This window comes from Vigna umbellata, chromosome 7 (genome assembly GCF_029865625.1).
Source record: "Vigna umbellata cultivar VRB3 chromosome 7, Vumbellata_1.0, whole genome shotgun sequence".
NCBI lineage: Eukaryota > Viridiplantae > Streptophyta > Magnoliopsida > Fabales > Fabaceae > Vigna > Vigna umbellata.
Window position 1 is genome coordinate 39,432,123 of NC_142171.1, and position 72,089 is coordinate 39,504,211.

General features: G+C 37.6%; 5 protein-coding genes across 9 annotated transcripts; 2 read left to right on the top strand and 3 right to left on the bottom strand.

Annotated features, from left to right (window-relative positions):
- Window positions 1–420: 420 nt before the first annotated feature.
- LOC124831544 (porphobilinogen deaminase, chloroplastic) lies at window positions 421–5,672 on the bottom strand. Of its 4 annotated transcripts, XM_088094718.1 has the most exons (6): window positions 5,650–5,670; window positions 5,361–5,549; window positions 4,366–4,771; window positions 2,267–2,473; window positions 832–1,009; window positions 421–743 (listed from the first exon to the last, which is right to left on the bottom strand). In XM_088094718.1, the coding sequence occupies exons 2-6, from the start codon at window positions 5,510–5,512 to the stop codon at window positions 631–633; spliced, it is 1,056 nt and encodes a 351-aa protein (XP_087950844.1). In that variant the 5' UTR covers window positions 5,513–5,549; window positions 5,650–5,670; the 3' UTR covers window positions 421–630. The 4 variants fall into 4 exon arrangements, with proteins under 4 accessions (XP_087950844.1, XP_087950843.1, XP_087950846.1 ...); XM_088094717.1 differs by having other exon boundaries at window positions 5,361–5,672; XM_088094720.1 differs by lacking the exon at window positions 5,650–5,670 and having other exon boundaries at window positions 4,366–4,776; window positions 5,361–5,503.
- Window positions 5,673–12,029: 6,357 nt separating this feature from the next.
- On the top strand, window positions 12,030–14,321 carry LOC124822852 (uncharacterized). Its single transcript, XM_047294927.2, has one exon. It carries the CDS (start codon window positions 12,030–12,032, stop codon window positions 14,319–14,321), a length of 2,292 nt encoding a protein of 763 aa, XP_047150883.2.
- Window positions 14,322–26,150: 11,829 nt separating this feature from the next.
- On the top strand, window positions 26,151–43,998 carry LOC148195976 (uncharacterized). 2 transcript variants are annotated; one of them, XM_088094731.1, is made up of 2 exons: window positions 26,151–29,076; window positions 43,577–43,998. In XM_088094731.1, the coding sequence occupies exons 1-2, from the start codon at window positions 27,003–27,005 to the stop codon at window positions 43,618–43,620; spliced, it is 2,118 nt and encodes a 705-aa protein (XP_087950857.1). In that variant the 5' UTR covers window positions 26,151–27,002; the 3' UTR covers window positions 43,621–43,998. The 2 variants fall into 2 exon arrangements, with proteins under 2 accessions (XP_087950857.1, XP_087950858.1); XM_088094732.1 differs by having other exon boundaries at window positions 26,152–29,034.
- Window positions 43,999–54,899: 10,901 nt separating this feature from the next.
- LOC148195977 (glucan endo-1,3-beta-glucosidase-like) lies at window positions 54,900–58,836 on the bottom strand. Its single transcript, XM_088095520.1, has 2 exons — window positions 58,729–58,836; window positions 54,900–56,054 (listed from the first exon to the last, which is right to left on the bottom strand). Exons 1-2 carry the CDS (start codon window positions 58,778–58,780, stop codon window positions 55,117–55,119), a joined length of 990 nt encoding a protein of 329 aa, XP_087951646.1. The 5' UTR covers window positions 58,781–58,836; the 3' UTR covers window positions 54,900–55,116.
- A 4,845-nt stretch (window positions 58,837–63,681) lies between these two features.
- Window positions 63,682–68,052, bottom strand: LOC148195978 (uncharacterized). The gene is made up of 7 exons (XM_088095339.1): window positions 66,931–68,052; window positions 66,756–66,816; window positions 66,035–66,221; window positions 65,524–65,941; window positions 65,242–65,355; window positions 64,908–65,088; window positions 63,682–64,061 (listed from the first exon to the last, which is right to left on the bottom strand). The coding sequence occupies exons 1-7, from the start codon at window positions 68,050–68,052 to the stop codon at window positions 63,682–63,684; spliced, it is 2,463 nt and encodes an 820-aa protein (XP_087951465.1).
- Window positions 68,053–72,089: the final 4,037 nt, after the last annotated feature.

The window sequence follows — 72,089 nt, forward strand, 5'->3', positions numbered from 1 at the left end:
TAAACAGAATTAGTGTGTTTTAAATTTTTGTTTTTAAGTTGAGTTGAACTCAGCATAGAAAGAACATTATTTTAATTTTTAAGTTAATTGGAATTTGAGATTAATTTAGATTTTAATTATTTCCGAAAAAAGTGTCAGATATAGGCACAAATTATTTGACAGAAAATTAAAATTAGTTTGATTATTTCACCCGAAATCTAGACACACCTTTAATTGTTTTTTTCTTCTTACAAATCAATAATTTGGGTTAGTAGTTTTTAAATTAAATTTTGAATAAAAAATTGTTAAATGTTTTTAAAAATAACTTTATCCATATAAATCTTGTTTAATTTCAGTAAGATTACTTTTAACTAAAGATTGATATGGTATTTCCCAAGAAAATAGATTTCTTTCATAAGAATTAAAAAAAAATCTTCTACGAACTAAAATAAAATGATAGATATAACTTATATTTCCATTTCAAGATTTCCATGAGGAAAAGACAACACTAGTGGAAATAGTGAACTTAAAACACTACAAAAATTTGACCATGATGTGTGGTTCACTTTTCCAACTCTCATAGTTGGAATGTGATAAACTTAAAAAACTGAGTCTGCAAGCTCCATTGTAGCTATGTTTCATCATCAAGTGCTAGCTACTGAAAAAGCCAGGTCCAGCACGAGAAAGAAACTCCTCCCCAGCATCTTTACCCATCTGAATCATATCTTCAGCAACATATGGACCAACTCTGGAAGTTTCAAGCACTGCACAAATGGATTTACAAACAAGCTTAAAGAGTAGTAGTAACTTCTGAACCTTTAGAAACTAAACCAGAAGTCTCAATACTCATACCACTGGTTCCATCAGGGGAAGCAACTAATCCTCTAAACAAGCAATTTCCATCCACGTTTCTGCTAGCATAGCCTGCAATAGGAGTGCGGCAAGACCCTTCTAATGTTTCAAGGAAGGATCTTTCACAGGAAACTGCTAGTTTTGTTTCTGCATGATTCAGTGAAGCAAGGTATTCTGCCTGCAGAAATCAACCAACCATATAGAAACTAAAATAATTTTAAAGGTAGAATAGCTATTTTGACCTAATAGACAATTACAGACACATCTACATCCCCAAGTATACCATCTATTATATCTTCAAGTTTGTTCTCTTAGATGAAAACACAAGTTTTTATCCCCAACATAGCTTTTCACTTGATTTATGTTTCGGGTATGAGTTGAAGTCCCTTACTCAAAGCACTCCGAGTTGTCTTATAGACCGGATGGGCTCTCTAGTGGTCCTCCATATCCTCCAAGTTACGTTCGCTCTCCCTTCTTCTTGTCGAAGTTGTGCGGAAGAGTACTTGTCAAAGACACTCCGACATTCAAGTCAGTAATATAACCGACCGGTTATCACAACAAAGTGATGCATATAATGCGCATAATCCTCTAAAGTCATACATGAGATCTTTATTTATACTAGTTGTAATGGGATTTTACCTTTCACTGGTCTAATGACGGCCCAATCATAACTTAATCTGCATTAGGATTTTAATGAGTTATTATTGTTTATAATCTAACCATGTGGTCGACCTGGGTGGTCAGCTTGGGTGGTCGACCTAGTGGTCACCCTAGGTGGTCGGTCGGCCTAGGTGGTTGGCCTGAGTGGTCAGCCACTCGGTCTGGTGGTCAGCCTGGGTGGTCGGTTGGCCTGGGTCAGCCTGGGTGGTCGGTCGGCCTGGTAGTTCCTTTGCTAACCGTACAATACAATTTACAACAGCAAAAAAACCATACATGTACTGAGAAGTAGGGATGTCCACTCTTGCTCACTTGTTGGTTCATCATAGATGGAGTTAAATATGAATCAGTTCAATCTAGTTCTCTTTTTGGTAAGTCAAAAATTTTATAACCTGACTCAACCCACCAAAAGTTGGTTTTTATTAGGTGGATTGACTCACTTAAAAATGTTTTGTTCTTCTAATTTATTTTATATATTTATCATAGTACAATCAAAGTATATTGACTAAACTCATCTTTTATAACACTTTCAACCTGATTCAAAATCATTTAACCCGTAGGTTAAGTAATTCGTGTTCATTTTGACTCATTTAAAAAACTTATTTTTTTCCAATTCAAATCGGCTTGAGTCCGGTGAACCGGGTTGCTCACAAGTTTGAAACCACACTTTTACATCTTTAGGCATATATGTCTTACAAAATATAATTTAATATTAACTAATTTGTAACGGTTTGAAGTGGCAATATCATGTAAATGATGTACTTAGTTAAATACTCACCATTTTATCATCATTATTTCTACAGGCTATTCCAATTGCACCTTGTGCAACAGCTGGAAGCATATCATCAATTGATAGGATTGAAGTCACATTTTCTGTCATGTTTAATCGTTTGAGACCAGCTAATGCTAATAGGGTAGCTTGGACAACACCCTCACTGAGTTTTCTCAGTCTTGTTTGGACATTGCCTCGGAAATTTTCCTCCACCTGAGATTAAAATTACAGGTTAAGTAGAAATCATTAAGAATCATTCAGTGGTCTAGAAAACTAAATTGTCACTAATTAAGTGCCTGAAGAACAATTAAATGCACAAGACAGAAAAAGGAAATGTTGAGGAAACACAACAACAATCAATCAGAAGGAGATCATATGATGCAAGACTGATAATAAGAACACAAAGATATCAAACTTCATCTTAAAACCAAATTGTATTAAGGGAAGTTTCCCATTAGACGTATATATCTCACTCCAAGCAAAGCAGGCGATATGGGACTTTCCAATATTCTCCGTTGAATACCATGTCATATTTAATCTTAAAACTAACTGACATTAAGTGAAGTTGCGCAACAGATATATAAGTCTCACTCTAAGAACTGAGATAGACATAGATGATGTTCATTATCTTAGAGTAACTAATGTCTTCTGAATCAAACATTCACGTTGGCTATTGCTTTACTCTTGTTGCTCCTACCATGCCGCTGAAGGTAAGAAAGGTATACTAACCAAGTGGTTAATCAAATATTCGTATATGATTGTAGTAAATATTATTTTACCATGATTGAAGCTACATATGATAAAAGACTACTGATATGAATAAATGCCAGTCCCTGATTCATGTCTTCATAAATCCATTGATAACATTTGGTAAACATATTAAAAGAGGATGGAAGAACGTGAGCTTCTGCGTTTGGTGTACTTTAAGAATAGAACAAAATGGGATAGTATGTTTAAAAACTGTAACACTCTAAAAATAAGAGATTAATTTTAAGCATAAATAGCATACAGAATCCCCAATTGACAGCAATTTGTCTAAATAACAATTGGTTGTAATAAAAATACCAGCCACCCCTACCCCAGATAAAAATATGGATGCCTCCCATTGCTGACCTTTGAGAAAAACTAGTATAGAACTAACTTATAAGAAAAGAGAGTTTCTATAAACTGAAAGTGATGTTGCATTAATTTTTTTGAAGTACATGTGGTATTTATACAGAAACATTAGCTCTTTTGCAAGTACTGGTCAGGTACAACAAATGCTGACTGACAAAGGCACCTATAACTGTGAGGGTAGACTAAGTGCTTACAACAAGAAGACTAGAATAGCCTATACTCTATCAATCTCAAACATATAACGTACTTAAGTCAACAAACAAATTCTCCACATCTAAAAGCTATCTCTCAGGACACAGGAAAATAGCAATGATAATGAACAATCACCACAAAACAGGGATGAAGCCCTTTGGTTCAGAATTTGGACAAAGACCTATTAAAATCGGTTTTAGGCTGATTAATGGAAATAGATAATCTAAATAGATTTTTGTTAGGAATCCAAGTATGAGTCTAAGTTCTATATTGGATAGAAATGAGAAAGAAGAGCACATTATAAAAATAAAAAACACATTGCTTTAAAGTTTTGGGTAGAGAGTGGTGTCAATCTCTTATATGGTTGGACTCATATCTTAATATTACAGGAAAAGATAAAATGCTTATATCTCTAGATAAAATTCTTAAATCCATTTTCCAGCATTTTATATCTTAACAAATCCATAGAGATCTAGGTTGTTTATTCAATCTGCTACCTTACTGACTATAAACAGGAAGATAGTCCAAAGGCCCGGACACTTGAACTCTCTAGCTTGAAGTCACCCTAACTTTGAACGAGAACAGTCCTAAACCCTAACTTTGTTCTTTGGTTTAGCATAACCCTAACTGTACCTATTTTCTCTCTAGGAAAAGGCATTAGAAGTCATAATTATATCCAGGCTTCTAGGATAATTATGAGAAAAATAAAAGATAATGTCAAGAAGAGAACTGAGTTTAACATTGATGAAGTATTATATAGTGGAAAGATCATGACAATAATAATGATACAAACTCACATTCAGAGAAGGATATCTGTGGAGTATTTGTGACTTCCGTCTGAGTGAAGCAGTACCAACAATACTTCCAGAGGGTAGGTCAGCCAGTGAAGCTGCACTCAAGGATATAAATGCATCTCTAACATCCTCACGTGGAAGGTTACATGGTAGAATTGTTTTATCAGGTAAGTAAGTAGGAACATCTTTCATTGAATGAACAGCAATGTCAATGTCACCATTTATGAGTGCCTCATCTATTTCTTTTGTGAAAAGGCCCTTCCCACCGATGTCTGCAAGTGGTTGTGACAGTATTTTATCACCAGTTGTTTTTATTATTACAATCTGAATGGCTCCTTCTTCTGCTAGCTCTGGATGCGATGCCATGAGCTTGTCTCTGGTCTCGAATGCTTGAGCCAGAGCTAGTGGACTGCTCTAAATATCACAAAAAGTATAAATAAACCCAAATAAACAATGGAATCCAAGACCATTTGCAAAACCAGTCATGGAAGCTAGTAATAATCAGGTAAAAAATTATAAGAAATTCATTGCAGTAGAAGACAAAGATGAGATTGTCATTCTTTCAAATAGCTTAAATTCACTTCAACCTCAGGAGTTTAAATGGGTATGATGAAGTAAACTTAAATCTACCAAGATGATTGCAATTTACAAGCATTTCAACTTCTATTTCAATAAACCTTCTTCAGATGTTTCTGCTTTGATCACATCAAACAAAAAACACAAGCGGGCAACATAACAAATAATCGTTTGACAATCTCGATGAACTACATTTTTCTGCAAAAAAGTTAAACCCTTTTGTTTTGACAATCAAATTTCAAGTAAAAACACAGGAATTGTCATCATTCTGTCATAATACTACTGGCATTTGAACTAGTTGTCCTTTCCGAAAATTCTGAATTGAATATTTTCACATTCCAGTTAACTTATCATATAGAGAAGCCCCATTACAATAAATGCTCATAATTGAAAGCATAGTTATGAAGGGAAGAGTAGAGTACCTTCCTCTGGTGCCAATTCTTAGGAGAGCAACCTTAGTCTGTGAAGTTTGTTGCTCAATGGCAAGAGAAGCCCTGATGCTGCCATATTTGGAAAACTGTGAAGTTCTGATTTTGAAAGATGGGAACACCACAGCAGAGCAAAGGGTCTCCATTTCGCAATTTCAATTGCCACTTCACTTTGATAGATAGCTAAATAGATAGATAGCATAATGTATGAATATGAGTAATATGAACAAAAACTATGTGATTTGATCCATTAGATAAACAAAGAGATATGATATGGTCCTACCCTAACCAATGCAAGTAGTTCACTATGTGTTCCTCTAAAGTAAAGGATAAGTGGAATGAAACATTCAATTTCTTCCTATTATATGTAAGACCTTGGAAATTTAACACCGTAAACCACCTGTCAAATCAAAATTAATGCACTAAAACCCTGCTCAGACCATTAAAAACCCACTCACTAACTCTGACGCGCAACTGCCAAGTGTCAAAATGGAACATTCTGAATTCAGTAGTGGAAGACAGGTGTCCGTATGAGAGAATGCGTCCGTTTGACCTTGGGGAGAAAACTGATTTTTCTGAAAACCTTCTTCCCACTCTCTGCATGCACCCTTCTTCCTCTAAAAAAACTGACTTTTCATTTTCTCCAGCTTCTCTCTAGAAAGTCTCCATCTTCTCTCTACCGTAACTCATTTTCCTTTTCTCCGATCAACTTTCAGAGACCGTAAAAGAGATCTCGGCGTCCTAAGCTTTCCATTAAACCGAACAAGTTCACGTTTGAAGCTGGTAAGTTTCTTCCCTTAGTCGTTCGTTCTTAGGTTTCATGCAAAACCAAGTTATGGTTGCATGCAGGGATGTAGTCTAAGTACTTCGATTTTCTTGTGGTTAGATTTGATTTGGAAGAGTTAAGTGACCATTGAGGGTAGAAAAACGTTAGTTGGGACGAGCCACAAATCTTGCGTTTAGGACAAGTTGCTCACAAATCCAGGTAAGGGAAGCTTATCTAATTTAATTGATATTATTATGTTGTTTCCCTGTATGAACGTTCGTTTGTTTGAGTGAATGAATATGATGCATGCTGGTTGATATGTATGATGATGTTGATATGTATAAATGCGAATATGAGTTATCACTTCGAATTATGAATTATTAATGTGGATTCTATAAAGTATGTAAATTGATATTTGATATGAAGTTATAAGATACAAACTGATATGTTGAAAACTTAAGTTGAAAATAGTTGAAAATTTGAATATGAACTTCTCACTATGATATTGAACGTTCGTCATCGAACGGTCCTCTACCGTTCGGTTTTCTAGTAAACTGTTTAAAATGGAATTCTTTCATTTGGAGAGAACTCTGGTCGAGAACGAGCGTCCTTATGTGAAATACTATGTTTGAGCGTTCGGCTCAGCCTAGTAGTATCTGGATATCTGAAATAAAGTAATATATATTTATACCTTGTACTTTAAAATTTAGTAGCGCTCGGTCTTACACCTAGCGTTCGTATTAAGTAGTGCTCGGTCTTAAACCAAGCGCTCATACTATTGTATAATCAATCTTGATAAATTAGTGTTTGTCCAACTGTAGTAATACTTTCTTTTACCATGTTCGGTCATTTACTGGCATTGGATTTCCGTATGTGAACTATTCTAAATATGGTCCTTAACATTTTAAATATTCTTCTTGCATTGGATTCGGTCTAAGGCCTCCATACTTGATTTATTTCTTAAGTATTGGTTTGAACTCAAGAGAGTCAGTTCATTCAACTGACTCACGTGGTAAATACCGTTCATCACATATTACACTATTTTACTCGGTTCATTTCGTAAATTCCAAAAGTAACCCTCTTAGTTTTATTCTGTTCTGAACGGGAGAATCATTGAACTCTTTCTTATCGTTCGTCCTCGTTTTGAAGAGGGCTGAACGTTCGTTATTTTATGTCCTGGTAACTAATGATGAAATTGATAATGAAGTGGAAAATTATAAAGGATGAATAGTATGTGAGAGGAATGAACGGTTTTGGATTTTGAACGAGCGTTCCAGGGAGGAACGACTCATGCATTGAATATTGGAATTTTGTAAAGTATGATTGTGGTTATGCTAATGCTGGCAGTTCATCCTGATGTTCCGTGAGTACTCGTCCTCACGTAGAGGGGGTAGGTCATGTGTGGGAACGGCAGGAGGTCCTAGTCCTTAGGGGTACTTTGGATAGGGCTAACCTCGAGTGGCAGCTGTTGAGTGTATCCCAGTTACTACATCACTCGGGTGCAAGAACGCCTGTAGCTACACAGATTCATATAGTCCGGACGGTCTGTCTAGTAATAGATTTCGTATGATGTTATATGTTGAACTATATGCTTGTGTGGATTGGAATGTTTATTTTATATGTTGATGTATGAATTAAATTACATAAGCTTACCCTTTCGTTTTTCCTTTGTGTTGTCTCTCGTCCCTGTACGTCCGTCCTGTCATTGCGATGATCATCCGCGTGGATGTGAGCAGAAGGTGAGGCTACTTTGGAGGACGTTATTGAAGAGGAGAACTTAGTCGACGTGGAAGTGAAAGCCGAGCCCTAGAGCGCCCGTTTATTTTAGAGAATAGCTGTTTTAGTTTTGACGTTCGGTTATTTGATTTTGTAAAACCGTTCGTTCTGAACTTTCGATACTTCTGTATTATGTATTTAGTTCTGTACTTTAAGCCGTTCGACTTTTGAACCTTAATTTTAGTGTAAGACTGCATTGTTTAACTGTTTAATGTAATTAATTCTATTATATGGTGATTACTGTATTTTGGATGTTACATTATACCTCCTTTTGTCATTTTTTGGAGATGGTCCTACTAGTGCTATACTTGTACATATTATCTAAAAATTCATCCCATTACTAATTTATTGAGTTTCTGCAAATTTTTATTTTTATTTTTTAAAAAAATATTTTTAATGGTTTTACAAAAATATAAAATCAAATAAAATTTGATATCAAAATGCAATCTTAATAACATTGCATAGTAAAATATTAATACAAATATTTAAATTTTAAAAAGGAAAATTTAATAAATTGCATCATAAAGTATAAGTTTACGAAAAATAAATAGTCTCTTTATAAACAACTTTAGTTTCATAATTAAAAAAAAAAAACATAAATTTGTAGAATTTAATACTAAATTAAGTTTTACAGGTTACTGTTTCTCTTATTATTAACTTTATTTTGTAAGTTGATTTTAAAAAAAAACCAAATAAAAATAATTAACAACGGATAATATGTATCCATAAATTAAATATCATGATATTTGTGCACAAATACTTGTATTTGTATTACATGTATCCATTAAAAGTATTCGTTTAACATCTATTGCATATTTTATTATAAAAAACATGAAACTTTTTTAACATCCGTGTTTTACCCTATCTAGACTTATAAGATCACTTATGAACAATGTAAAACTCTTAGAGGTAGTCAATTTTTTAGTGTAGAAAGTGAGGAAAAAAAAGAATCTAATAAACAATATGGTGTAACGAAAATAAAGGTCAAATGAGTACTATAAGTAGAAAAAAATTGGAAAATGAAATAAATTAAAAAAATACTATTTTTATGAATATTCTTAGCTAAACAATCTTAAGCAATGTATGGATAATAAGTATCATGTTGATGATAAATTATCATTTATCAATAATTTTAAAATACCATCTTAAAAATACTTTTTTGAAAGAAGTTAGTTACAAAATTGATAATTCTTTTCTAATTGAAGAATATTATTCAATGAGAATCATGTTTCTTAATCGATGTAAAGCTTTGTATGGATAAAAAATAAAAGTGTTAAAGTGAGTTAATTTCGTTTCCACATGCTGACTATGAACTGAATTAAAAATGAATCAATTTAATCTAATCATTTTTTGTAAGTCAAAAATTTTACAACTCAATACAATTTGTTAGGTCTTGTTAAAAACACCCAAACCCCACCTGTTTAATCACAATTAATGCACCCAAAACCTTGCTCAGAACCATTAAAATGCACTCACACACTCTCTGCGCTAACACCAAGTGTCGCAGTAGAAGCTTCGGAAATCTGTTAGTGGGATACAGGTGTCAGCAGGAGAACGGACGTTCGTTTTTAAACAAAACTGAACTTTCTGAAATCCGCGTCACTCTCCTGCATGCACTTTCTCCTTCCCAAGCTCAGACCTTCCATTTTCCTCCTCCTTCTCTCTAGAACCCTCTTCCTTCTCTCTACTGTAACTCATCCCTCCTTTCTCCGATCCCATTTCAAAAACCGTAGAAGTACTCCCGGCGCCGTAAGCTTCAGTTTGAACCGATCCTTTCCGCGTTCTGAAATTGGTAAGTTTCTCATCCCTAGTTGATTGTTCATCTGAGCATGCAAGCCAAGCTTTGGCTGCACGCGGTCACTCTATCTGAACCAATCTTGGTCTTCTGTAAATTGTTTAGTTTGAAGAATTTGTTTGAGCGTTGTGGGTAGAAGAAGTCTATTTCTGCGAACCCTGTCTTAGGCTGAAACAAGTCCATTCACTTCAAGAGGTAAGGGAAGCTTATTCAGTTTAATTCTTGTGTATGTGTTGTGTTGTATGAATGTTATGTGAGTTGTATGAAGCATGAAATGTTGATATTTGATTTTGGCATATGATTACGATTATGAATTGATGTATGAGAAATATGAAATGGACTATGATATGAGTAATTGAAAATATGAAAGTTTATGCTGAAAAAATGAGTAAATGGAATTGAAATCTTTAAATATGAACTTCCCTATGATAACGTACGTTCGTCATTGAATGGTCCTTGGCCGTTCGGTGTTGTTAGTAAACTTCTTTGAAATGGAATTCTTTCATTTGGAAAGAATTCTAGTTGAGGACGAACGCCCTCTTGTATTAGTGCTACGTTTGAGCGTTCGGCCAAACGTAGATGCCCTGAGTGTTAAGTGAGGAGTTGAGAAGCTTGAAAATATATATTCGGACACTTAGTCATTCTTAAAAACCTAACTTTATCATCTCGACTTATATGAATTGCTATGTCTATTATTAATTCGAATCAGTGATGGGTCTCGAACCAAAGCGTTCGTTATGAGTGGCGCTCGGTCTTATACCGAACGCTCGTCCTTGTCTTTAATTACCAAACGGGTGGAAATAGCGTTCGTCCAAATTTCAGTAACTCTGTGTACCACGTTCGGTCATTGACTGGCAGTCGGTCTCCCTAACTGAATTACCTTCGATATAGTCACATATTCGTCTTGTTATATATCTCTCCATTTGGATTTGGCCTAGAGCCTTTGTACTTAATCTATTCTGAGTAATGATCGAATTTTCCTAGAGTCAGTTCATTTAACTGATTCTAGTGGTAACGACGTTCGTCTTAAAATATGTGTCGGTTTTATTCTTTCTGAAGCAAGGATTTCTCGGCCTCGTGTTTTAACGTTCGTCCTCGTTATGAAGAGGGTTGAACGCTCGTCATTTTATGTAACTGAAACGGAAGACGAAAATAATAATAAAGTGAAAAGTTATAAAGAGTGAACAGTATATGAAGTGATTTGACGATTGTGGAATTTGAACGAGCGTTCCGGGGAGGAACGACTCTTGAATGAAAGTTGGATTTGTAAAGTATGAATGTGGATAAAGCTTAGCTGACGATTCATCCTGATGTTCCGTGAGTGCTCGTCCTCACGTAGAGGGGAGTATGTCATGCGTGGGAACGACAGGAGGTCCTAGTCCTTAGGGGTACTTTGCATGGAAGGGACTAACCTCGGGTGGCAACTGATGATAAATTCCAGTTACTACACCACCTGGGTGCACGAACGTCGTAGCTACACAAAATTCATACGGTCCGGACAGTCAGTCTAGTATCAGGAATTGATTGAGTTAAAGAATTGATTGAATTATATGTTGTGAATTATTCGATATGTTGGATGTGTTATGAAATGCATGTTATTACTTGAATTAAATTCAATAAGCTTACCCTTCGTTTTTCCCTTGTGTTGTCTCGACCTTGTACGTCCGTCTTGTCTTGCAATGATCATCCGTGTGGATGTGAGCAGATGGGGAGGCGCTGCTTGAGGATGCGCTTGAAGATGAACTCTTAGAGGAAGAAAACCTCGTCGAGGTTGAAGTGAAGGCCGAACAGTAGTGCGTTCGGTTATCTGTTAGTTTAGTTAGATTAGAGTACACTATTAGAACGATCCCTCCCCTTTTGATTTTATTGACCGATAGGTATTTCTATTTTGTAAACCGTTCGGTCTGGTATGCTTAGGTCGAACATCGTTAATTGTATTTTTGCTTCTTGTAAGGCCGTTCAGCCAGAACCTGTGCTTTTGTTAATTAAGACTGATTTGGTTTATCATTAAATGTAATTAATTCTACTATATGGTGTTTACTGTATTTTTGGGATGTTACATTAGTGGTATCAGAGCAGTTTTGTTCTTTTAAGGACACTGTAGGTTATGAGTGCACTATGTTTTTGCTGTGTGCTTAATGTGTGTTTAATGAGTTATTTTTCAAACTCTTTGAACATGACTAACGCTCGTTTTTCTCTGTTTCCCAGAGAACAAATGGCACCTAGACTTCCTCCTCCTCCACAGCCCAATGAATCTGATGTGCCCAACAACACTAGGTTGTTGGAATCGGTGATAGATAGGCTACAGCAGCAAAATGCAGTGTTGATGGAGCAGAACGCGGCTGCGTTACAGAGTTTGAAGGCCGCTCGCGCCAACTCTGAAGCTACACAGAGGCAATTGATGGAGATCATTGCCGCCACCCGGAATACACCAGGAGAGTCCTCTTCAAACGCTACTCACCAGGCCGAGTGGAGTCTGGAGAGCTTCCTTCAGCACCACCCAGCTAAGTTTAATGGGAAAGGTTTACCGGACGAGGCTGACCAGTGGTTGAGAGACATGGAGAGAATTTATGATGCCCAGAGGTGCCCGGACGAAAATCGCTTGGCCTTCACTGAGTATTTGCTGACTGGTGAGGCCAGCCACTGGTGGACGAGCATGAAGGCTATACTAACGGACGCTCACAGTCCCATCTCTTGGGAAGTTTTCAGAAGTAAATTCTATGAAGAATATTTCCCAGACAGCGTTCGTTACGCTAAGGAAGTGGAGTTTCTTCAATTAGTACAAGGTGGGAAATATGTATCAGAGTATACCAACGCCTTCAAACACTTATTGAGGTTCAATACTATGGCCACCAATGAAGAGTGGCAGTGTCGGAAATTCGAGAATGGGTTGAGAAGCGATCTTAAAGTGTTGATATCCAGTCTTTGTATTAAGTCATTTCCTGCATTGGTTGAGAGGGTCAAGGTGTTGGAGAAGAATGTGGCTGAAGCAGAGCAACAGAAGAAGCAACAAGCAGCAAGGGGACTGAATCTGGCAAGGAATAATCTGAATCGGAATAGGACGCCGTACGCTCGTCCAGCACAACCATCAAATTCAAGTGGATCGCAAGCTATGGTTGTTACCGGACAGTCTGGGCAACAGGGAGTGGTCAGATGTTTTCGGTGTAGGGGACCTCACTACAAGTCTTCATGCCCTCAATTGGTTGGAGGGAAGTATTGCAATCGCTGCAGAAGAAATGGTCACTTGGAGAGCGAGTGCAATATGGGAGGTCGAGCGGCAATGAGGCCGCCAAATGCTGGAAGGGCACAAGGTCGGGGTGGACGAGCACAGGCTGTTGGGAGAGTTTATGCGATAACGGGCGCGGAATCCACAAGCTCAGGTACGCTCATCACCGGTACCTGTTTAGTTCATGGAAAGTCTTGTTATGTGTTGTATGACTCGGGGGCAAGACACTCCTTCATCTCGAAGGCGTGCGTTGAGAAACTGGGATTAGCAGAGAGAGAAATGCAGTTTGACTTGGTGGTGTCAACCCCAGCAGCTGGTGAGATTAGGACGTCTACCGTATGCATTAGATGTCCTATAGAGGTCGAGGGGCGTGGATATAAGGTCAACTTAATATGCTTACCTCTAAAGGAGTTAGAGGTGATCTTAGGAATGGATCGGCTAGCTACCAATCGCATCCTCATAGATTGTGGTGAGAAGAAGTTGGTCTTCCCTGATGAAGAAGAAGAAGTGTTATCAGTGATGCTCGGTCAACTGAAGGAGGATATTATGGAGGGCGCCAGTTGCTTTTTGATTATGACTCACTTGGATGAAGACTTCAGTGGAGAACGATCGTCCAGTAGTAAGCTGAGTAGAGGACGATCGGTTGTAGATGAGTTTCTTGATGTCTTTCCAGAAGAAGTACCTGGATTGCCTCCTATTCGAGAGGTAGAATTTACAATCGACTTAGTGTCAACAGCAGGACCAATCTCAATTGCACCATATCGGATGTCGCCAGCAGAGTTGGTGGAACACAAAAAGCAGATTGAAGAGTTAATGGATAAGAAGTTTATCAGGCTGAGTGCCTCACCCTGGGGAGCGCCTGTACTATTGGTAAACAAGAAGGATGGCAACTCTCGGCTCTGTATTGACTATCGTCAATTAAACAAGCTGACCATCAAGAACAAGTATCCGTTACCTCGGATTGACGATCTGCTGGATCAACTACATGGTGCGAGCGTATTCTCCAAGATTGATTTACGTTCGGGGTACCACCAGATTCGGGTGAAGGAGGAAGACATCCAGAAGACGGCATTTCGGTCTCGCTACGGACACTATGAATATGTAGTGATGCCGTTCGGTGTGACGAACGCCCCGGCAATATTCATGGACTACATGCATCGTATCTTCAGGCCATACCTGGATAAGTTTGTGGTGGTGTTCATTGAAAACATCCTCATCTACTCCAAGAGCCACGAAGAACATGAAGAACATTTGAGGATGGTGCTTGGCGTATTGAGAGAAAAGGAGTTGTACGCCAAGTTATCTAAGTGTGAATTTTGGATGAAGAGCGTGCAGTTCTTGGGGCATGTAGTCTCTGCGGAAGGCATCTCGGTAGACCCGACCAAGGTGTGAGCGGTATTGGAATGGGAGAGTCCGCGTTCGGTTACTGAGGTTCGCAGCTTTGTGGGACTCGCGGGCTACTATAGGCGTTTCATTGAAGGATTTTCTAAGATAGTAGCGCCGTTGACGCAGCTAACGCGCAAGGATCACCCGTTCGCCTGCACCGATCGGTGTGAAGCAAGTTTTCAAGAACTGAAGAAAAAGTTGACGAGCGCTCCAGTTCTAGTTATCCCTAATACAGCCAAACCGTTCGAGGTATACTGCGATGCTTCTCATCAAGGTTTGGGCTGCGTTCTTATGCAAGAGAAAAGGGTAGTGGCGTATGCTTCTCGTCAGCTGAAGATTCACGAGAGAAACTATCCGACACACGACCTGGAGTTGGCAGCGGTCGTCTTTGCTCTGAAGATTTGGAGACACTACCTGTATGGATCTACGTTCCAAGTCTTCAGTGATCATAAGAGTCTCAAGTACCTCTTTGATCAAAAAGAATTAAACATGAGGCAGAGGCGTTGGCTAGAGTTCCTAAAAGACTACGATTTTGAGTTACTCTACCATCCGGGAAAAGCGAACGTAGTAGCGGACGCTTTGAGCAGAAAGGTGGTGCACATCTCATCCATGATGGTAAGAGAATTAAGTTTGGTGGAGAGTTTTAGAGATCTAAGGTTACAGTTCGAATTGGAACCGAACAGTATTAAGTGCTGTAACCTTAAAATATCCAGTGATATATTCGAACGAAACAGGGAGAAACAATCTGAGGATGAAGATCTGGTGAAGATTTTGAACGCTCTTGGAACGGATCAGGCCAAAGAATTCAACACTGGAACGGACGGCTTCTTACGCTATAAGGGTAGAACGTGCATTCCTAACGACGGCGAGCTGAAGAGAATTATTCTTGAAGAAGGACATCACAGTTGTCTTAGCATACACCCTGGTATGACTAAGATGTATCAAGACCTCAGGAAGTCGTTCTGGTGGCCAGGAATGAAGAATGATATCGCTCGTTTCGTGGCGTCATGCTTAACTTGTCAACGTGTGAAAGCTGAGCACCAAAGGCCAGGCGGTTTGTTGCAGCAACTTGAGATTCCCGAGTGGAAGTGGGATAGCATCTCCATGGACTTCGTGACTCACTTACCGCGAATGGTCAGGAGTCACGACTCCATCTGGGTTATAGTGGATCAACTTACGAAGAGTGCTCACTTCCTAGCGGTCAACCTGAAGATGTCAATGACGAAGCTTGCTCAACTTTACATTCAGGAGATCATACGTTGGCATGGAGTACCCTCAAGCATCATCTCTGACCGAGACACAAGGTTCACCTCGCGGTTTTGGCAATCACTACAAACCGAGCTCGGCAGCAAACTTCAAATGAGTTCGGCGTATCACCCTCAGACGGACGGTCAATCCGAAAGGACCATCCAGACGCTCGAAGACTTTCTAAGGACGTGCGTCCTGGATCACATGGGCGTTTGGGATGAAGTGTTACCGCTAGTGGAATTCACTTATAACAATAGCTTTCAGTCTAGCATCGGGATGGCGCCGTTTCAGGCTCTTTACGGAAGGAAGTGCCGCACGCCGTTGTGTTGGTTTCAAGAAGGAGAGAAAGTATTAACCGGACCTGAACTCATTCAACAAAACGACCGAGAAGGTGAAGCTGATCCAAGAAAGGTTGAAGACGTCAAGGAGTCGGCAGAAATCATACGCAAACAGAAGAAGCAGGCCGCTGGAGTTCGCTGCAGGAGATCACGTTTTCCTGAGGCTGAATCCGACCACAGGAGTAGGCAGAGCTATGCGACCAAAGAAGTTATCCCCAAAGTTCGTCGGACCCTATCAAATACTGAGGAAGATCGGACCAGTGGCGTACGAATGATCTTTACCTCCTCAACTGTCAAACCTTCATCCCGTCTTCCACGTTTCCTAACTCCGGAAGTACATAACTGATGGACAAATTTATGAACACCAAATTATGATGTCACAAACTTGTTTTTCAATCGGCAAGTATGACCGAATCGTTCAAGTAATAAAACTTGGTAAGACCAAGTATCGTTCTTCCCAAAGGACTCACGGCCTAGTTTAGTTGTATGATTTCTTGATTAGTTAAGACTTAAAAAGAAAATATTTGGATTATATTATGCAAAGACGAAAAATAAACATGTATGCATGAAGTTTTGATCAATGGCAAAATCAAAAAGATAAACACTTTCAATGAAATATAGATATGAATATGTTGTTGGGGGTCAATTTCATCTTATCCACTCTCATATATTTTAGGAATTCAACATTCAAATCATCATTGTTAATGCCACTCTCTAATGTACCTTTCCAGAAGGCTTCTCCCTAATCACGAGTTCATACAATTCCTAGCATTCCTAATGATCAGTTCATAAGTGCAGAAGCTTAACGACAACCAATATAAAATTGGGAGAAATTCCCCGGATCTAGACTTCCCCGTACGTGCCCGTATCGACAAAACCAATAATCATGCATCGAATGAGTTAAACAATGCAAGCATTAAGCAAAGAGGAAAAACCCTAACTAATGATGAAAGAAAGCATAAGTCTTAATTAAAAGATGTAAAAACAGATTCCATATATGAGAGTTTCACAAGATTACATTGATTCCCCAACAAACATACAGAGTTTAGTTCACCATATTCATGGTGAACCTAGATGAATTACAATGAAAGAATGAAAGAATAAACCCTAAAAAGGTGAAGAGGAAGCCTCAGCATCCAAGATCCTCCTTCAAAGGGGTGGAAGAGAGAGTGTTTGCTTCGTTCCAGCCAGAGATGCCTAACCCTAGGAAACCCTAAAGCTTATATATCATTCGTAAATTACAAAAACATAGGTCTAAGCCCATTAAAGTGCCGCTCAGCGGTAAAATACCGCTCAGCGGTGAGTGCGTGACTTGTTTTCTCCCCTCAGCGGCCATTTTGCCCCTCAGCGGACCTCCCGCAAGCTCCTGAGTGCCGCTCAGCGGTAAACTGCCGCTGAGCGGTGACTTCGGCTTCTCCTTTTGCACTTTTTGTTGTCTTTTCTGATTTCAATTCTCTCCTTCTTCACTTCTTTCACCAAATTCACCTTAAAACCTGCACAAAAACACTGAAATCAAGCATAAACCTGTCCAGCTCTCTTATTTCCAAAAATATAAAGAAAAGCATGATTTCAAGCTAGTTTCTAAGTGTAAAGGTTGCTTTTAGTGTCAATTTTAATCATAAAAATAACAGTTTTTCAACTGTTATCACAACCCCAAACTTAAAACTTTGCTTGTCCTCAAGCAAATAAGATGTAACTCATCTTCAACCAATTCATATGATGGTTCACTCATTCAAAAATCCTCTTTTCAAGATAAGTAACAACTTCACTCAAACTTATGACCAAGAGTTTAATCAAGATGTGCACATGCTTTAGTGTTCACAAAGTCATTTAAATTCCAACAAATGCTATTTCATGAATGATCAATCAATTAAGCATGGATGTTCATGTGTTCATGTAATATTTCCTCACTAAGTCAAGTGTTTCACTCACACTCAAGTGTATAAGAGATGATCACTCATTCACTCTACTATCACAATGTCACATGAATCAACTTTGCCTTTCATTTTACCACAACCAAAACATTCACAAGCATGCATCATCACAAGGACTTTTCTATGGCTTATAATGTGGTTGGGCTAACAAGAAAATTGGTTTTTCTGGATCACAAAATCCTTGAGTTAAGAGAATCATACAACACAATCATCTTATTCTTCCCAACTTTCTTTTGCCTTTGCATTGAGCTTTGCTTCTTTTTCTTTTCTTTTCTTTTTCTTTGCATATTCTTACTTTTTAGCTCTTAGCTCAATGCTTTTCATGTTTTCCCAACAACCCCAAACTTGAACATTTAACAATACCACACAAGATCTTCTACTTAACTCAAGGTAAAGATTTTCAATCAAGGGTTTCAGTGTATATTCAAGGCTAAGGGTTCAAAGGATAGAACACAAAGTGTTCTCTTTTAGTGGGCTAATTTTTAAATTTGGCCAATAAAAAGGTTTCCAACAAACGGCCTTGATCATATGATGCAAAACAAGCAATTGATTCAATCATAGAAAACCTGGGCAAAATCATTCATGCTTTCAAAGTAATAGCATTCAACAATAACAACTCTGGAGCTCAAAATCTCACATATAAGCTCATTCACATTTGACATACACATCCTGCTTAATTTCACAATCACAATCATGATATCATGCATTTGTTCACAAAGCTTGTGAATCACCTGTATAAGCATTTTAATGTGCACATCATCTCAACATCAATCAATCATAAGCATCATTCAGCATTACTTATCACACAATCACAGTTAATAGCAAACCATCACAAGAAACCAGGTTTCAAATAGAGTACATCAAACCCTAATCTAAAAACAAAAACAAATAAGTTCAGAAAACTTAAACCACAAAAGCATAATCATATGATAGCATTTCAGTAAATGCTATCTCAGCTCCTCATCAGTCTGAGCTGTCCTCTGTATCTTCCTCTTCCTCTCATCTTCATCATCTTCAAATGCATCATCATCATCAGCTTCATCTTCTTCCATCTCTCTAGCTGAAGCTTCAGCTGCTCCAGCTCCTCCTCCATGCACTGGCTCCTCTGGCCAAGCTACCACATTATGGAATTCATCCATAGTCCACCTGTGGGCTGGAGGTGTATCATACATCCCCACAATCATCTCAGCAGTGGCCACCTGCCCTCTGTGAATGGACTGCAACTGAGCACCTATAAGAGACATATACATGTCCCTCATCTGGAATGGTCTGCTTCATGTGTATCAGCAGATGTCTGGCTCTGTGCTGGCCCTCTCTCTCTACGAGCACGGCGTGGTGGAACTGGCTGAGCTGCATCATCACCTCCACAGTACTGTCTATAATAGGCCTCATCAATAGCTTTTCTTGGCCTCTCAAATGGTGGAGCAGAAGTGTCCACCCCAGCTATCTTGCAAAGGTGCGTGATCAAAGAAGGATGTCCTAGTGGTGCTTTGTTGTTTGAAGTATTGGCGCACACACTAATCTCATCAGCTATCACCTGCCCAATATTAACATTCAAGTTTCTGATAGCACAGTAGATGAAGAATGCCCTGCTGAGAGTAATATCTGACACATGTGAACATGGCTGAATGTTGGCATGAGAAAACGCCATCCAATACTTTGCAAGAGGAGTCAAATCTGTCCTCCTAATGTTAACCACTGAGCCAGATCGATTCCTTTGGAAGTGTCCTCCAGGTATACACAGTACTCTCTCCACATCCTCATAATCAGCACCTTCCTCCATGCAAAGAGCAAACTGGCACTGCTCACCAGCCCATACAGTGTCCAGAAAGTTATTAATTGAATCAGGATCATACCTGATAGCATGGCCTCTGACATAGCCCAAATAATTCTCAGCTGGATAATCACCAATCTTCTTTGCATTGGTGTAAAATTCCTTAACCACAGCTATGTTGGCAGGTGCAGGATAAGTGGCTAGCTTTCCCCAGTCATTCCCTAAACTTGCTCTCCAAATTGAGGAGCAAGTTAGGTATCATTCCAACCTTTCTCTCCATCAGAAGTCTCCTGTCCTGAACCACTAAAGTGCTTCTCATGTTTCCTAGAGAGGAACCTGCTAGAGTGGGGTTGCTCTGGTTCCTTTTCCTTTCTCTTGGTTGCCATGGTTTTCAATCTTTTTCCTGATGAGGATGCCATTCCTACATTCAAAACACAAACAAAACCACAGAACATGATGTTAATCATTAGTAAAACACAGAACACAACTCCTTTCGAAGCTAAACCACCGCTGAGGGCCAGAATTCCCCTCAGCGCCACCAGTACCACATTCCAGATCACACAAAACCAGAAAAATCAAATCTGGCAGAGTGCCGCTCAGCGGCAGTTTACCCCTCAGCGGTAACTCTGCAGATTTTTGAAAAACCTGTTTTAAAGCTTTCCTAACTCCACCCAAATGCAATTTTCAGTTTTCCAGTTCATAATCATGCAGTTTAATCGGTTCAAACATCAAATATATCATCAAATCATGCAAGAAATCAAAACCCCTAAATCTTCATGCTTTGACAATCATATTCAAAATCAAAACCCTAGAATGAACAAAATGCATTTTACTTACTTGGGTGGAGATACTAGATGCAATGAGAATGCTTCCAAGCTAGAATGCTCTCTTCCAACCCCAAACTTTGATGGCACACTAGTGAAAAAGTGAGTGGAAGAGAAATTTTCTTAAGAGGGAAGAGTGAAAAGATGTGGAAAACCTTGGAGAAGGTATGTGGGAGTGTTTGTGCAGAGAAAAATCTGAAAGTGTGAAAGAATACGCAGCTTAGGGTTTAAAAATACCCTAATGGGCTCGGGTCCCGCTAAGGGGAACTAAAACCCATTCTGCGAGAGTACCGCTCAGCGGCACTTTCGTGATGTGTTCTTCTCCTTCTTTTCTTAACCTACGTGCCTCCTAGACATGCCCCTCACTGGCTCCCTGCAATTCAATGTTCAAAATGCTTATGCAAACCCTAACTAAAACAAATCAACAAAATATTCAATCAACTGGGTTGCCTCCCAGGTAGCGCTTGTTTAACGTCACGAGCCTGACCCAAAATCCACCAACACCCTTCAGTAGGTGCAAAATTTTCTTACCAACACCCATCAGTAGGTGTTACAGCCATTGTATCCTTCAGTAGATACTTAACCACCTAGCATCCTTCAGTAGATGCTATATCCAACAAAATAATTACAAAAATAATGTTCACAAATTAAAATTACAAAACCAAATCAAACAAAGTTCTTTAAATCACTGGGTTGCCTCCCAGCAAGCGCTCTTTTAACGTCATTAGCTTGACCCAAGCTCAAGTTCCTTCTTCTTTTTCTTCTTTCTACTGAACTTCTTCAAAATTTGATCAAACCAGGAACCTGTTGCAATGTCTCAATCATAGGAACTTTAATCTCCAATTTCTTGAAGATTTCCATAAAGCACTTGAATTTCTTTTCCTTCCTATGATTCTTCTTTAGATGAGGATGGATTTTTCATATGATTCTTCTTCTTTCCTCTCATCTTCTTTTTCTTCCTTTTTCTCCCTAAATTTTCTCTTTTTCTTTTCTTTTATTTTTTCTTCCCTTTTCTTTTTCTCCTCAACTTCTTTATTTTCACACAAATTTTCTTTCTCTCTTCTCTCTCAACCACTTCTTTTTCTTTTTCTTCATCTTTATCTTTCTCACTCACTCTTCTTTCTCTTTCTCTCTACCCTTTCCTCATCTCCCTTAATTTTTCCTCATCAAGAATCTTGTCACTTTCAGTGATAATGACTTGCCCTTCCTCCTTAAGGTTAACTTCAGTATTAACATCATCATTCAATCTCTGATTGATGTAACGAAGTTGCATCTCCATTCTTTTACATGATTCTTCAATGCTTTTCTGAGTAGAGTCGGAATTTTTCAAAAATCGTTGAAGGGTGTCCTCCAACCTATCCAAACTTCCTGATAGAAAGGGTTGTTGCTGCCATTGTTGTTGTGGTTGGTTCTCAAATTGTCCAGCAGCTTGCCAAAATTGGCTTTGATCCATGCTTGAGTGAGGTTCCCACCAGTGGTTGAGATTACTTTGGTGGAATTGAGTGCCCATATAGTTAAATTCTTGACCAAATTGCATTCTGCAGACATTAGGCACAAAACCCTAAAAACAATTGTTAGCACAAAAAGATAGAGAAAAAAAAATCAAAGGATATAATTGAAAAGATAAGAAGATAGGAAATAAAAACAGAAAATAAAAACAGAAAAATAAAAAAAAAAAATAAATAAAATAAAATACAAACAGAAAATAAATAAAATAAAATAAAATCTAATCTAATCAAATAAAATAAAATCAAATAAAAACCGAAAAATAAAAAACAGAAAATAAAAACAGAAAACAGAAAAACAGAAAACAAAAAAAAAATAAAATAAAATCAAATAAAATACAAACTGAAAAATATAAACAGAAAAATAAAATAAAATAAAAAAATTCGAAATTTAAATTAAAATAAAAAATAAGTCAAAGATAATCAATAATCACACAAATTAACCAGTTAAACCAGAGTCCCCGGCAACGGCGCCAAAAACTTGATGGACAAATTTATGAACACCAAATTATGATGTCACAAACTTGTTTTCAATCGGCAAGTATGACCGAATCGTTCAAGTAATAAACTTGGTAAGACCAAGTATCGTTCTTCCCAAAGGACTCACGGCCTAGTTTAGTTATGTGGTTTCTTGATTAGTAAGACTTACAAAGAAATATTTGGATTTATATGCAAGACGAAAATAAACATGTATGCATGAAGTTTTGATCAATGGCAAAATCAAAAGATAAACACTTTCAATGAAATAGATATGAATATGTTGTTGGGGGTCAATTTCATCTTATCCACTCTCATATATTTTAGGAATTCAACATTCAAATCATCATTGTTAATGCCACTCTCTAATGTACCTTTCCAGAAGGCTTCTCCCTAATCACGAGTTCATACAATTCCTAGCATTCCTAATGATCAGTTCATAAGTGCAGGAGCTTAACGACAACCAATATAAAATTGGGAGAAATTCCCCGGATCTAGACTTCCCCGTACGTGCCCGTATCGACAAAACCAATAATCATGCATCGAATGAGTTAAACAATGCAAGCATTAAGCAAAGAGGAAAAACCCTAACTAATGATGAAAAGAAAGCATAAGTCTTAATTAAAAGATGTAAAAACAGATTCCATATATGAGAGTTTCACAAGATTACATTGATTCCCCAACAAACATACAGAGTTTAGTTCACCATATTCATGGTGAACCTAGATGAATTACAATGAAAGAATGAAAGAATAAACCCTAAAAAGGTGAAGAGGAAGCTCAGCATCCAAGATCCTCCTTCAAAGGGGTGGAAGTGAGAGTGTTTGCTTCGTTCCAGCCAAAGATACCTAACCCTAGGAAACCCTAAAGCTTAATACCATTCGTAAATTACAAAAACTTAGGTCCAAGCCCATTAAAGTGCCGCTCAGCGGTAAAATACCGCTCAGCGGTAAGTGCGTGTCTTGCTTTCTCCCCTCAGCGGCCATTTTGCCCCTCAGCGGTTCTCCCGTGAGTGCCTGAGTGCCGCTCAGCGGTAAACTGCCGCTGCGTGACTTCGACTTCTCCTTTTGCACTTTTTGATGTCTTTTCTGATTTCATCTCTCTCCTTCTTCACTTCTTTCACCAAATTCACCTTAAAACCTGCACAAAAACACTGAAATCAAGCATAAACCTGTCCAGCTCTCTTATTTCTAAAAATATGAAGAAAAGCATGATTTCAAGCTAGTTTCTAAGTATAAAGGTTGCTTTTAGTGTCAATTTTTATCATAAAAATAACAGTTTTTCAACTGTTATCAGTGGGTAGAAGATGTCTATTTCTGCGAACCCTGTCTTAGGCTGAAACAAGTCCGTTCACTGCAAGAGGTAAGGGAAGCTTATTCAGTTTAATTCTTGTGTATGTGTTGTGTTGTATGAATGTTATGTGAGTTGTATGAAGCATGAAATGTTGATATTTGATTTTGGCATATGATTACGATTATGAATTGATGTGTGAGAAATATGAAATGGACTATGATATGAGTAATTGAAAATATGAAAGTTTATGCTGAAAAAATGAGTAAATGGAATTGAAATCTTTAAATATGTACTTCCCTATGATAACGTACGTTCGTCATTGAATGGTCCTTGACCGTTCGGTGTTGTTAGTAAACTTCTTTGAAATGGAATTCTTTCATTTGGAAAGAATTCTAGTTGAGGACGAACGCCCTCTTGTATTAGTGCTACGTTTGAGCGTTCGGCTAAACGTAGATGGCCTGAGTGTTAAGTGAGGAGTTGAGAAGCTTGAAAATATATATTCGGACACTTAGTCATTCTTAAAAACCTAACTTTATCATCTCGACTTATATAGCGTTCGTCCAAATTTCAGTAACTCTGTGTACCACGTTCGGTCATTGACTGGCAGTCGGTCTCCCTAACTGAATTACCTTCGATATAGTCACATATTCGTCTTGTTATATATCTCTCCATTTGGATTTGGCCTAGAGCCTTGTACTTAATCTATTCTGAGTAATGATCGAATTTCTAGAGTCAGTTCATTTAACTGATTCTAGTGGTAACGACGTTCGTCTTAAAATATGTGTCGGTTTTATTCTTTCTGAAGCAAGGATTTCTCGGCCTCGTGTTTTAACGTTCGTCTTCGTTATGAAGAGGGCTGAACGCTCGTCATTTTATGTAACTGAAACGGAAGACGAAAATAATAATAAAGTGAAAAGTTATAAAGAGTGAACATTATATGAAGTGATTTGACGATTGTGGAATTTGAACGAGCGTTCCGGGGAGGAACGACTCTTGAATGAAAGTTGGATTTGTAAAGTATGAATGTGGACAAAGTGATGAGTCGTTATTTCTTGAATTATATTTAGTTTATTGCACTTAAATAAACCAAGGAATTATGTTTAATTGTCTATTATTTCCCCGTTTTCTGAATTCTGCTTAATTTGGTCGGAAATTCGTAATTGTGCTAATTTGGGTTTTCTGAGCTGATTAAGTGCATTTCTGGTTGCAGGAAAGTTGTGGAAACATCATCTGGAGCATTGGGATATGGCGTGATACACTCAAAGGCTCAACATTTAGTCATTTAGATTCTAATTAAAATTGTAATTTCGTTTTCTGGAAGCCCTTAATTAGAATTAGGTGTTTTGGACCCTTTTAGGGGCAATTTTGTAAAAAGACCATTTGTAGGACATGTGCTTTTTTTATTAGGGTTTTTAATTGATTGTGGACCCCATTTGGAGGAGAAATCTCGGCACTTTAGAGAGCCTTAGCCAGCCACACAAAGAAGACTCTTACACACTTGATATTTTTCATGTTTTGGAGCTTTTCTCTCTTAGGGTTTGTTGTATGAACACTCTTATGGAGAGCTTGACTTGGGTGTCTCGTTTTTGGCCATTTCAATGAGAAAGATGCAGATTTTATTCTTCTCTTAATTTACTCTTGGTTGTCTTAGCTTATTGGTGGTGAAAAACTATTCATTTCCACTTCCATTTGCTTGTTCTTGATGCTTGGAGTTTGAGTTTTGGAGCTTGTCTTTGCATTTCCATGGTGGATGTTGGTTTGAGTAACTTTATATTCGTTTTCCTCTCCCTTTGCTGCTGTTCCTCTCGTTTTTTATCTCATTCTATATGGTTGGATGATAAAAATGAAGTTCTATGTAGTTTTAGGTTGAAGAGAGCTTAAGATGATGTGTGGGTGTTGTGGTTTAACTCTTTCCTTGCATATTTCGGTTTTGATGCTTGAGACTAGGTTGGGATCAGATCTTGGTGATGTTATGGAGGCTGGACAGAACTGGAATGATGGTCTAAGTATTATTTTCGTTTTTGCAAAGAAACTTGAAGAAATGGTAGTGTTGAAGATGGGTGATGAGTAGAAGTTTGGGTTTATTGTTCTTGTGTTCATTTGAAACTTTAACTTTGGTTTCTTGAAGTTGTTCTCTGTATGGAAGAGTGGAAGAAAGCTTTTGGATGCATAATTCTTGAAGAAAACCGTTTGGAGTTTGTAGGAGAGAGGAAATTGCTTCATTTAATTTTTACCACTTTTGGACCAACACAAAAGATGCTTGTTTTGACCCAAGGAATGTTTCCACTTTGAGATTGGCTTTTGCTTGTTCCAGCCGTGAATTGCAATGAGAAATGGAGGTTTTTAGAGTTTGTTTTCATTTGATTTAGCTTACTTGGCACATTGGTAGGAGCACCCATGGTATCTTCCATTTGCACATTGGTCTTTGAAGCATTTTTTGGCATTTCACTTGGTGGTTCACGTAAATTGTGTGCCTTGGTGTATAAAATCATTTCTTTGCTGCATGGAAGGAGAGAGGGGACGGTCTTGGAGAGTGTGGAAGGCACATGCTTAATTTCTTGAAAAATGGTGCACATGGGAGAAGAAGTCAACACATTTTGTGGCTTATTTAAGGTGAAATTGAAGTTTGACTTGGGTGCATGATGACTCATGGCCATGTGTTCTTTCTTTGGCCAATTGGACTTTTAAATTCATTTGTTAATTGCCATTATGACAAGTAATTTGCTAGGATTAAATTAGGCTTGTTGATTTCTTTGGTTTTTAATTAATTTAATTAATAGGTTGAGTTTATGTGTTTGAGTTAGTGTTGCATTTAATTATTTTTAACTGTGTTTATTAATCAGTTTGTAACAGTGTTTGATGTTTGAATGTTATCTAAGGCTTTTAATAGTCCTAGTTTAATAACCATGCTAGCTTAAATTAGTTTGTTTGCATCTGTGTCTTTATTAAGTTCTTTAATTTTTGGAAAACCTTTTCAAACCCCCCCCTAATGTGTTCGACCTATTACCTGAACCACAATTGGTCCTTGAGAGACGACCTAGGAGTCACTGCCTAGTCTATACTGCATTCTTTTATGCACAATTTTTGTGGGAGGTGCGACCCTTTCATCAAAATGGCGCCGTTGCCGGGGACCAACGGTTCAGTTTTAGGTCTTTTGTGTTGATAATGTGTTGTTTGTGTGTTGTGTTTTGTCTTGTATGTTTGAGTGTGTGTGATTTGTTTGTTTAGGTTGTTTTGTGTGTTCAAAATTTTTGTGATATCGTTTCATGATTTTAGGGTGTTGTGACTTAGTGCATGACTAGGGGAAATCCTGGGCCTATACCACCCTTTGATCCTGAGATTGATAGAACTTTTCATAGGTTAGCTAGGCATTCTAGAAATTTATCTTTAGAGTCTGTTTTTGAGTCTGTTCCATTGGATACTGTGCATCCCACTGCTGAGTACTTTGTGCATACTGCATCTACTGCATCTGTTGCATCTGCACGTGATTCTGATTCTGATTCTGTTGTTTTTCACACTGAGAACAATATGGCACAACCTCCACCTCGTGGGAGGACTTTTAGGGAGATGGCTGCACCTGATTTCGATATCGAAAGCTTGTGCATCCAATATCCTGATGAGGGCGTTCCATTTGTTCTCAAGACTGGACTGATCCATTTGTTGCCCAAGTTTCATGGTCTTGCAGGTGAGAGTCCTCATAAGCATTTGAAGGAATTCCACATTGTCTGTTCTAGTATGAAACCACATGATGTTCCTGAAGAGCACATCTTCTTGAAGGCATTCCCTCATTCATTGGAAAGTGTTGCTAAGGATTGGTTGTATGGTTTGGCGCCTAGATCCGTCACTAGCTGGGATGATCTGAAGAGACTGTTCTTAGATAAATTTTTTCCAGCAGCCCGGACCACAGCTATCAGAAAAGACATAACTGGGATTAGGCAGCTTGGTGGAGAGAACTTATATGAGTATTGGGAGAGATTCAAGACACTTTGTGCTAGTTGTCCCCACCGTCAGATACCTGAGCATCTCCTTGTCCAGTATTTTTATGAGGGTTTGAACAACATGGACCGTGGTATGATTGATGCTGCCAGTGGTGGAGCTCTTGGAGACACCACACCTGCTGAGGCCAGGCAATTGATTGAGAAGATGGCCTCCAACTCCCAGCAGTTTAGCACCAGGAATGATGCCATTGTGGTGAGGGGCGTACATGACGTTGTTGCCCAGTCTTTATCAGCTGTTGAAAGCAAGTTGGAAGGAAAGATTGACTCTCTTACGAAGATGGTGACACAGTTGACTACCAACCAGAGATCTGCAGCTCCATCTGCATCTGTTGCACGACTATGTGCTATTTGTCCTTCCAGTGACCACTATACAGATGCTTGTCCTTCTTTGCAGCACTCTGCTGCCTCTGATGCGCCTCAGGCTTATGCTACGAACATCTACAACAACAGGCAGCAACAACAGCAAAATCATGACTTATCCAGCAACAGGTACAACCCAGGGTGGAGGAATCACCCCAATCTGAGATGGAACAATGCGCCACAACATCAACAGCAGGCACCACCTTTCCAAAATGCTGGAGCACCTAACAGATATGTGCCTCCACCAATGCAACAACACCAGAGGCAACAACAACAGCAGCAACAAGAGGCACCTACCCAGCCAGTTGCCCAACCTTCCACTTCGTCTGAACCTTCATTGGAAGATTTAGTGAGACAGATGACTATGCAAAACCTGCAGTTTCAGCAGGAGACTAGAGCTTCCATACAGAGTCTCACTAACCAGATGGGTCAGATGGCTACTCAGATAAACCAGGCGCAGTCTCAGAATTCAGATAAGTTACCATCCCAGACTGTGCAGAACCCAAGGAATGTGAGTGCCATAACCCTTAGATCAGGGAAGCAGATTTTTGTGCCTTCAGAGCCCGCTTCTACACCTACACCCATGCCTGCTACTTGTCCTAGAAAGAACGACCATGACGGTCCGAGCAAGGCATTTGAGGTGGGTGAATCTTCTTCTCCAGCCGGTGGTTCTTCTTCAAGTGGATCTTCTCCCTCTTCCACCACCACCGCTGCCGCACCTTCTCCATTGGTTGACCGACCTATCCCTCTACCATTCCCTTCACGGGCACTTCCTAGCAAAAAGATGGAAGATGTCGATAAGGAAATTCTAGAGACCTTCAGGAAGGTAGAGGTGAACATACCTCTACTTGATGCCATCAAGCAGATACCGAAGTATGCCAAATTCTTGAAGGAGCTGTGCACACACAAGAGGAAGATGAAGGGAAATGAGAGAATTAGCATGGGAAGGAATGTATCTGCGCTTATTGGTAAGTCGGTCCCGCACATCCCTGAAAAGTGCAAGGACCCAGGTATATTTTGCATTCCTTGTGTGATTGGAAACAATAAATTTGAAAATGCCATGCTTGATTTGGGTGCTTCTGTTAATGTCATGCCTTTGTCTATATATGCATCTTTGTCTCTTGGTCCTTTGCAAACCACGGGTGTGGTCATTCAGTTGGCCAATAGGAGTGTTACCCATCTAGCAGGTTTCATAGAGGATGTCTTGGTTAGGGTTGGTGAATTGATTTTTCCTGCTGACTTTTATGTTTTGGAAATGGAGGAGGGATTCTCTCATGGATCCGCTCCCATTATCTTAGGCAGGCCATTCTTGAAAACTGCCCGAACTAAGATTGATGTGTATGCTGGAACTTTGTCTATGGAATTTGCTGATATAGTTGTTCATTTTAATATCCTTGATGCAATGAAATTTCCAGCTGAGGACCATTCTCTGTTTAAGATCGATGCATTGGATGACATTATTGATAAATATGTTGTTGATGATTTTGATTCTTTGCATAAGAAAGAGCATTCTTTTCTATCTGCTCCACATACATGCATTGAATCTGAATTTGAGAATGATGTTGATTTTGAAGAGAATTTTGATATCCATGATGTTGATGATGTTTTTGATATGTGATGGACAAATTTGTAAGCACCAAAATATGATGTCACAAACTTGTTTCACAATCGGCAAGTATGACCGAATCGTTTCAAGTAATAAACTTGGTAAGACCAAGTATCGTTCTCCCAAAGGACTCACGGCCTAGTTTAGTTATGTGATTTGTTGATTAGCTAAGACTTAAGAACACAATAATTGAAGTTTAATATGCAAAGACGAAAATTAAATATGTATGCATGAATTGATCAATGACAAAGACAAAAGATAAACACTTTCAAGGAAATATATGAATGAATATGTTGTTGGGGGTCAATTTCATCTCATCCACTCTCATATATTTTAGGAATTCAACATTCAAATCATCATTGTTAATGCCACTCTCTAATGTACCATTCTAGATGGCTTCTCCCTAATCAAATAGTTCATACAATTCCTAGCATTCCTAATGATTAGTTTATTTTGCGCAGGAGCTTAAACGCAACCAATATAATATTGTCAGTATAATATTGGGAGAAATTCCCCGGATCTAGATTTCCCCGTACGTGTCCGTATCTACAAAACCAATAATCATGCATTAGAATGAGTTAAACAATGCAAGCATTGAGCAAAGAGGAAAAACCCTAACTAATGATGAAAGAAAGCATATGTCTTAATTCAAAGATGTACTCAACAAATCCATATATGAGAGCTTCAAGAGATTACTTTGATTCCCCAACAAACATACAAGGTTTAGTTCACCATATTCATGGTGAACCTAGATGAATTACAATGAAAGTATGAAAGAATAAACCCAATAAAGGTGAAGAGGTAGCCTGAGCATCCAAGATCCTCCTTCAAAGGGGTGAAAGAGAGAGTGTTTGCCTCGTTTCTGCCAAAGATACCTAACTATAGGACGTGCAAGCCCTTATATACTAATCTAGAGTTACAAAAGATTACAAAAGTCCAAGCCCAAAAAGTGCCGCTCAGCGCTGGTTACGCGTCTTCTTTCTTCCCCTCAGCGGCCATTTGCCCCTCAGCGGTTCCAACGCCACCTCTTGAGTGCCGCTCAGCGGTAGTTTGCCGCTGAGCGGTGCCTTCGACTTCTCCTTTTTGCACTCTTTCTTGTCTTTTCTAATGTCCTCTCTCTTATTCTTCACTTCTTTCACCAAATTCACCTCAAAACCTGCACAAAAACACTTAAATCAAGCATAAACCTGTCCAGCTCTCTTATTTCTGAAAATATAAACAAAAGGCATGATTTCAAGCTAGTTTCTAAGTCTAAAGGTTGCTTTTAGTATCAACTTTAAGCATGAAAATAACAGTTTTTCAACTGTTATCACAACCCCAAACTTAGAACTTTGCTTGTCCTCAAGCAAATAAAATGTAACTCCATCTCCAACCAATTCATATGATGGTTCACTCATTCAAAATCCTCTTTTCAAGATAAGTAATAACTTCACTCAAACTTAAGACCAAGAGTTCAATCAAGATGTGCAGATGCTTTAGTGTTCACAAAGTCATTTAAATTACAACAAATGCTATTTTTCATGAATGATCAATCAATTAAGCATGGATGTTCATGTGCTTATGGAATATTTCCTCACTAGGTAAAGTGTTTCACTCAACACACAAGTGTATAAGAGGTAAAGTGTTTCACTCATTCACTCCACTATCACAATGTCACATGAATCAACTTTGCCTTTCATTTAACCACAATCAAATACATTCACAAGCATGCATCATCACAAGGACTTTTCAATGGCTTATAATGTGGCTGGGCTAACAAGAAAATTGGTTTTTCTGGATCACAAAATCCTTGAGTTAAGAGAATCATAACAACACAATCTTCTTATTCATTCCCAACTTTCTTTTGCCTTTGCTTTTGCATTTGCATTGAGCTTTGCTTCTTTTTCTTTTCTTTTCTTTGCATATTCTTACTTTTTAGCTGTTAGCTCAATGCTTTTTCCTTTTTCATGTTTCCCCAATAACCCCAAACTTGAACATTTAACAATACCACACAAGATCTTCTACTTAACTCAAGGTAAAGATTTTCAATCAAGGGTGTTCAGTGTATATTTAAGGCTAAGGGTTCAAAGGATAGAACACAACGTGTTCTCTTTTAGAAGGCTAACTTTATGAATTTGGCCAATAAAAAGGGTTTCAAAAACACGGCCTTTGATCATATGATGCAAAACAAGCAATTGATTCAATCATAGAAAACCTGGGCAAAGTCATTCATGCTTTCAAAGTAATAGCATTCAACAATAACAACTCTGGAGCTCAAAACCTCACATATAAGCTCATTCACATTTGACATGCACATCCTGCTTAATTTCACAATCACAATCATGATATTATGCATTTGTTCACAAAGCTTGTGAATCACCTGTATAAGCATTTTAATGTGCACATCATCTCAACATCAATCAATCATAAGCATCATTCAGCATTACTTATCACACAATCACAGTTAATAGCAAACCATCACAAGAAACCAGGTTTCACATAGAGTACATTGAACCCTAATCTAAAAACAAAAACAAATAAGTTCAGAAAACTTAAACCACAAAAGCATAATCATATGATAGCATTCATCAGTAAATGCTATCTCAGCTCCTCATCAGTCTGAGCTCTCTGTATCTTCCTCTTCCTCTTCATCATCATCTTCATCAAATGCATCCTCCTCCTCAGCTTCATCTTCATCCATGTCTCGGGCTGAAGCTTCAGCTGCTTCAGCTCCTCCATGCCATGGTTCTTCTGGCCAAGCTACCACATTATGGAATTCATCCATAGTCCACCTGTGTGCTGGAGGGGTATCATACATCCCCACTATCATCTCAGCCGTGGCCACCTGCCCTCTGTGGATGGACTGCAACTGAGCACCTATAAGAGACATATACATGTCCCTCATCTGGAATGGTTCTGCCTCATGAGTATCAGCAGAAGTCCTGCTCTGTGCTGGCCTTCTCTCTCTACGAGCCTGGCGTGGTGGCACTGGCTGGGCTGCCTCCTCACCTCCACAGTACTGTCTGTAATAGGCCTCATCTATAGCTTTTCTTGGCCTCTCAAATGGTGGAACAGAAGTGTCCACCCCAGCTAGCTTGCAAAGGTGAGTGATCAAAGAAGGATATCCCAGTGGTGCTTTGTTGTTTGAGGTGTTAGCACACACACTAATCTCATCAGCTATCACCTGCCCAATATTAACATTCAAGTTTCTGATAGCACAGTAGATGAAGAGTGCCCTGCTGAGAGTAATATCTGACACATGTGAACATGGCTGAATGTTGGCATGAGAAAATGCCATCCAATACTTTGCAAGAGGAGTCAAATCTGTCCTCCTAATATTAACCACTGAGCCAGATCTATTCCTTTGGAAGTGTCCTCCAGGTATGCACAATACTCTCTCAACATCCTCAAAGTCAGCACCTTCCTCCATGCTAAGAGCAAACTGGCATTGCTCACCAGCCCACACAGTATCCAGAAAGTTATTGATGGAGTCAGGATCATACCTGATAGCATGGCCTCTAACATAGCCCAAATAATTCTCAGCTGGATAATCACCAATCTTCTTTGCATTGGTGTAGAATTCTTTCACCACAGCTATGTTGGCAGGTGATGGATAAGTGGCTAGCTTCCCCCAATCATTCCCTAACACTTGCTCTCCAAATTGAGGAGCAAAGTTAGGTATCATTCCAACCTTTCTCTCCAATAGAAGTCTCCTGTCCTGAACCACCCTAAAGTGCTTCTCATGTTTCCTAGAGAGGAACCTGCCATTATGGGGCTGTTCTGGTTCCTTTTCCTTTCTCTTGGTTGCCATGGTTTTCAATCTCTTTCCTGAAGAGGATGTCATTCCTGCATTCAAACATAAATCCAAAACCACAGAACATGATGTTAATCATTAGTAAACACAAAACAAAACTCCTTTTGAAGCTAAACCACCGCTGAGGGCCAGAATTTCCCCTCAGCGCCACCAGTGCCACATTCAAACACGCAACAAACCAGAAAAAGCAAATCTGGCAGAGTGCCGCTCAGCGGTAAATACCGCTCAGCGGTGATCTGCAGATTTTTGCAAATCTCGTTTTTAAACTGTCCTAACTCCACCCAAATGCAATTTTCAGTTTTCCAGTTCATAATCAAGCAGTTTAATCGGTTCAAACATCAAATATATCATCAAATCATGCATAGAAATCAAAACCCCTAAATATTCATGCTTTGACAATCACAGTCAATTTCAAGAACCCTAGAATGAACAAAATGCATTTTACTTACTTGGGTGGAGATGCTAGATGATATGAGAATGCTTCCAAACTAGAATGCTCTCTTCCAACCCCAAACTTTGATAGCACACTAGTGTAAAAGTGAGTGGAAGAGAAATTTTCTAAAGAGGGAAGAGTAAAAAGATGTGGGAAACCTAAGAGAATATATGTGGGAGTCTTAGTGCAGAGAAGAGCTTGAAAGAATATAAAAACGCGCAGCTTAGGGTTTGAAAATACCCCAATGGGCTCGGGTTCCGCTAAGGGGAACTTAAGCCCATCTGCGATAGTACCGCTCAGCGGTAATTGCCGCTCAGCGGCACTTTCGTGATGTGCCCTTCTCCTTCTTTTCTTGACCTACGTGCCTTCCCTACATGTCCCTCATAGGTTCCCTGCAATTCAATGTTAAAAATGCTTATGCAAACCCTAACTAAAATAAACAAACAAAAACAATCAATCAACTGGGTTGCCTCCCAGGTAGCGCTTGTTTAACGTCACGAGCCTGACCCAAATTCCACCAGCACCCATCAGTAGATGCAAAATTTTCTTACCAACACCCATCAGCAGGTGTTACAAACCTAGCATCCTTCAGTAGATGCTTAACCACCTAGCATCCTTCAGTAGATGCTGGATCCAACAAAAAATAATTACAGAATAATATCCACAATTTAAAAATTACAAAACCAAATCAAAAGTTTTTAAATCCACTGGGTTGCCTCCCAGCAAGCGCTCTTTTAACGTCATTAGCTTGACCCAGTAAAGTTCAAGTTCCATCTTCTGTATAGTTAATGATGTCTTTCCACCAACTTCTCAACTGCTTCCTTTGGACTGTTTTGGTTCTTCTAGAATAAGGAGACTCTATCTCTATCATCTCCTTCTCTTTAAAGCCCTTCACAACCCACAACTTGTTCTTTAGTCTCACATGTGTGCCAAGTTGGGGTCCTCTTTTCTTCCAGTCTCTAGGACTTGCTTCTCCTCTTCCAATATCTTCTTCCTTGGGTACCTGAAACAACAAACAATGGTTACCTGAAACCTCAAGATTTTCTTCTTTACGGCTAGTCATGGGTGCATCTCGAAATGCAGCTTTATAACTAGCTTCTTCCTCCTTTGCTTGCGTCTCATCTTTGAAGACATCTACCACCACTCTCTCCTCTCTGTCCTGGAGCACCACTATACCTTCATTTACATCTATAATAGCCCTGGCCGTTTTCATAAACGGTCTTCCAAGTATAATAGGTATCTTCTCGGTCTCCATCTTCATCACCACAAAGTCTGCCAAGAACTGAAGTTTGCCAACACAAACTATAATGTCCTCTACAATTCCACTTGACTCCTTTGAAGATCCATCGGCCATTACTATTCTAACCTTTGCAGGTTTCATTTTAACCTTGCCAATTTGCTCCAGTAAAGAATAAGGCATCAAGTTAACACTTGAACCTAAATCAAGGAGAGCTTTCTTTACCTTTTTCTTCCCTATAGTACAAGGGATAGAAAAGCTGCCTGGATCAGATGCTTTAGGAGGGAATGGCTCTTTTTTAACGGCTATACACTTCTTTGCTTCCTCATCTCTACGTCTTTTCTTTGTAGAGATGTTCTCATCAGATTTTGTGTAAACTGTGATTTTCTGTAGAATCTGCTCCCAAGGTGCTTCATTATCCAACATATTAAATAATTCTGTGAAATCCATTTGTTTCTCTTGATTTATTGGAAAAGGAAAATTATTTTCACTCTCTATTTCTCTTCTTTCTTCTGTTTCTTCTTCTTCCAACTCAATGATCTCTTCATTTACACTCTTGACCACTTTGCACTCTTCTCTGGGGTTAACCTCAGTATTAGCCCCAAAATTTCTGTTGGGTCTTTCTTCCAATTGCTTGGTGATCTGACCCATCTGAATCTCAAAATTCTTTATAGCAGCTTCAGTGCTCTTTTGAGAAGATTCAGTTTTCTGGATGAATTGCTGAAGAGTTTCTTCCAACCTTGTTGATCTGTCATTAAGCATAGATAATTGTTGCCACAAGGTTGGTTGCTGCTGCTGCTTATTATACTGATTAGCCTGCCCAGTTTGTCCTTGGCCAATGCTTGGATGTGGTTTCCAACCCTGATTATAATTCCCTTGACGGTATGGAAACTGATTAGCCATGAAGTTAACATCCTCCACGGCCTCCACTGGAAAAGCACACTGGCCATTTATGTGATCACCTCCACATAGTTCGCACAACTGGGTTTGTATCTGGGCAGCAGACTTCAACTCTTTAGGTAATTGAGCCAAAGTTTTTGTCAGAGTCTCTAGCTGTTAAGTTAGAATTTTATTCTGTGCTAGCAGAGCATCATGCGTTTGTAATTGTAGAACCCCTTTCTGTGGCATAGGAGCTCCTCTTTCATTGTGCAGCTCATTATCACTTGTAGCCATATTTTCAATGATTTCAGTTGCTTCCTCTGGAGTCTTCCATTTGATATTGCCTCCAGCTGAGGCATCTAGCATCATCTTAGTTTGTGAACCAAGCCCTCCAAGGAAAGTTAGGACTACTTCTTGATCTTCAAAGCCATGCGTGGGAGTTTTACGTAACAAGCTTTTATACCTATCCCATGCATGTCCAAGTGATTCTTCCATGCCCTGCTTGAATGAAGATATCTCTTGCTTTCCCTTAGTCACTTTAGATTGTGGGAAGTATTTATTCAAAAACTTTGCAACCACTGCTTCCCACTCCGTGAAACTTTCTTCTGGAAAAGAGTTCAACCAAAGCTTAGCATTGCCTCCCAATGAGAAAGGAAACAAGCTAAGTTTGATAGCTTCGTCTGGCACCCCATTAATCTTGACCGTGTTACAGATCTCATTAAATGTTGTAAGATGCTCATATGGGCTTTCATGTGATAACCCATTAAATTGATTACTCTTTACCAGTTGAATTAATGCTGGTTTGACCTCCATGTTGGCTGCATTGACTCTTGGTCGAGCTATGCTATTGAAATGCTGAGGTCCAGCAAGATTAGTGTAATCTGCAAGAGTTCTTCTAGCATTATTATTGTTCTCCATACTCCCTGTGCTATGAACAGAACCTTGTGGTGATGATTGTAGGAGAGTTTCAGGAGAAGGGAAAAGTTCTCTGGACGTTCTGATTCTTCTCCTCCTTCTACTCTCGTCTAGCCCTTCAAGTAGTGGTTCTGTTGTTTTCTTACTTCTAGTTCGAATTGCCTCCTGCATGCACAAGAAAACAAAACCCTAGAAAAGATTTGTTAGCACAAAAAGATATAGAAGAAAATAAAGATTGAAAAGATATAAGAAGATAAAAGATTTAGAAGATAGAATCAAATAAAATAGAATAAAACCTAATCTAAAAGATAAAATAAAATAAAATCTAACCTACCCTAGAAGATAGAATAAGAATAAAATAAAATCTAACCTAAAAAGATAAAAAGATAAAATCTAATAAAATAAAATAAAATCTAATCTAAAAAGATAAAATAAAATCAAATAAAAACCAAAAAATAAAAAACAGAAAATAAAAATAGAAAACAGAAAAACAGAAAACAGAAAAATAAAATAAAATCAAATAAAATACAAACTGAAAAATATAAACAGAAAAATAAAATAAAATAAAAATTCGAAATTTAAAAAAAAAATAAAAAAAATAAGTCAAAGATAATCAATAATCACACAAATTAACCAGTTAAACCACGAATCCCCAGCAACGGCGCCAAAAACTTGATGGACAAATTTGTAAGCACCAAAATATGATGTCACAAACTTGTTTCACAATCGGCAAGTATGACCGAATCGTTTCAAGTAATAAACTTGGTAAGACCAAGTATCGTTCTCCCAAAGGACTCACGGCCTAGTTTAGTTATGTGATTTGTTGATTAGCTAAGACTTAAGAACACAATAATTGAAGTTTAATATGCAAAGACGAAAATTAAATATGTATGCATGAATTGATCAATGACAAAGACAAAAGATAAACACTTTCAAGGAAATATATGAATGAATATGTTGTTGGGGGTCAATTTCATCTCATCCACTCTCATATATTTTAGGAATTCAACATTCAAATCATCATTGTTAATGCCACTCTCTAATGTACCATTCTAGATGGCTTCTCCCTAATCAAATAGTTCATACAATTCCTAGCATTCCTAATGATTAGTTTATTTTGCGCAGGAGCTTAAAGGCAACCAATATAATATTGTCAGTATAATATTGGGAGAAATTCCCCGGATCTAGATTTCCCCGTACGTGTCCGTATCTACAAAACCAATAATCATGCATTAGAATGAGTTAAACAATGCAAGCATTGAGCAAAGAGGAAAAACCCTAACTAATGATGAAAGAAAGCATATGTCTTAATTCAAAGATGTACTCAACAAATCCATATATGAGAGCTTCAAGAGATTACTTTGATTCCCCAACAAACATACAAGGTTTAGTTCACCATATTCATGGTGAACCTAGATGAATTACAATGAAAGTATGAAAGAATAAACCCAATAAAGGTGAAGAGGTAGCCTGAGCATCCAAGATCCTCCTTCAAAGGGGTGAAAGAGAGAGTGTTTGCCTCGTTTCTGCCAAAGATACCTAACTATAGGACGTGCAAGCCCTTATATACTAATCTAGAGTTACAAAAGATTACAAAAGTCCAAGCCCAAAAAGTGCCGCTCAGCGCTGGTTACGCGTCTTCTTTCTTCCCCTCAGCGGCCATTTGCCCCTCAGCGGTTCCAACGCCACCTCTTGAGTGCCGCTCAGCGGTAGTTTGCCGCTGAGCGGTGCCTTCGACTTCTCCTTTTTGCACTCTTTCTTGTCTTTTCTAATGTCCTCTCTCTTATTCTTCACTTCTTTCACCAAATTCACCTCAAAACCTGCACAAAAACACTTAAATCAAGCATAAACCTGTCCAGCTCTCTTATTTCTGAAAATATAAACAAAAGGCATGATTTCAAGCTAGTTTCTAAGTCTAAAGGTTGCTTTTAGTATCAACTTTAAGCATGAAAATAACAGTTTTTCAACTGTTATCAATATGGATGATGTTGATAATGTAATTGTCATGGATATGGATTTGGAGCTTGATGAGATAGGTGTTCCGCCTTTACCTGTGAATTCTTTGGAGTCAGAATGCACTAACCACCTCGTAGGAAGTACAATTGAATCTGACTTGCAGGCACCTACTCTTGAGTTGAAACAGCTCCCAGATAACCTCAAGTACGTGTACTTGGAGGATGATGAGAAGAAACCGGTGATCATTTCCACCTCCCTTGATTCTGTTCAAGAGGAGAAGTTGCTTGGTGTGCTGAGGAAGCACAAGAAGGCCATTGGTTGGAGTTTGGCTGACATACCTGGTATTAGCCCATCCACATGCATGCATAGAATTCTTTTGGAAGATGGGGCAAGGCCAGTGAGACAGCCACAAAGAAGGCAAAACCCCGTGATCATGGACGTCATCAAGAAGGAGGTGACCAAGCTTTTGCAAGCTGGGATCATCTACCCTATTTCAGACAGTCAGTGGGTTAGCCCCATCCATGTTGTGCCCAAGAAAACTGGCCTCACTGTGGTGAAGAATGAGAGGGATGAGCTTATCCCAGCTAGAGTGCAGAACAGTTGGAGAGTCTGCATTGACTATAGGAGGCTCAACCAAGCAACCAGGAAAGATCATTTCCCCCTGCCATTCATTGATCAGATGCTGGAGCGCCTGGCAGGTAAATCTCATTATTGTTTTCTTGATGGTTTTTCTGGTTACTTTCAAATAAATATTGCGCCTGAGGATCAAGAAAAAACCACATTCACCTGCCCCTTTGGCACTTTTGCCTATAGGAGGATGCCCTTTGGTCTATGCAACGCCCCTGGTACCTTCCAGCGGTGTATGCTTAGCATTTTTAGCGACTTTCTTGAGAATTGCATAGAGGTGTTTATGGATGATTTTACTGTGTATGGATCCTCCTTTGATGCATGTTTAGACAGTCTGGAAAAAGTTTTGAAAAGATGCATAGAAACAAACCTTGTTCTCAATTTTGAGAAATGTCACTTCATGGTTGGACAAGGTTTGGTTCTAGGGCATATCATTTCTGAAAAGGGAATAAAGGTAGACCCTGCTAAGATATCTGTGATTTCGCAGTTGCCTTACCCTTCTTGCGTGCGAGAGGTGCGATCTTTTCTTGGACATGCATGTTTCTACAGGCGCTTCATCAAAGATTTCAGCAAGAAGGCGCTTCCCTTGTCCAGACTGCTGCAGAAAGATATTGACTTTTCTTTTGATGACAGATGCAAGCAGGCGTTTGATTGCCTGAAGGAAGCTTTGACCACCGCCCCTATCATTCAGGCACCAGATTGGACAGCCCCATTTGAGCTCATGTGTGATGCGTCTAATTATGCATTAGGGGCTGTCTTGACACAGAAAATTGACAAGCTGCCGAGAGTGATCTACTATGCTTCACGCACTTTGGATGTTGCCCAGGCAAATTATACCACCACTGAAAAAGAGTTGTTGGCAATTGTTTTTGCCCTTGACAAGTTTAGGTCATATTTGCTTGGATCACCTGTTATTGTGTATACTGACCATGCAGCTCTAAAGTTTCTGTTGAAAAAGGCGGAGTCAAAGCCTAGATTGATCAGGTGGATGCTACTGCTTCAGGAGTTCGACTTGCAAATTGAAGACCGGAGTGGAGCACGAAATTTGGTTGCAGACCACCTGAGCCGGATTGAAAAAGCTGGGAATGAAGCTGATGTGTTGCCCATACAGGATACCTTTCCTGACGAGAGTTTGTTGATGATTTCTTACTCTCACCCCACTCCTTGGTTTGCACACATTGTAAATTATTTGGTTGCTTCTGTTTTTCCTCCCTTAGCATCACGTGCTCAGATTGCTAAAATTAAGAGTGATGCTAAGTATTATGTTTGGGATGACCCATATCTGTGGAAGTTGTGCAGTGACCAGGTTACTAGGAGATGCATTCCGGACCATGAGATTGACTCGGTCCTGCAGTTCTGTCATGCCTCCTCACCTGGTGGTCATCTGGGGATACAGAGAACAGCTCGCAGAGTGCTTGACTGTGGTTTCTATTGGCCTTCCATCTTCAAAGATGCGGAGAAGATTTGCAGCACTTGTGAACCTTGTCAGAGAGCAGGAGGATCAATTTCACAGAGACAAGAGATGCCTCAACAACCTATGTTGTTCTGTGAGGTGTTTGATGTATGGGGTATAGATTTCATGGGTCCTTTTCCTGTTTCTTTTGGTTTCTGTTATATTCTCCTTGCTGTGGATTATGTTTCAAAATGGGTGGAAGCTAGAGCCACCAGGACTAATGATGCTCGGGTTGTTGTAGATTTTGTTAGATCTCACCTCTTTTGCAGGTTTGGAGTGCCTAGAGCAATTGTTAGTGATCAAGGAACCCATTTTTGCAACAGATCCATGCAAGCTTTGCTCAAGAAATATGGGGTGACGCACAGAGTTTCTACACCATACCACCCCCAAACAAATGGGCAGGCTGAGATCTCCAACAGGGAGATTAAGAGGATTTTGGAGAAGATTGTCCAGCCCAACAGGAAAGATTGGAGCAATAGATTGGACGATGCTCTTTGGGCTCACAGGACAGCTTACAAAGCACCGATAGGGATGTCTCCCTACCGGGTTGTCTTCGGAAAAGCATGTCACCTACCGGTCGAGATTGAGCATCGGGCATATTGGGCTGTGAAGATTTGCAACTTCTCCATGGACCAAGCTGGAGAGGAAAGAAAGTTGCAACTAAATGAATTGGATGAGATCCGATTGGAGGCCTATGAGAACTCGAAGTTCTACAAGGAAAGGACAAAGAAGTTCCATGATAGTTCTATTGTTAGAAAGGACTTCGAGGTTGGCCAGCAGGTTTTGTTGTATAACTCTAGACTTGGCCTCATGGGTGGTAAGTTGAGATCAAAATGGACTGGACCTTTTGTTGTGACTAATGTTTACCCTTATGGTGCAGTAGAGATCCAAGGTCCATCTACAGCTAAAAGCTTCAAGGTGAACGGGCATAGACTGAAGCCTTTCCTCAGCAACCCTTCTTTAGTGGATGTAGTGGTGGAGGAGACGTCTTTGGTCCACCCCACCTATCCTCCCTTCTGACTCAGGGAGTTTCTTTTCTCCTTCCCTCCTCACTTTTAGTGCACTTTGTCGATATCTGATGATTGTTCTGATTGTTTGATCTACTGATTGTAACACACTGAGGACATTGTGTCGTTTAAGTGTGGTCTATTAGGGGAGGTTGTTTCTTTGTTCATGTTTCAGTTTTTATGTAGTTTGTTGTGTCTTGTGTACAGTTTTGCATGCTTTTCGTAAATTCTGGATTGTGGTTCGGTTGTCAGTTTTCCTTCACTTCATTGATACTCTGAGATGTGGATTCCTTGCTTTTCTTTGCTTGGAAGATGATCATGATGTTTGAGAGTTGAATTGATTGTGACACAAATGCCCTGTGTGAGAATTTGAGCCACTTTATGTTCTTTCTTGTGTGATATGTCTCTTGATTGCTTGCACATATGCCTTGGCTTGACTCTTGTTGATAATTCTTGATTGATATGCATGTTTGGAAGTGATAAAGGCAGTTTTGTTCTTGAGCCTCTCTAGCCAAATAAGCCTACCTTGTTCTAATCCTTTGAAAACCCTTTTTGAGCCTATACTTTCCCCCATTTCTTTGTTTTGAATGCTCATACACTAGCCCTAAGTGAAAAACCATGATTACCTTAACCTTAGGGAATTTTGGAGCTTTGGAAGTGTTTTGGGAACAAGTGTGGTCTCTTAGGGGTTTCTGATGAGTTGGCTGGTTGGTTCCTCTTCTTGTTTTGTTTTGGTAAATATGTGTATCTTGTCTCTTGAAATTGTGTGCTGAATAGAGAAAAGAAAAGAGACCGGATGAAAAAAAAGAGAGCAGAAAAATAGTGAAAAAAAAAATGTGAATAATTGTGAATAATGGAGTCAAGAAGAGGATGGAATTAGAGGTTGTGGGTGTGTTTGAATGTGTTTACACTTGTTCCCCATTGCTCCTCTGTTCCTTATGGTTTGTAGCTTCTTATCCAGATATATCCTGCCTTGTCCTTGGCCCCATTACAACCATGAAAAGACCTTTTGATTTGAACATGCGTATGTGCTGGAGTGTTGATATTAGAGGCTTGCCAAGTCTATTTGTGATTGCTTTCTTGAGTGCATTGAGTGACATTGATTTACCTTAAACACTTCAGAGAAACACTGATTGTGTGCATCTGTGAGGCTCTGTTGCTTTTGATTCATCTCTTGAACTGATTGAATGTTTTCCTTGTACTGAACTGTTTGGATGATTCTTGGAGTATCTGCTTTCGTTGACTCTGTGTTGGATTCTGCCTATACCTTTTACTGTCCAGATTTCGTGAGAATTATGCAACTGTGTTCTGTTTTGGAGTCTTTGTTGTCTGTCTTTCGAGTCTGTGTCAGCTCCCTCATGTTTGAGTAGTTCCCTGGTTTTCGTCTTGGTTTTGCCCAGGAGTGCAAAAGACTAAGTGTGGTCTATTTTGATGAGTCGTTATTTCTTGAATTATATTTAGTTTATTGCACTTAAATAAACCAAGGAATTATGTTTAATTGTCTATTATTTCCCCGTTTTCTGAATTCTGCTTAATTTGGTCGGAAATTCGTAATTGTGCTAATTTGGGTTTTCTGAGCTGATTAAGTGCATTTCTGGTTGCAGGAAAGTTGTGGAAACATCATCTGGAGCATTGGGATATGGCGTGATACACTCAAAGGCTCAACATTTAGTCATTTAGATTCTAATTAAAATTGTAATTTCGTTTTCTGGAAGCCCTTAATTAGAATTAGGTGTTTTGGACCCTTTTAGGGGCAATTTTGTAAAAAGACCCATTTGTAGGACATGTGCTTTTTTTATTAGGGTTTTTAATTGATTGTGGACCCCATTTGGAGGAGAAATCTCGGCACTTTAGAGAGCCTTAGCCAGCCACACAAAGAAGACTCTTACACACTTGATATTTTTCATGTTTTGGAGCTTTTCTCTCTTAGGGTTTGTTGTATGAACACTCTTATGGAGAGCTTGACTTGGGTGTCTCGTTTTTGGCCATTTCAATGAGAAAGATGCAGATTTTATTCTTCTCTTAATTTACTCTTGGTTGTCTTAGCTTATTGGTGGTGAAAAACTATTCATTTCCACTTCCATTTGCTTGTTCTTGATGCTTGGAGTTTGAGTTTTGGAGCTTGTCTTTGCATTTCCATGGTGGATGTTGGGTTTGAGTAACTTTATATTTCGTTTTCCTCTCCCTTTGCTGCTGTTCCTCTCGTTTTTTATCTCATTCTATATGGTTGGATGATAAAAATGAAGTTCTATGTAGTTTTAGGTTCACTAGTGCAGAAACGGGCATAGACGTCCGTTCTTTAGGCCTTTTAACGTTCGACCTCCAACGGACGTCTATTCGGGTGACGTCTATGTAGACGTCCGTTGTGTCAGGTCGGACGTCTATATGGACGTCCGTTGTGTTCGGCCGGACGTCTATATGGACGTCCGCTGTGTCAGCCCGGATGTCTATATAGACGTCCGCTGTGAACCTCTCGGACGTCTATATACTACTGCAGAAAGGGCTTTATTAGACGGCTTATTTAGGGTTATTTAGGATTACGGGTTAGGATTATTTAGGATTACGGGTTTGAACGTTTGTTTGTGCACTGCAACACGTCTGAAGAACAGATTCAAAATGAAAATGGAGGAAGATGGAGGAGTAAACGACCTAAAAATGTAGGCCAAAAAACGCCGCCCACGAACACGCAACAAACTGCACCGAAAACGATTTTTAATCGGTCCAAATGAAAGATATGTCATCACTGAACAATTTAATCGGACCAAAAGTAAGATTAAATGGACCAAAACGCATAAAAACCAACCTGGAAATGCAAGGCGCAGAGGGAAAGGTTCGCATAACTCCTCGCGGGTTCGCGTTTTGAAGTGTGTATCTTTATTTTAAACGTCTTTTGAACGTCCGTCCTGGAGGGGGACGGACGTCCATATATAATAGACGTCCGTCCCCCTCCAGGACGGACGTTCAAGAGACTGACAGGGTAGTACAACCCCTCAGTCTCTTGAACGTCCGTCCTGGAGGGGGACGGTCGTCTATTATATATGGACGTCCGTCCCCCTCCAGGACGGACGTTCAAGAGACTGAGGGTTGTACTACCCTGTCAGTCTCTTGAACGTCCGTCCTGGAGGGGGACGAACGTCTATTATATATGGACGTCCGTCCCCCTCCAGGACGGACGTTCAAGAGACTGAGGGGTTGTACTACCCTGTCAGTCTCTTGAACGTCCGTCCTGGAGGGGGACGAACGTCCATATATAATAGACGTCCGTCCCCCTCCAGGACGGACGTTCAAGAGACTGAGGGGTTGTACTACCCTGTCAGTCTCTTGAACGTCCGTCCTGGAGGGGGACGAACGTCTATTATATATGGACGTTCGTCCCCCTCCAGGACGGACGTTCAAGAGACTGACAGGGCAGTACAACCCCTCAGTCTCTTGAACGTCCGTCCTGGAGGGGGACGGACGTCTATTATATATGGACGTTCGTCCCCCTCCAGGACGGACGTTCAAGAGACTGACAGGGTAGTACAACCCCTCAGTCTCTTGAACGTCCGTCCTGGAGGGGGACGGACGTCTATTATATATGGACGTTCGTCCCCCTCCAGGACGGACGTTCAAGAGACTGACAGGGTAGTACAACCCCTCAGTCTCTTGAACGTCCGTCCTGGAGGGGGACGGTCGTCTATTATATATGGACGTCCGTCCCCCTCCAGGACGGACGTTCAAGAGACTGAGGGGTTGTACTACCCTGTCAGTCTCTTGAACGTCCGTCCTGGAGGGGGACGAACGTCTATTATATATGGACGTCCGTCCCCCTCCAGGACGGACGTTCAAGAGACTGACAGGGTAGTACAACCCCTCAGCCTCTTGAACGTCCGTCCTGGAGGGGGACGGACGTCCATATATAGTAGACGTCCGTCCCCCTCCAGGACGGACGTTCAAGAGGCTGATTGGTTCACTACCCTGTCAGCCTCTTGAACGTCCGTCCTGGAGGGGGACGGACGTCTACTACATATAGACGTCCGTCCCCCTCCAGGACGGACGTTCAAGAGGCTGACCGGGTAGTTCAACCAGTCAGTCTTTTGAACGTCCGTTAGAGGGGTCTGTCGTCTACTATATTATAGACGTCCGTCCCCCTCCAGGACGGACGTCTCCACACTCAATTATTTACATTTATGCCACCGGTCAATTATTTACGTTGGAGTTTTCGTGGACGGACGTCTATGGGGTGACGTTAAAGATCAATTCTGCACTAGTGGTTGAAGAGAGCTTAAGATGATGTGTGGGTGTTGTGGGTTTAACTCTTTCCTTGCATATTTCGGTTTTGATGCTTGAGACTAGGTTGGGATCAGATCTTGGTGATGTTATGGAGGCTGGACAGAACTGGAATGATGGTCTAAGTATTATTTTCGTTTTTGCAAAGAAACTTGAAGAAATGGTAGTGTTGAAGATGGGTTGATGAGTAGAAGTTTGGGTTTATTGTTCTTGTGTTCATTTGAAACTTTAACTTTGGTTTCTTGAAGTTGTTCTCTGTATGGAAGAGTGGAAGAAAGCTTTTGGATGCATAATTCTTGAAGAAAAACCGTTTGGAGTTTGTAGGAGAGAGGAAATTGCTTCATTTAATTTTTACCACTTTTGGACCAACACAAAAGATGCTTGTTTTGACCCAAGGAATGTTTCCACTTTGAGATTTGGCTTTTGCTTGTTCCAGCCGTGAATTGCAATGAGAAATGGAGGTTTTTAGAGTTTGTTTTCATTTGATTTAGCTTACTTGGCACATTGGTAGGAGCACCCATGGTATCTTCCATTTGCACATTGGTCTTTGAAGCATTTTTTGGCATTTCCACTTGGTGGTTCACGTAAATTGTGTGCCTTGGTGTATAAAATCATTTCTTTGCTGCATGGAAGGAGAGAGGGGACGGTCTTGGAGAGTGTGGAAGGCACATGCTTAATTTCTTGAAAAATGGTGCACATGGGAGAAGAAGTCAACACATTTTGTGGCTTATTTAAGGTGAAATTGAAGTTTGACTTGGGTGCATGATGACTCATGGCCATGTGTTCTTTCTTTGGCCAATTGGACTTTTAAATTCATTTGTTAATTGCCATTATGACAAGTAATTTGCTAGGATTAAATTAGGCTTGTTGATTTCTTTGGTTTTTAATTAAGGGTTAAATATGTTTTTAGTCCCTAAACTATTGACCGTTTCTGGTTTTCGTCCCTCTTCCAAAGTAAGGTACAATTTAGTCCTCAATCTTTAAAAAACGTTCGTTTTAGTCAAAAAAACGAACGTTTTGAGGACTAAAACGAGGACTAAAAACAAAATTTTGAGGACTAAAACGAACGTTTTTCTAAAGAATGAGGACCAAATTGTACCTTACTTTGGAAGAGGGACGAAAACCAGAAACGGCCAATAGTTTAGGGACTAAAAACATATTTAACCCTTTAATTAATTTAATTAATAGGTTGAGTTTATGTGTTTGAGTTAGTGTTGCATTTAATTATTTTTAACTGTGTTTGTTAATCAGTTTGTAACAGTGTTTGATGTTTGAATGTTATCTAAGGCTTTTAATAGTCCTAGTTTAATAACCATGCTAGCTTAAATTAGTTTGTTTGCATCTGTGTCTTTATTAAGTTCTTTAATTTTTGGAAAACCTTTTCAAACCCCCCCCTAACGTGTTCGACCTATTACCTGAACCACAATTGGTCCTTGAGAGACGACCTAGGAGTCACTGCCTAGTCTATACTGCATTCTTTTATGCACAATTTTTGTGGGAGGTGCGACCCTTTCATCACAAAGCTTAGCTGACGATTCATCCTGATGTTCCGTGAGTGCTCGTCCTCACATAGAGGGGAGTATGTCATGCGTGGGAACGGCAGGAGGTCCTAGTCCTTAGGGGTACTTTGGATGGAAGGGACTAACCTCGGGTGGCAACTGATGATAAATTCCAGTTACTACACCACCTGGGTGCACGAACGTCGTAGCTACACAGAATTCATACGGTCCGGACAGTCAGTCTAGTATCAGGAATTGATTGAGTTAAAGAATTGATTGAATTATATGTTGTGAATTATTCGATATGTTGGATGTGTTATGAAATGCATGTTATTACTTGAATTAAATTCAATAAGCTTACCCTTCGTTTTCCCTTGTGTTGTCTCGACCTTGTACGTCCGTCTTGTCTTGCAATAATCATCCGTGTGGATGTGAGCAGATGGGGAGGCGCTGCTTGAGGATGCGCTTGAAGATGAACTCTTAGAGGAAGAAAACCTCGTCGAGGTTGAAGTGAAGGCCGAACAGTAGTGCGTTCGGTTATCTGTTAGTTTAGTTAGATTAGAGTACAGTATTAGAACGACCCCTCCCCTTTTGATTTTATTGACCGATAGGTATTTCTATTTTGTAAACCGTTCGGTCTGGTATGGTTAGGTCGAACGTCGTTAATTGTATTTTTGCTTCTTGGAAGGCCGTTCGGCCAGAACCTGTGCTTTTGTTAATTAAGACTGATTTGGTTTATCATTAAATGTAATTAATTCTACTATATGGTGTTTACTGTATTTTTGGGATGTTACACAATTCATCACGAATATATGTTACGTGGATTGAATTACTTAAACATATTTTGTTCTTCCTACTTATTTTATGTTGCATAAATAATTATCTCAATGCAACAAGTATATTGACATATTTAATTTTTTTACAATAAAAATACTATAGTATTATTACAATAACTTATATTTTTTTTAATCTTCATTAATTGTTAATGAAGTTGAATACACGTTTCTTTTTAATAGGTGTTAAATGTGTTTATTAAAGGAAAATTTAATGTTAATATATAATTAACTTTGACATAACTACTAAGAATTTTAAATTTATGCAAAAAGCAAAGGATAATAATCCTTCCAACGATAATTGTATAATAATGTTAATTTTTTCTTTTGTTAAATATGTTTTTAATTCCTAAACTTGAACACAAAATTAAAATTTGTTTATGTCTGTAATATTGATATATCTTTGTCCCAAACATTAAAAATGAATGAATATAATCATTTTAACCTAATAATATTAACTTTTTTATGTGTTAAATGACTTTTCAAACTAACATTTGAACTAAAATATGTTAAACAATTTTAAACGTCAGTTCGAAATTTCACTTGACATGACAAAAGAAATTGATACAATTAAGTTAAAAAAACTATATCTATTATTTTTAAAGTTTGAAAACCAAATTGTATTAAAGTATGAAGGTAAGACAAATTCTAATTTCCCATTAGAGTTTAAAAAAAAATAATTTACTTCTTTTTCCTTTAATAAACACATGTGAAAATTACTAGACAAAATATATCTTCTAGTACCTCAATTATTAATAGAGTTCAAACAAAATTAAAGAAATTAAAGTTTTTATACTAATATATAATTTTTATTCTTATTGTATTAAAAGTAAAATATGTCAATACTTGTTGTATTGACACTACAAGGAAATCGCAATTATACAGCTGAAATCCGTATATAACCTCCAAAATCTGTATAAAAAGTGGTGTTATATACGGATTACATACGGCCAAAAATTCGTATATAAATAGGGTGTAGATAACACTATATACGGATAATCCGTATATAAGTTATATAGGGATAATCCGTATATAACTTATATACAAATATCCGTAGATAACACTAGCAGATGCAGTCTTAGATCTTATTTGAGAAAATCTTGCTTGAAATTCTTCCTGTTAAATGAATACATGATTATCGTTAAATAGGTAGACCTAAGACTTAGAACCTAATAAAGAATATAATAGAGTTAGTAGAAACTAACAGGTGTCCGCCTAGACCTTTCATCAACAAATTCTCCTGTTGATGCTCGAATATGTGTCTGCTGAAATATTTCATCGACATGCACTGACCGACCAAGCTCCTGTGACTGCACGCTAATGGATCCCCCAGTGTGCAAACAACCACCCTTGTCAAATGTCCTGTTCTTCTTGGCCGTTTCACACTTTTGTCTATAAAGTGGCATGTTCCACTTCTCCAGAAGACCATTCCAAACAATATCTCCCATCCAATCAGGTTTTTTTCCTTGTATTCGAGCTTTTTTAAACATCTCAGATAATTTATGAGATGCTTTGGTGTGGAAATTTTTTTTGACCTTTTCTTCATGGTTAGTCCTCCATAACCTTTCTCTGTTGACAAAAAAGATGAATATTGGATAAGATAATTGAGGATTATACAAGATATTAGAAGATCTAAATGATCATGTTATGTTATTAGTCTATAAATAAATACGTATTAGTTTTTTATGCTTTGGTTATTTTAAATCTCCAAAAACTATATTATAACTTTCGTACTCTAACTCCATTATAAGCTATTGGTAGTTGGAAACACAAGAATACAAAGAGAAAACTTAGTTAATGATTCATCTTTTAAGTGGAAAACGATGCTTGTTGTTGCAAAGCAATGAAAGTGTGTTGAATGCCATAATGGAACTGCAGTTAGAGCAATTTGCAGTATGAAAAGTATACTCATTAATTGAAGATCACTCTACTGTCTCACCAAACAAACTTGCTACCATGAAATGGACCACAAGTTGTTTGCGTATTGGTTTAATGTTGGACTCTATCAATCATTTCAAACATTAATCAAATTATATTATAAATCCTAACCAACTTCTTAAACAAAATCTTAAACACAACACTTGCCATCAGATAAGATGCTTCAGTTACATATCACATAAAAAGCCAGAATCTGACATCATATATTATACTTACAAAAGAAGAAAATGATATCAAACCAAAGTAAGAAGAGAAACCAAAACCAACCTTAAACACTTACAGATTCAGTATGCCCAGTCAATGAGTGTACTAAGCTTCCGTCAAATGCATTCCAAACACAAATTCTGCTATCTGCAAGAATATCAAGCAACCAGATAAAATAATAATCTTCTAGCTTCAAATCATGAAAGAAGATTACAAAGGCTGCAACATTATTGTCCTAACACTTGCACAAGAGTTGTATGATAACAAGAACAATGCTTAACTAATTAAGGGTTTGCTTAGTAAAGAAAATGATTTTACATTTTCATCACTTGTCCTATTACTGATAACAAAAGAAGCTAGTTGTTTTCAAACATTTGCACCTTAAAGGATGAAAACACCGAAAAGTTATTTTCACTCTTTCCTCTTCAAATCAAATATCTAAACACAAAATAACTTCAAAACAATGTGACGGTTATGAAATCTTTTAATAACCACTTATTTCAGGATGCAAAAGTAAACACACAAATGGAATACACACTTTCATGCATTTTTCGACCTCCTCAACACAAAAACTCATCTCCATCAACATCCTATCCCATCCCCTCCCTGAACACCCATTTTCAATAACACTCAAGGTTTAAGACCAGCCTAAATCTAAACAATTGAAACTTACCAGGTGTAGAAGAGAATGCCAACTCGAGCTTATATCTTCTAGATCGACGAAACCAACCTACGTTTCCTTAATCGCAATTTCAAACCTCCAAACAACAATGACCAAAAATAGGTCAATGTAACAACAATCAGAGCAAAACGAAAAAAAAGAACCTCAGTCTCGATTCTTCTCACTCTGGAATGTTAGGGCTCGAGAGTGAGAAGAATCGAGACTGAGAAGAGTCCAGAGTGAGAACAGTCCACAATGCACATGTTGAACTAAAAGTGATTTTTTAATTACTAAATGTTCTTTTTTTAATTACTATTAACTCATTATCCGTATTTAAAATCAAAAGATAATATTATGTTTCACTTACATACGACCTTATATACGGATCAATCTTTGGAAAAATTCGCGCCTAAACACGCCAATATTACATACCGATATTACAAAGGGATAATCCGTATATAAAACTTTCCCCAATTACATATGGAAAATCCGTATGTACTGCCATTGTTCAGATCCATATAAAAAAACCGTATGTAAAATTCACATTATATACAGATAAAAATTCGTATATAAAATTCCGTATATAAATACAATTTTTATTGTAGTGTGAGTTAATAATTTATCCTTTTATATATTTTACTATAATATAATAAAATGAATTCACCCACTTTATTTATTTATAGCAATAATTAAAAAATCTATTTTATCATTGAGTATTGTTAAAGATAGTTAATGAAAATCAAAGTGTGTAATTATATAATTAAACAAACAAATTAATTAAGTATCTAAACCATTCAAATATTATTAAACAACATTTTAGTATTATTAGAGATATTAAATTGTCAACTTATATGATTAAAAGTGGTAAACAATAATATGGGAACTCATGAAAAAAAAATGATAATTATTGGTAGGTTACAAGGTTAACTCATTACCAATCTGTTGAACAATTTAATCCACAAATAAATTGAATTGAGTTTATTTTTGATCCATATTTTAAAAAAATATAATTTTTCAACTCAACTAGATTTATATACGTGATCAATGGAGTTCCCTCATAGTTTTGAACTCATTTATATACCTTTAACAAGAAAAAAGTATCTAAGTTGGTAAAAATAATTATTATCTCTCAATAGAATAAGTATTTTTAAATACCATCACTAGTAAAAAAACTGGAAACTAACGCGTCATATACGCTTCGGTTACAAAAAACCCAAAGCGTAAAAGGCTATATGCCTCGGTTACAACTTGACCCAAGGGCGAATGGTAATATTGTCTCGGTTAGAAGAAGACCCGAGACCTATACCTCTGTCCTGAGGACACAACTTTTTTGAAAAAGCCCTGTTGCCTCGGGTTGCCCAGACGACCGCTGCCTATACACTCGCTACAATTTCTCAGTTTCTCTGAACCTTTTCATTTTCACACTCGAACAACTTCTTCTTTCTCGGTACTCTCCCTTCCCCTCTGTGCTCTCCCATTCTTCCCATTCTCGTGCACAGTCCAAACGACCGTCGTTGCCTCCAAACGACCGCCGCTGCCTCCAGACGACCGTTGCTGCCTCCGCCATTCTTCCCCTCTGTATCTTCATCTTCATCCACCGCTCCAGATCCACCGCTTCAAATCCACCGCTCTGGATCCACCGCTCTGGATCCGCCGCTCCAGATCCACCACTCCGGATCGCCAAGCCGCTCCAGATCAGCGAGCCCTCCGTCGTCGCTGTCGCGGCTGCTGCTGCCTCAGTCATTCTTCTCCTCTGCGAGTGATTAGAAACCCTAAGGGAGCTTCTTGGTTCTTCTTCTTGTCGTCAAATCTACTCTTGTTCTTCTGCTTCTTCTTCATATCTGGTTTTGGATTTTCTAGTTTTGGGATTTTCTGGTTTTGGATTTTTTGGTTTTGGATTTTCTGGTTTTGGGATTTTCTGGTTGCTAAAAAACAATTTCACTTGCACCACTCCGTTTCAGGTTCCTTTGCCGTCATAGCCACTTCTCAGGTTGAAGGTTTACACATGACCAACCGCAATGGGAATTCTTTGTGACATGGAAATGGATTTTTGGATCTGAAGAGCACGGTTCCATTGTGTACTAAAATCTGAGAAAAAAAAAACATATTGCCTCGGTTATCTAAGAACCGAGGCATAATTCTATATTGTTTTATCTCACCTCTGACCGAAGAATAAAACGTGTCCTTTTTACCTCGTCCATGTATGCATCAGTTCTACAACTGATGCCTATAAGCAAAGCTAACCGGTGTCTTTTCTTATTATTGTACTAGTGCATCTTAAAAATGATTTAATTTCATCATTGACAATCCTATATTTTGTTTTGATTTCAAAGTAAAAAATTTTGAATTACAAAAAGCATGCACCACATGAAAATATCTTTACTATAAATATTTTAATTCCATTTTAAGTAACTAAAATACATTTAATTTACTAAAATTAAATGCTCATTTTGTCTCGAGTTTAAGTTGCTACACTATATTTAATTTATTAGATCATCTAAAAAATTATATTAATTTTTATTTGGTTTTTCATTTTTTGTAATTTATTTCTAAGACATATATTTAATCACTTTTATTCTCTTATATAATTATTAGATATTTATCTATTTGATACATTTATTTGATATTTATATAATTATAATTTATTATTACTTGATATTAATTATACATTAGATAAAAAAAATACGTCTTTTTTAACATTGAATACTTAATTTTTATTGTTGTGATTTTTTATAAAAAATTATTTATACTATTTGAAATAATGAATAGACAAATACGAATGCGGGTACATATATATCCTTAAGTGAAGATGAAACAATTCATACTGATCAAATAAGAATGAATTTATACGCGATGGAATGATTAATCTATTATGTTATATTCCCTACTTGTATGTGCAACATTATCTTTTAGTGATCAACATTCAATTAATACGTACTGTAAAACAAAATATAATAAACAAAGTAAATTATAATTAAATCAATTTATTAATTATAAGAAACCTTATAACATATAATCAATTCTGTCATTGTCTCATCAAAGTTAATAAATATATTTTTTATTTTATCATGAAAGACACTAAAAGTCAAACAAAATCATCCACAACTTTAGTAAACTTTTGTGACATTAAATACTTTTAACTTATGCTAACATACTTACCATCAAAGCAAAAAAAAAACAATTCTTTTTATCCCAATTGAAAGTAAACATTAAATTAGTATAATTCCTTACACACTTATTCCACAAAATTACATATATAAGAACCCCTATTGACTTTTCATTTCCTTACCTCTTCATTACGTTATTTAAATCATAAATAAAGTCTCAATATTTAATTTTATTAATGATATTCACACTACATTCACAAAATCATATTATTATCACTCTAACTGATATCTTTATACCATCATCTAAAAATCATCAAAATTCATCACCAATTTTAAATTAATAATAAAAAAAAACTCAAGACACAAAATTCTATATATATATATATATATAAAGAAAAGTGAACAAAGTGACATCATAAACTATTCAAATCTTAAAGTATGTTTTGATTGAAATAAACCAACATAAATTTGGTTGGTATTTATTTAAGCAAACTAAGTAAATATATTACAAAACAAAAGATGATCTGTGATATTGTTAATTTAAGGGTAGAAACACATTTCAGTAGATGGGAAGACCCCACACTTATTGAAACTAAAGAAGAAGATTATGTATATAATCTGTCTGAATTTGAACTAATTGAAACTGAGTTGGTATTTAGGTGATTTATCAGGAGTGAAGAGACCAAAATGCTTCTCAGATTCCTCACCCTGCTTGTTACTTTCATCAAACATTGCAAACAAGTAAGTCTCTATAGACCCACCTGGTCGCTTCGGAGTTCCACTTCCACTCTTTGCATGAGCAATCAAATTGGCATAGTAAGTGGCTGCATTTTCTGCTGAAGCTCCATCTCCACCTGCAGATGGCCACCCACTCTCAGAAACAACAATCTTCACATCACCTGCTCCCGCTTTCTCAAGTGCAGCATATACTGAATCAAGCATTGCATCAAACAGGTTCTGGTACCCAACACTGTTCTCCCCCTGTTGGGTGAAAAGAGCATATTCAAGAGGAATGTTTTCTTTATCACCAATGTAAGCAAAGTAAGGATAAATGTTTGCAAGAAGTGGGGCTCCGGTGTTCTTCAAGAACTCAACAATGGGTTTTATGTATGACTCTGAATTGAAAACTCCGTCATTAGGTGGGTAGGGGTTGGAAATTAGGGTTGAGTCTATTGCTGTGGAGACTTTGATTTGACCTTGCAAATTGACTGATGAAATTGCATTGTGAATGTTGGTCATGGCAGGCAAAATGTACTGAGCCTCGTTGTAATCTGCACGAATTTCGTTTCCTACTGAAATGTACTTGATATTGACTTCTTGTGCATAGGGTACCACGTTTGTGTTCACCCAATCCATGGCAGCGTTTTGGTCTGTGAGAGATTGAAGAGATTCCCTTGCCACGTCCATGATCAACTCAATTCCTGAACCTTTTAGAGCTTCCAGTGTGTCTGCTTCTGGAAAATATATACGCATTTTACCTATGCCATTGCTTTCGTATAGATCAACAACTTCTTGCTTTGATGGTAGAGAATCGCCAAGTACTCCATAGCAAACTCCTATGGATTCTGCAGCTGCATTGTGTTTAACAACGTTAAATCATTGGAAGAGGATAAAGACAACCATGGCGTAGTTTTCTTGGAACGAAGCTACCCCATCGCTAGATATTCATGTAACAAAGTTGGAATCGGTGTTAATGGTGATTTTATACTGTTTATAGAAATAATATATATACATCAAGGTTGTCAAACTCGAGAGTTTACGTAAACTCGTGGGAGCTTCGTAAACTCGGATCGTAAACTCGAATCGTAAACTCGTAAGAGTTTACTTCGTGTAAAAATATTTTAAAATATCTATAAATAATAGAATAATTTAATATTATAATTTATAAATAATGTTTTTATACTTTTATAATATTATTATAATTATTAGTTTATCATATTATATATATTTAAATATTTTTCTTTAATATTATTATTATTTTGTCATAATTTTAATTGAATATAATTGAAACTTCAGTTAGAAAAACAAGTTCTTCAAGTTAATTGGTCCAAAAGTTTGGTATTCTAAAAGGAGGCCCAATAATCAGAATAATAATGAATAGATACTTTAATATTAAATATTTTAATATTAAATATCTACATGCTAAAATTGAAAAATGTGACTCACGGGTTATAATTTTAGAATGAATGACAAAACTTCACCCACCACCAGCGGCTGGAAGAAGAAGGGCAGACCAGAAGTTGCGAACGGCGGCCACTGTGACAGTGATCGCAACTGGGGACGAAGCGAACGGCGATGACGAGGGGACGAAACGCGACCACAACCGGGGACTGAACGAACGGCGACGACCACGATCAGCAACCGGGGACGAAGCGAACGGCGATGACGACGGGACGAAACGCGACCACAACCGGGGACTGAACGAACGGCGACGACCACGATCAGCAACCGGGGACGAAGCGCGATCACGAGCGGAGCTTGACCACGAGCGACGAAGATCAGTGGTGGAGTGAAAACCAAGCGAACGACAGTGGTGGAGTGAAAATCAGGTTTTAAACCCTAAACAAAACGACACTTAGTTTCTTCGTTTCTGGCTTTTTTCGAACTCGCTAAATCGCTGTGCAATCGCGATTTCGAACGATTCCACCGAGTCCGTGTCCGATTCTACCGAGTTCAGTCCAAAAACGAGTTTGGTACCGAGTTAACTCGGCAACCATGGCTGAAAACGTAAACTCGAACGAGTTAACGAGTTAACTCGCGAGTTTGATAACCATGATATACATACATACATATATATATATACATATATATATATATATATATATATATATATATATATATATATATATATATATATATATTTATAGTGTTTATAAAGTTTGATATACGATTTTACATTCATAGATATAGTATGCTAAATATGAGATTTATTAAGAACATTCCATTGAATTAAATAGAAAGTTATGTATTGTATATAACTTATAATATTACTATACTTTTATACTTTATCTACACGGAACATATTAAATGATAAATCTTGTATCTTACTTTTTTTAATCGATAATTTTCCATTTTGAAATGGATTAGTTCACCTAATTCTTTAAATAATTAATATGTTTTCTTATCAATTTTTATACACCAATATCATATTATTATATAAAAATTGATAAAAAGAATATATTTTTTTCAAGGTTTTTAAAAACACAAAATATAATATAATTTGATAAAATAAAAAATAGTTTAGTTCAATTTATTTTAACTAATTTTTAATTTATTTTAGACAACTATTATTTGATTTATTACAATACTTCAGTTCTTTAATTTATCCACTCTAATATTAAAGTAATCATAATTACCTTAAAAGAAATAAATAATTTAATCAGCTATGACTTACATTATGAGATCGTTAAAAGTTTATCAATTAATATCTCAATTTTGGCGGTTAATTTTAAATTAAATAGTGAAAATTTTCCATATTTATAGTTTTTTTAAAAGATTATGGAACTTTACATAATTTACAGCAAAAATATGTAAAAAGAAAATCTTATTTCTTGTGATCTTTTTAAAACAGTCTATAGGAAAATTTTCAAAAAATATAAAAAATATGTTAGTGTTAATATATTTTATTTTTAAAATAGGAGACAATTTTAAAATAGAAAACTCAATTTGACATTTAAAAAAATGAAAAGGCCAACATTAATTGTATATTCTAAAACCAAATAAAATAATTAAATGAAATTAAAAGAAATAACAAATTTTAACTTCACACGATTAGAAAATTAAAAAATTTAAGAATTGATATAATCATTTTAATTTAATAATATTAATTTTATATATATATATTAAACGGTATTACTTGACATTTGAGTTTGAACAGATAAGACTATATGTTAAGCAAATTTAACCAAGTTGCATTAAGAAAATTATATATTTATTTATTGAAAAAGTTTGAGAATATATATCACAGTTTAAGACAAATACGTATTTTAATTTTATATTAAAATTTAAAATTAAAAATTAAAAATGTATTTAACATTTACATATATATATATATATATATATATATATATATATATATATATGTTAATGAAAAATTCATTACAATGTGAATAAGATACGTTTGGTTGAATTCTTGGTAAAAAAAAAATTAATTAATATTTTGTATTAATACGTTAGTTAAACTTACATTTATATACTCAAGAATATTTATTAAAAGAGGAAAAGCATGAAGAGGAGCATACAGACCTGTAATGGAAGATAATATTCCAAGAAGAAGAAACACCAATATGGCAGACATTTTTGTATTGGTTCTAAGAAACGAATGAATACGTAACACAACTTTTGTATATTTTTCTCTTTCCTAACCTCTATTTATATGCACACCACCATAGTGCTTATTACCAATCGAACAAAATATTTGACTTTAGCCCCTTCAATCACTTCTTCACTCTTCAAATTCCTTCAATTATCTACCACTAATTTCGGCCATGCATATTAATTGGAATTCAAACATATTATCAACACTTTTTTTTCTCCATATAATATTATTACTCAACAAATTTTAATATATTTCTTTTTAAAATATGAAAAAAATATATACAATTTTATTATAAAAACTTTAATTGTAAGTAATAATATTTTAAGAACTAACTGAATAGTATAATATTGATATTCAGAAAACTAATAGTAGTAATTTCTTCATACTAGTCTTCACGAAGGAAACTTCCTAAAACCTCATTAGGTCACATATTCAATTTCAGTCTTCTGTGTATTGGGAAGTCTATTTAATTAAATGGCCTTGTATCCCTTGGAATAGGTCAGAACTTAGATGCCACGTTTTATATTCCATTATCACACATTTTATTATTTACAAATGTTAAATTTATTTTTGAAATAATTAGTGGCTGCTGGAAAAGGAGAACCATCTTATAGAAAATATTGGACCTATTGTACTTTTAATACTAAACCTACTTTTTTTTTTATACAAAATTATTTTCATTTTATTTGTATACTCCAATATGAATTTTAGTTAGAATTATTTAAAGAGATAAATAATGCATTAACACCTAGTTTTAAAGATAAAAAATAATTAATTATTATAATGACTAATTTAATATTAATTTATACACTAAAATTAATTAGTATTTAAAATATTTTTTATTATAAATAAAAAGTTAGAATTAAATCATAAATTGAAATTTAAATTGATCTCTAATATTAGCTATCAAAATCTTAGTTACAAAAATAATTAGTGTCTAAATTAATTTCTAATTAAAAATCTACAATTGTTTAAAATTTGTCTTTTTGTTTCTTTTAATTTGGAAAAGGAATATTTTGGCGTGGATTATAAACTATCTATAAAATGATACCAAATAATATTATCAATGTTGGTAGTGTTCACCTTTATACATGTTTTAGTTCTACCTTCATATTTATACCTATTTATAATATATACGAAATATATTTTTACTCTTTTTTAGAGAGAGAGAGAGAGATTTGGAAGTCATTTTAGTACATAAAAATATTTTATTTTCAAATCTTTTTTTTAATGAATTTATGAAGATAAGTGATATATGTGTTTTTTTTAATTTTAAAAATTTAATATATTAAAATTAATATATTTTAAAAATACAGTAGAAGAGTAACATAAAAAATCTAGTAGAAAATTTGAATTTGAGTTAAGTTTAGATAATTTTTAAAAGATAGTATTATATGTGGTTTAAAAGAAAAAAGTAAAAAAGAATTAAAAAATGGTACTTTTTAGCTTCTGACTGACAAATAATATGCCTTACCCCTTACACAATTCTACGTATTATTTGTTGTTTAAAAGAAAGAAAAAAAAATAAAAGGGTGACTCTTGAAAGAAGAGAAAGAATGACTGACTGCTTTAAATAATTATCATCATAGAACGTCGAATTGAATGAGGTTTTGACATTCTACAATTTCATTTAGAAAAATGACACCGGTTATTTTTAACATTGGTTATTCAGTAGTTGAACGTTGAACACATCACATTATACGCTATTTTTGCACTAGTGAAATATTACTTTTTAATTTCATTGTTTTAATTTATTTTCTTTTCTTTGTATGAAATATCTTTATGAAATTATTGATATTGTGTGTAGAATATATATATATATATATATATATATATATATATATATATATATGAGATTGTTTTTATCATTTTAAAAGTATAGTGAAAAAGAGTTTCATAAAATAACTTCCAAGACTGTTATAGAAAATACTTTTCAAAAATGTCTTTAGGAAGTACAATTTAAGATTCTAGTTTGAAAAAGGTTTTAGAAAAAGTTTTTTTTTCATACACTATCTTAATATAAAAAAAATGTTATTTTTTTTGTTTTTAATATTTTAAAAGAAGAATGTTAATTTGAAAAGTATGTTATGAAATTAGATGGTAGTTACATATGCATTGAATATATATGTGACGTATTAAGAGGTTTTATAAGAAACGTCTGATTGAGGCTAATTGACTAGGTTTTGTCACTGTTAACATAATGAATAGACGGTGGAATTCAAAGGTAAAATTTTGAACATTCAATTAAGTAATTGATGGTGCAAAAGTCAATTCATTATGTGCCATAAAAAATTGTAGGTTTTACATGCATATTTGAGAGAGGTAAAAAAGATGTAACATGTAAAAGGTGGAAGTTCATGAAGAGAAACATCATCCATCTGCTACATAAAAAAAATAATTTTAATTTCGTTAAATTTATAACTTTATTAATAATTAAATATATATTTCATCTTTAATAATTATCATATGTACTCTAACATCCCAAAATACAGTAATCACCATATAATAGAATTAATTACATTAAACAGTTAAACAATGCAGTCTTACACTAGACTCAAGGTTCAAAAGCCAAAAGGCTTAATTACAGAATTCCATACAGTAATTCAGTACTACTAGAAATTCAGAACGAACGGTTTTACAAAATTAACTAACCGAACGTTCAAAAACTAAAACAACTAAACTCTAAAATGAACGAACGCTCTAGGGTTCAGCTTTAACCTCCACGTCTACTAGGTTCTCTTCTTCAATAACGTCCTCCAAAGTAGCCTCGCCTTCTGCTCACATCCACACGGATGATCATTGCAACGACAGGACGAACGTACAAAGACAACAGACAACACAAGGAAAAACGAAAGGGTAAGCTTATGTAATTTAATCCATACATCAACATATAAAATAAACATTTCAATCCACACAAACATATAGTTCAACATATAACATCATACGAATTATATTACTAGACAGACCGTTCGGACTGTATGAATCTGTGTAGCTACAGGCGTCCTTGCACCCGAGTGATGTAGTAACTGGGATACACTCAACAGCTGCCACTCGAGGTTAGCCCTATCCAAAGTACCCCTAAGGACTAGGACCTCTTGCCGTTCCCACACATGACCTACCCCCTCTACGTGACGATGAGTACTCACGGAACATCAGGATGGACTGCCAGCATTAGCATAACCACAGTCATACTTTACCAAATCCAATATTCAATATATATGAGTCGTTCCTCCCTGGAACGCTCGTCCAAAATCCATAATCGTATAATCATTCCATATCATGTTCACCCTTTAAAATCTTATACTTCCTTATCATTTTCATCTTTAGTTTAAAAAGGCATAAAATAACGAACGTTCATCCCTCTGAAGAACGAGGACGGACGATAAGAAAATGGACTGAATGAACTAAGAAAACTGTAACGGACGTTATTTTCTACTCGGGTCAGTTAAATGAACTGACTCGTTTGGGTTTACACTGGTACTTAAACAAATTTCATTATAGAGACCTTATACCGAATCCAACTTAAGAAGGAGAACCAAGAATATTAAGAACGATCTTTGAAGTAAATCACATACGGTAGACCAATGCTAGTAAATAACCGAACGTGAAGAAAAAGGGAAATATTATTACAGTTAGACGAACGTTATTTTTTTCAAGGTTGATCACACAATAATACGAGCGCTAGGTATAAGACCGAGCACTACTTAGGACGAACGCCAGGTAGATGACCGAGCGTTACTAATTTTAAAGTATAAAGGTATAATGTATTATTATTTAATTTTAGATATATGGGTACCACTAGGCTAAGCCGATCGCTCAAACCTAGTATTTCACAGGACGTTCGTTCTCGATCAGAATTCTTTCCAAATGAAATAGTTCCTTTTTAGGCATTTTACTAGAAAACCGAACGGTATAAGACCGTACGATAACGAACGTATATTATCATAGTGAGGATTTCATATTTCAGATTTTCATCTATTTCAAATCTCAAGTTTCAACATATCATCTCATACTTTATAACTTCATCTCAATATTAATTTACAAACTTTATATGATTCACATTAATCATTCATACTTATCAACCATCAGCATACATATCAACCAACGCATACCATATTCATTCATTATAACAGCAATCGTTCATACATAATCAATCAGCATTTATCTCATACATTCAGTCAATATCGGACGTTCATAAAACATACAGTATCAATTAAATCAAATAAGCTTCCCTTACCCGGATTTGAGACTGAATCGTTATATACGTAAGAAGTGTGGCTCGACCAGCTAACGTTTTCCCCTTTAACAGTCACTTAACTCTTCCAATCAAATCTATCTACAAGAAAGTTGAGGTACTTAGACTACACACTAGCATGCAGCCAAAACTTAGTTTTTCAGGAAACCTAAGAACGAACTACTAAGGGAGAAACTTACCAGTTTCAGCTTCTGAAACTGTTCGGTCCAACTTGTAGCTCACAGCTCAGAGAACGCTCCTACGGTTTCTGAAAGTTGATCGGAGAAGAGGGTGGTGAGTTACAGTAGAGAGAAGATGGGATTGTTCTAGAGAGAAGAAGGAGAATTCGAAAGATCAGGGTCTTTGGAGAAGATGAGTGCATGCAGAGACTGACGCGGACTTCAGAAAAATCAGTTTTGTTTAAAAACCAACGTCCGTTCTCCTGCTGACACCTGCATCCCACTTACTAATTTTCGAACCTTCCATACTCGACACCTGGCATTAGCGCAGAGGGGTTTGGGTGCGTTTTAATTACTTTGAGCAAGTGACGTGTGGTGTATTAATTATGATTTGACAGATGGTTTGCAGTGTTAAATTTCCAAGGTCTTACATTCCCCCTAACTACAAAAATTTTCGCCCTCGAAAATTAAGACTTACCCGGAAATAAGTGGGGGTACAAGTCCTTCATAGCATTCTCCACTTCCCACGTTGAGTCACCAGTCTTTGCGTCCCACACCATCTTCACTAGGCGAACGTCTTTTCCTTTGTAGTACTTGGTGCGGCTGTCTTCCACACGAACTGGTTGCAACTCCAACGTTCGGTCTTGGCGAAGTTGAACGTCTTCCAACTCCAATATATGAGAAGGGTTGGCTATGTACTTCCGGAGTTGGGAAACGTGGAAGACTGGGTGAAGGTTCGACAGTTGAGGTGGTAAAGCCAGCTCATATGCCACTAGTCCGATCTTTCTCATAATTTGGTACGGTCCGACGAACTTGGGGGATAGCTTCTTTGGACGAACGGCTCTGCCTACTCCAGTGATCGGGTTGAGTCGAAGAAAAACATGATCTCCTGCAGCGAACTCCAAAGGCCTTCTTCTTTTATCTGCATAGGACTTCTGCCTGCTAAGTGACGTCTTCAACCTCTCTTGTATTAGCCTCACCTTCTCGGTCGTTTGCTGGATAAGTTCGGGTCTAGTTAACACGTTTTCTCCTTCTTGGAACCAACAAAGTGGCGTTCGGCACTTCCTACCATAGAGAGCTTCAAACGGCGCAATTCTGATGCTAGACTGAAAGCTGTTGTTGTAAGTGAATTCCACTAGCGGTAAGACTTCATCCCAAGCGCCTAAGTGATCTAGGACGCACGTCCTCAGTAAATCTTCAAGCGTCTGGATTGTCCTCTCAGACTGGCCGTCCGTTTGAGGATGATAAGCTGAACTCATCTGCAACTTGCTTCCCAATTCACCTTGCAAAGATTGCCAAAACCGAGATGTGAATCTCGTGTCTCGGTCAGAAATGATGCTCGAAGGGACTCCATGCAAACGAACGATTTCCTTGATATAAAGCTGGGCTAAATTTGTCATCGACATCTTCAGATTGACTGCCAAGAAGTGGGCGCTCTTCGTTAGCCGATCCACAATCACCCATATTGAATCATGCTTTCTGACCGTGCGTGGTAGGTGGGTCACGAAATCCATGGAAATGTTGTCCCACTTCCATTCAGGAATCTCCAACTGCTGAAGCAAACCGCCTGGTCTCTGGTGTTCAGCCTTCGCTCGTTGACAAGTCAGACATGATGCCACAAAACGAGAGACATCATTCTTCATTCCAGGCCACCAGAATGATTGTCGGAGGTCTTGATACATCTTAGTCATACCAGGGTGTATGTTAAGACGACTGTGATGCCCTTCCTCCAAAACAATCTGCTTCAGATCTCCATCGTTTGGAACGCACGTCCTACCCATATAACGTAATAGACCGTCCGTTCCAGTATTGAATCCTTTAGCTTGATCCAAACCGAGCGTACTCAAAATCCTCACCAGTTCTTCGTCTTCTCGCTGCTTCATTTTGATCCAGTCAAAGACATTGCTAGATAGTCTAAGGTTACAGCATTTGATGCTGTTCGGTTCCAATTCGAACTGCAACCTTAGATCTCTAAAGCTCTCAACCAAACTGAGTTCCTTCACCATCATAACCGAGACATGAACTACCTTCCTGCTTAGGGCGTCCGCTACTACATTAGCCTTCCCAGGATGATACAGCAATTCAAACTCATAATCTTTTAAGAACTCTAACCAACGCCGCTGCCTCATGTTCAACTCCTTCTGATCAAATAAGTACTTGAGGCTCTTGTGGTCACTAAAGACTTGGAATGTGGATCCGTACAAGTAATGCCTCCAAATCTTCAGTGCGAAAACGACCGCTGCCAATTCCAGGTCGTGCGTTGGATAATTTCTCTCGTGAATCTTCAATTGACGAGACGCGTACGCTACCGCTCGCTTCTCTTGCATCAGCACACAACCCAAACCTTGGTGAGAAGCATCGCAGTATACGTCGAACGGTTTGGCTGTGTCTGGAATAATCAAAACTGGAGCGCTCGTCAATTTCACTTTCAACTCCTGGAAGCTCGCTTCACACCGATCGGTCCATGCAAACGGCTGATCTTTCCGGGTCAACTGAGTTAGCGGAGCCACTATCTTAGCAAATCCTTCAATAAAACGTCTGTAGTAGCCCGCAAGCCCCACAAAGCTACGAACCTCAGTGACCGAACGGGGACTCTCCCATTCCAAAACCGCTCGTACCTTAGCTGGGTCTACCGAGATACCTCCAGCCGATACCACGTGCCCCAAAAACTGAACTTCCTTCATCCAGAACTCACATTTTGATAACTTGGCGTACAACTCCTTCTCCCTCAGTACGCCAAGTACAATTCTCAAGTGTTCTTCATGTTCGTTCTGGGTCTTGGAGTAGATGAGAATATCATCTATGAAGACGACCACAAACTTGTCGAAGTACGGCCTGAAGATGCGATTCATATATTCCATGAACACTGCTGGGGCGTTCGTTACTCCAAATGGCATCACCACGTACTCATAGTGTCCGTAACGAGATCTGAAGGCAGTCTTCTGGATGTCTTCCTCCTTAACTTTGATTTGGTGATATCCAGATCGCAAATCAATTTTTGAGAACACTGTGGCCCCATGCAGTTGATCCAACAAATCATCTATCCTTGGCAATGGGTACTTGTTCTTGATGGTCAGCTTATTTAATTGCCTGTAATCTATACACAACCGAGAGCTGCCATCTTTCTTCTTCACCAAAAGAACCGGCGCTCCCCAGGGTGATACGCTCGGTCTGATGAATTGCTTATCCATCAATTCTTCAATCTACGCTTTGAGTTCAACCAATTCAGCTGGTAACATCCTATATGGTTGAACAGAGATAGGTGCTGCCGTCGTCACCAAATCAATGGTGAATTCAACTTCACGAGGAGGGGGAAATCCAGGTATTTCTTCCGGAAAGACATCCGGGAATTCATCCACAACCGATCATACGTTACTATTACTGTTGCACGATCGTTCTAAGTTCACTTCTCCCATCTCTTTGTCTGCGTGCGTCATAATCAGGAAACAGCTGACGCCTTCCATAATGTCTTCTTTCAGTTGGCCGAGCGTTACTGATAATTCTTCCTCTTCTTCATCCAGAAAAATTAAAACCTTCTTACCACAGTCTATGAGAATGCGATTGATAGCCAACCAATCCATTCCTAAAATCACTTCTAATTCCTTCAAAGGTAAACAGATCAAGTTCACCTTATAACTACGCCCCTCAACCACAATAGGACATCTAATGCATACAGTAGACGTCCTAATCTCTCCAGCCGCTGGGGTTGACACCACCAAGTCGAACTGCATCTCCCTCTCAATTATTCCCAATTTTTCAACACACGCCTTCAAGATGAAGGAGTGAGTCGCCCCATAATCAAACAGCACACGACATGATATTCCATACAGCAAGCATTCACCAGTGATAAGATTACCTGAGCTTGCTGCTTCCGCTCCAGTTATAGCATACACTCGTCCCACTGCTTGAGTTATGCCACCTCTCGGTTGATTCCTTCCAGCATTTGGTGGCATCATCACTGCACGTCCACCCATGTTGCACTCGTTCTCCAAGTGCCCATTCCGTCCACAACGGGTGCAGTGTTTTCCTTCCACCAGCTGAGGACATGAAGAACGATAGTGTGGTCCTCCACACTGGAAACAAGTAACGTTTCCGTGCTGCCCAAACTGTCCGGCAGGAATCAATGCTTGAGACCCGCTTGCATTAGATGGTTGATTGCGACGAACGTAAGGGGTTCTCCTCTGATTAACACTGCCCCTGGACACGATCGGTCCCCTAATCACCTGTTGTTGCTTCTTCTGTCGTTCTGCTTCTGCCATATTCTTCTCTAATACCTTGGCCCTCTCAACCATAGCAGGAAACGACCGGATGCATAAGCTGGAAATCAAAACCTTCAGATCACTCCGCAGACCGTTCTCAAACTTCCTACACTGCCACTTTTCACTGGTGGCCATCGTATTGAATCTGACAAGGTGTTTGAACTTGTTGGTGTATTCAGAAACGGACATCCCACCTTGAACCAGCTGCAGAAACTCCACTTCCTTGGCAAAGCGGACGTTGTCTAGGAAGTACTCTTCATAAAACTTGCTCCGAAATACTTCCCATGTGATGGGATTTTGGGCGTCCGTCAGGATAGCTCTCATGCTCGCCCACCAGTGGCTTGCTTCTCCAGTTAGTAGGTATTCTGTGAATGCCAACCTGTTCTCATCCGGGCATCTCTTGGCGTTGAAAATCCTCTCGATGTCTCTTAGCCACTGATCTGCCTCATCAGGGAGGCACTTTCCACTAAACTTAGTTGGGTGATGTTGAAGGAAGCTTTCCAAGCTCCACTCAGCCTGATGGGTAGCGTTAGAAGAGGACGCTCCCGATGTATTCCTAGTGGCTGCAATAATCTCCATCAGTTACCTCTGTGCAGCTTCAGAGTTGGCGCGAGCGGCCTCCAAACTCTGTAGGGCAGCTGCGTTCTGTTCCATTAGTGTAGCGTTCTGTTGTTATAGCCTATCTATCACCGATTCCAACAACCTAGTGTTGTTGGGCACATCAGGTTCATTGGGCTGTGGTGGAGCAGGGAGTCTAGGTGCCATTTGTCCTCTGGGAAACAGAGAAAAACGAGCGTTAGTCATGTTCAAAGAGTTGAAAAATAACTCATTAAACACACATTAAGCACACAGCAAAAACATAGTACACTCATAACGTACAGTGTCCTTAAAAGAACAAAACTGCTCTGATACCACTAATGTAACATCCCAAAATACAGTAATCACCATATAATAGAATTAATTACATTAAACAGTTAAACAATGCAGTCTAACACTAGACTCAAGGTTCAAAAGTCAAAAGGCTTAATTACAAAATTCCATACAGTAATTCAGTACTACTAGAAATTCAGAACGAACGGTTTTACAAAATTAACTAACCGAACGTTCAAAAACTAAAACAACTAAACTCTAAAATGAACGAACGCTCTAGGGTTCAGCTTTAACCTCCACGTCTACTAGGTTCTCTTCTTCAATAACGTCCTCCAAAGTAGCCTCGCCTTCTGCTCACATCCACACGGATGATCATTGCAACGACAGGACGAACGTACAAAGACAACAGACAACACAAGGAAAAACGAAAGGGTAAGCTTATGTAATTTAATCCATACATCAACATATAAAATAAACATTTCAATCCACACAAACATATAGTTCAACATATAACATCATACGAATTATATTACTAGACAGACCGTCCGGACTGTATGAATCTGTGTAGTTACAGGCGTCCTTGCATCCGAGTGATGTAGTAACTGGGATACACTCAATAGCTGCCACTCGAGGTTAGCCCTATCCAAAGTACCCCTAAGGACTAGGACTTCCTGCCGTTCCCACACATGACCTACCCCCTCTACGTGAGGATGAGTACTCACGGAACATCAGGATGGACTGCCAGCATTAGCATAACCACAGTCATACTTTACCAAATCCAATATTCAATATATATGAGTCGTTCCTCCCTGGAACGCTCGTCCAAAATCCATAATCGTATAATCATTCCATATCATGTTCACCCTTTAAAATCTTATACTTCCTTATCATTTTCATCTTTAGTTTAAAAAGGCATAAAATAACGAACGTTCATCCCTCTGAAGAACGAGGACGGACGATAAGAAAATGGACTGAATGAACTAAGAAAACTGTAACGGACGTTATTTTCTACTCGGGTCAGTTAAATGAACTGACTCGTTTGGGTTTACACTGGTACTTAAACAAATTTCATTATAGAGACCTTATACCGAATCCAACTTAAGAAGGAGAGCCAAGAATATTAAGAACGATCTTTGAAGTAAATCACATACGGTAGACCAATGCCAGTAAATGACCGAACGTGAAGAAAAAGGGAAATATTATTACAGTTAGACGAACGTTATTTTTTTCAAGGTTGATCACACAATAATACGAGCGCTAGGTATAAGACCGAGCACTACTTAGGACAAACGCTAGGAAGATGACCGAGCGTTACTAATTTTAAAGTATAAAGGTATAATGTATTATTATTTAATTTTAGATATACGGGTACCACTAGGCTAAGCCGATCGCTCAAACCTAGTATTTCACAGGACGTTCGTTCTCGATCAGAATTCTTTCAAAATGAAATAGTTCCTTTTTAGGCATTTTACTAGAAAACCGAACGGTATAAGACCGTACGATAACGAACGTATATTATCATAGTGAGGATTTCATATTTCAGATTTTCATCTATTTCAAATCTCAAGTTTCAACATATCATCTCATACTTTATAACTTCATCTCAATATCAATTTACAAACTTTATATGATTCACATTAATCATTCATACTTATCAACCATCAGCATACATATCAACCAACGCATACCATATTCATTCATTATAACAGCGATCGTTCATACATAATCAATCAGCATTTATCTCATACATTCAGTCAATATCGGACGTTCATAAAACATACAGTATCAATTAAATCAAATAAGCTTCCCTTACCCGGATTTGAGACTGAATCGTTCTATACGTAAGAAGTGTGGCTCGACCAGCTAACGTTTTCCCCCTTAACAGTCACTTAACTCTTCCAATCAAATCTATCTACAAGAAAGTTGAGGTACTTAGACTACACACTAGCATGCAGCCAAAACTTAGTTTTTCAGGAAACCTAAGAACGAACTACTAAGGGAGAAACTTACCAGTTTCAGCTTCTGAAACTGTTCGGTTCAACTTGTAGCTCACAGCTCAGAGAACGCTCCTACGGTTTCTGAAAGTTGATCGGAGAAGAGGGTGGTGAGTTACAGTAGAGAGAAGATGGGATTGTTCTAGAGAGAAGAAGGAGAATTCGAAAGATCAGGGTCTTTGGAGAAGATGAGTGCATGCAGAGAGTGACGCGGACTTCAGAAAAATCAGTTTTGTTTAAAAACCAACGTCCGTTCTCCTGCTGACACCTGCATCCCACTTACTGATTTTCGAACCTTCCATACTCGACACCTGGGTTTAGCGCAGAGGGGTTTGGATGCGTTTTAATTACTTTGAACAAGTGACGTGTGGTGTATTAATTATGATTTGACAGATGGTTTGCAGTGTTAAATTTCCAAGGTCTTACATGTACTATAGGAATAATTACTATTAATGCACAATTAATCTTTAGAATTGTTTTTGTCCTTTGTAAATTTAAAATAAAAAATTATTTATATATTAATAGTAATTTATCTTTTATTAAACATATGTAATAGTTATTAAAAACAAACTATATGTTCAATTATCTTGATTAATAATGAAATTTAAACAAAATTAGTAGAATTAAAGTTTTTTATTAAGATTGTAATTTTATTATTATTATACTAAAAATAAAATATTTCAATATTTATGGTACTGAATTAACTATTTACTTGAGAATTTTTTGACGTAACATGTTTTTTTATTCATTATATTTTGTGGATAGTGTGGATGTTTTAATTTTTAAATATAAAACTTAATTTTCATCTACTCTATTTTTTAAAATATATAATATAATTTAAAATAAATTTATTTTTCGTTTTAAAAATGATAGTTTTATTTTTAAGTGGGATGACATGTTTTTACAAATCCATATGGTATATCGATATATTCTTAGATTAATAAATGGTTGAGGATATAGTGAAATGCAACATATCATCTCATAATACAAGATGACTTAAACGGAGAAACTACAAGTTAAACAATTTTTAACGAAAAACTAATTTTACAAAACATTAATAAACAAAAGATGGAAATATATTTTTAAATAATTTTTATATTTAATTTAATTTTTAATAATTCAATTAATACATTTATAGATTTGAAGGGAAAATTCTCTTTACAATCTTTAATGTTTAAGAAAGATTGAATCAAACTTACAATTAGACAGTGAGTCCAAATAAACGAAGAGAATATTAAAGGAATACCTTTTTTATCTTCTAATAAAGAAGATTAAAGAAAAATGGATTGTTTCTTCCAAATGTAGTTTTTAATGAACTTCTGTTGTGTTTTTTTAAATATATGGTTAATGTTTTTTATTTATTTATATAATTTCTTACAATTGTGTGATGTTAGTGCAACTTTATTATCGTGACATCCATTAAATATTTTGTTTAACATATGATATTGATAACTACAAATAAAAAATTTGTAATATTGATTGTACATAGTCTTTTGCTGATGCTTTTTCATAATGCGTAACTATTCTTCTATTATAATCACTCAAGTTTTCATATATTGAAAATTAATTTATTGTGCAAAATGCATGCAACTTAAAATTATCTTCACACAACATATGTCAAAGACATCGAATCATGTTTCACGCAACAACCTTTATATCATCAATCAAGGGATTGAGTTAGACATATATCATTTCTTGATTATTGGGATCATGAAAGAATCATAGATAACTATATTTTCTCTTCATGCATAA

Bases quoted from the DNA above. Each gene is read 5' to 3' on its own strand.
- LOC148195976 (XM_088094731.1), top strand. From the start codon at position 27,003: ATGACTAGGGGAAATCCTGGGCCTATACCACCCTTTGATCCTGAGATT. The intron at 29,077-43,576 runs GTATATTTTGCA...TTCTGGTTGCAG, and splicing joins TGAAAAGTGCAAGGACCCAG to GAAAGTTGTGGAAACATCAT.
- LOC124831544 (XM_088094717.1), bottom strand. From the start codon at position 5,512: ATGGAGACCCTTTGCTCTGCTGTGGTGTTCCCATCTTTCAAAATCAGA. The intron at 2,474-4,365 runs GTGAGTTTGTAT...TTTTAATCTCAG, and splicing joins ACAGATATCCTTCTCTGAAT to GTGGAGGAAAATTTCCGAGG. The intron at 1,010-2,266 runs GTGAGTATTTAA...TGATTTCTGCAG, and splicing joins GAAATAATGATGATAAAATG to GCAGAATACCTTGCTTCACT.
- LOC124822852 (XM_047294927.2), top strand. From the start codon at position 12,030: ATGGAGCAGAACGCGGCTGCGTTACAGAGTTTGAAGGCCGCTCGCGCC.
- LOC148195977 (XM_088095520.1), bottom strand. From the start codon at position 58,780: ATGTCTGCCATATTGGTGTTTCTTCTTCTTGGAATATTATCTTCCATT. The intron at 56,055-58,728 runs GTCTGTATGCTC...AACACAATGCAG, and splicing joins AATATTATCTTCCATTACAG to CTGCAGAATCCATAGGAGTT.
- LOC148195978 (XM_088095339.1), bottom strand. From the start codon at position 68,052: ATGGAGATTATTGCAGCCACTAGGAATACATCGGGAGCGTCCTCTTCT. The intron at 66,222-66,755 runs GTAAGAAGGTTT...ATGGGGCCACAG, and splicing joins TCGCATTCTCATAGACTGTG to TGTTCTCAAAAATTGATTTG. The intron at 65,356-65,523 runs GTAGCGTACGCG...TTATTTGATCAG, and splicing joins TGATGCAAGAGAAGCGAGCG to AAGGAGTTGAACATGAGGCA.